The sequence below is a fragment of the Pseudophryne corroboree genome, chromosome 1 (assembly GCF_028390025.1).
Source record: "Pseudophryne corroboree isolate aPseCor3 chromosome 1, aPseCor3.hap2, whole genome shotgun sequence".
Taxonomy (NCBI): Eukaryota; Metazoa; Chordata; class Amphibia; order Anura; family Myobatrachidae; genus Pseudophryne; species Pseudophryne corroboree.
The window spans coordinates 934,545,633-934,617,721 of NC_086444.1; positions in this window are offsets into that span (position 1 = coordinate 934,545,633).

A 72,089-nucleotide genomic window follows, 5' to 3' on the forward strand; every position below is an offset into this window, starting at 1 on the left:
AGCCTATTCTAATCAATCAGCAGATGATCGGCCTATTGGTTGAAAGCAAAGGGCAGCAAAGGAACTTGGTGTCAACCTCTTTGCCACAGTGATGGAACTTGCGAGTGGTGGGCCCAGGTACAAAAAAACAGGATTTTAATATCTACCGGTAAATCCTTTTCTCCTAGTCCGTAGAGGATGCTGGGGTCCACTTCAGTACCATAGGGTATAGATGGTTCCGCAGGAGCCATGGGCACTTTAAGACTTTTCTAGAGTGTGAACTGGCTCCTCCCTCTATGCCCCTCCTCCAGACCTCAGTATAGGAACTGTGCCCAGGGAGATGGACATTTCGAGAAAAGGATTTACTTTTAAGTTAATGGTGAGATTCATACTAGCTCACACTTCAACCATGCCGCACAACATGGCATTCAACAAAACACATGCCAACGAGCATGAACATTACAGCAAACGTGCTGAAAACAGTTTAAACAAACTAATAACTGCAGGTAAAGTACGCACTGGGCTGGGTGCCCAGCATCCTCTATGGACTAGGAGAAAAGGATTTACCGGTAGGTATTAAAATCCTGTTTTGTCATACGTCCTAGAGGATGCTGGGGTCCACTTTAGTACCATGGTGTTATAACAAAGCTCCAGTACGGGCGGGAGAGTGCGGATGACCCTGCAGCACTGATTGACCAAACTTTAGGTCCTCATCGGCCAAGGTGTCAAACTTGTAAAACTTAGCAAACGTGCTTTTCCCTGACCGAGTAGCTGCTCGGCCCAGGATGAGCCCACCTTTTTAGTAGAATGGGCATGCACCAAATTCGGTACCGGTAATCCCGCCGTGGAATGAGCGTACTAAATTATACCTCTGATCCAGAGCGCAATGGTCTGCTTAGAAGCAGGACACACAATCTTGTTGGGAGCATACAGAACAAACAAAGCCTCTGTTTTCTGTATCCGAGCTGTTCTTGCAACATAAATTCTCAAAGCTCTAACCACATCCAGAGACTTTGAAGTAGCGAAGGTGTCAGTAGCCACTGGCACCACAATAGGTTGGTTTATATGAAAAGAAGAAACCACCTTTGGAAGAAATTGTTGATGAGTTCTTAACTCAGCCCTATCTTCATGAAAGATCAAGTAAGGGCTCTTGTGAGACAAGGCCCCTAACTCAGACACCCGCCTTATGGATGCCAAGACCAACAGCATGACCACTTTTCAAGTGAGAAACTTTAACTCTATCTCCTGGAGAGGTTCAAACCAATCCGATTGAAGGAACTGCAACACCACGTTAAGATCCCATGGTGCCACAGGAGGCACAAATGGAGGTTGGATGTGCAGAACCCCTTTCACAAATGTCTGAACTTCTGGAAGGGAAGCCAATTGTTTCTGAAAGAAAACCGACAAGGCCAAAATCTGGACCTTGATTGAACCCAATCGTAGGCCTGCATCCACACCCGCCTGGAGAAAATGGAAAAAACATCCTAACGGAAACTCTTTCATTGGAGCTTTCTTGGTTTCACACCAAGATACATATTTTCTCCAAATACGGTGGTACTGTTTAGATGTTACTCCTTTCCTGGCCTGAATAAGAGTGGGAATGACTTCTTTGGAAATACCCTTTCGGGCTAGGATCCAGCGCTCAACAGCCATGCTGTCAAACGTAGCCGCGGTAAGTATTGATACACGCACGGCCCCTGCTGCAGCATGTCCTCGCGAAGAGGAAGAGGCCGAGGATCTTCTATGAGCAACTCCTGAAGATCTGGATACCAAAACCTCCTTGGCCAGTCTGGGACAATGAGGATCGCTCGAACTCCAGTTCTTCTTATGATCTTGAGAACTTTCGGTATGAGTGGAAGTGGAGGGAAGACATACAATGCCCGAAACACCCACTGGGTCACTAGTGCATCCACTGCTATTGCTTGAGGGTCTCTCGACCTGGAACAATATCTCTGAAACTTCATGTTGAGACGAGATGCCATCATCGTCTACTTGAGGAACTCCCCAAAGACCTGTCACCTCTGAGAAGACTTCTTGGTGGAGGTCCCATTCTCCTGGATGGAGATCGTGTCTGCTGAGGAAGTCTGCTTCCCAGTTGTCCACTCCCGGAATGAAAATTGCTGACAGAGCTCTTGCATGTCTTTCTGCCCAGAGGAGGATTTTTGTCACCTCTGCCATCGCCGCTCTGCTTTTCGTTCCGCCCTGACGGTTTATGTACGCGACTGCTGTTACATTGTCCGACTGGATCTGTACTGGTTGATCTTGAAGAAGATGCACCACTTGTAGAAGGCCGTTGTAAATGGCTCTCAACTCCAGAATGTTTATGTGAAGACAAGTTTCTTGACTTGACTATCTTCCTTGGAAGCTTTCTCCCTGTGTGACTGCTCCTCAGCCTCGGAGACTTGAATCCGTGGTTACTAGGACCCAGTCCTGAATCCCGAACCTGCGTCCCTCTAGGAGGTGAGAACTGTAGCCACCACAGGAGCGAAATTCTGGCTTTGGATGACAGGATTATCCTCTGATGCATGTGTAGATGGGATCCAGGCCACTTGTCCACCAGGTCCAACTGGAATACTCTGGCATGGAATCGGCCAAACTGTATGGCCTCTTAGGCCGCTACCATCTTTCCCAACAACCGAATGCATTGATGAATCGACACTCTTGTTGGTTTCAGAATTTGTTTGACCATTCTCTGGATTTCCAGAGCCTTCTCTACTGGAAGAAATACCCTCTGTAGTTATGTGTCCAGTATCATCCCCAGAAAAGACAATCTTGTCATTGGTTCCAACTGTGATTTTGGAAATTTTTATTATCCAACCGTGTTGTTGAAGTACTGTCAGGGAGAGTGCAATGTTCTGCACCAACCTTTCCCTGGACCTCGCTTTTATCAGGAGATCGTCCATGTAAGGAATTATATTGACTCCTTGCTGACGAAGGAGGACCATCATCTCGGTGCCGTGGAGAGTCCGAACGGCAACGTCTGAAATTGGTAATGACAATCCTGTATTGCAAATCTCAGATAAGCTTGACGTGGAGGATAAATGGGAACATGTAAGTAGGCATCTTTTATGTCCACTGACACCATGAAGTCCCCTTCCTCCAGACTGGAAATCACTGCCCCAAGAGATTCCATCTTGAACTTGAACTGTTGCAGGTAGAGATTCAGAGTTTTCAGGTTTAGAATCGGAAACCAGGACAATGACTTGGTCCTGACACAATTTTTGTATTGCAGTTGCTACCACTTCCCTGTCTGAGATAGAAGCTGGTAAGGTCGATTTGAAAAATCGGCATGGGGGAATGTGTTGAAACTCCAGTTTGTACCCGTGGGACACTATTTGTAAGACCCACGGGTCCAGGCCAGATTGAACCCAGAACTGACTGAAGAGTTTCAGCTGTGTCCCCACCTGAGCGGACTCCCGCAAAGGTGCCCCAGCGTCATGCTGAAGATTTGGCAGAAGCTGATTTCTGCTCCTGTGATCCTGGAGACACTGTGGACTTTTTTCCTTTTCCCCTTCCTTTACCCGCGAAGCGGAACCTTTACCCTTTTTGTATTTATTGGGCCGAAAGGACTGCATCTGAGAGTGATGTGTCTTTTTCGCCGGCGCAGGAGCATTAGGCAAGAATGCCGACCTACCTGTGGCAGCTGTAGAAACTAAGCCATCCAGCCCATCTCCAAACAAGGCCTCACCTTTATACGGGAGAGCCTCCATATTCCTTTTGGAATCTGCGTCAGCATTCCATTGGCGAATCCACAACGCCCTCCGTGCTGAGATTGCCATGGTAGCGGCTCTTGATCCCAAGAGACCAATATCTTTCATGGCTTCTAGCATGTACGCAGCAGCGTCTTTGATATGACCTATCGTTAGGAGTATCTCGTATCTATCTATTGTGTCTATGTCTGATGACAAGTTTTCTGACCACTTTCAATAGCACTACTCACCCACGTACAGGCAATGGTAGTCCTGAGCAGTGTTCAATTGGCCATATAAATAGATTTCAACGTAGTCTCTAACATCTGGTCTGCCGGCTCCTTTAGTAAAGCCATCCCAGGCGCAGGGAGAATCACCTTTTTTGTTAACCGTGACAGGGCACTGTCTAAAACGGGGGGTGACTCCCACCTTTTCCTGTCCTCTGCAGGGAAAGAGTAAGTTAGCTGAATTCTTTTGGGAACCTGAAATTTCTTTTCAGGATTTGTCCAGACTCCCTCAAAGAGACTGTTCAGCTCATGAGATGGAGGAAAAGTTACATTAATTTTCTTTTCTTTACAAAAGTAAGCCTTCTCCTGTGGTAAAGGAGGGGCCTCCGTAACTTCTAACACCTCCTTTATAGCAACAATCATGTACTGAATGTTTTTCGCTAACTTTGGATCTATTCCCCTGGAATCACTAGTGTCGATACAGGAATCAGAGTCCGTGCCGGTATCAGTTTGTACTATTTGTGCAAATAACCTTTTATGTGACCCAGAGGGGTCCCCTGTGGATGAAACATCTTCGACAGATGTTCTCCAGTTTTCTGCATGAGACTCAGACTTATCCAATCTCTTACTGATATGATTCACACTATCACGTAATTCTTTCACCCATTCAGGCTCGTGGTGTGCCGGCAGCGCCACCACATTACAACTCTGTTTCCCTAAAATGACTCCCTCAGGGGAAGAGCTCCCTGCCTCAGACATGTCACACACGTGCACAATCACACCACAGACACTCCGGGGCTTAATGGGGACAGACCCACAGTATAGTCTGTCAGAAGGACACAGAAGAAATTGCCAGCTCACAACTCAGTGCCAACAGAAAAAAATCCCTGTGCCGCTTACTTTGTACACAGAGACAAAAAATCCCTGTGTCGCGTACTTTGTACACAGAGATCCTCAAGCGCTTTATATAATGAATAATAGGTTATAGCACCGATTATTACACTCCCCCCCTTTTTTTGCACCCTGATACTTGATTCAGAAGTGGAGAGGAGGATTAGCGTTTCTGGCCCTGCAGCTGCTGGGAGAAAATGGTGCTGAGCAGTGTGCTGGCTGCCTGAGGAAGAAGCCCCGCCCCCTGTAATGGCGCGTTTTTCCTCAGCTTTTAGAATAGATATTTATACTGGTGAGGGTGTAGGACAGTGTAAACACAAAGTATGCTACCTTTTGCCAGTGAGAGTAGGTTTCATGCTGCCCAGGGCGCCCCCCCCCCCCCCCACACACACACACACCCTGCTGTGCACTGTGTTATGGATAGCATGTTCGCGCAGCATTCCCGCTCGCTGCACGGTACCTTAAGCCATCACGATGACCGGAGATCCCTCTCTGCAGATCTCCGGTGATACAACTCACCCATCTTCTGACTTCTGGCTCTGTTACGGGGGTGACGGCATGCTGTGGGAGTGAGCGCGTAGCCGCAGCTAGTGTTCAGTACCCTTCAGGAGCTAATGGTGTCCTGTCAGCAAGAAGCAGAGCCATGAAACTCTTTAGGAAGTTGGTTCCTACTTCTTCCCCCTAAGTCCCACGAAGCAAGGAGACTGTTGCCAGCAGTGTCACTGAAAATAAAAAAAACTAACATAAAGTCTTTAGTGGCGCTCTACTGAGTTTCACTGAGAGTGCGACCAGTCTGCCTGGGCACATTTTCTAAACTGAGGTCTGGAGGAGGGGCATAGAGGGAGGAGCCAGTTCACACTCTTAAAAAGTCTTAAAAGTGCCTATGGCTCCTGCGGAACCGTCTATACCCCATGGTACTGAAGTGCTCTGTCTGGACATTAGCATTAGACAAAATTTGGTCCAAAAATAATACTGCGTAGGAGACCACAAATAGGTTGAACTCGATGGACAAATTGTCTTTTTTCAACCTTAGATACTATGTTATGTTACTTTCCTGAGTTTAGCACTCAGGCAGACTGTCACAGTGCCAGTTACATCAGTTGTGAACTGCCTTCGATTTATTGACCGCAGTGAATCAAAAAGAAATTACTGCAGTCTGTTAATTAGAGGCAGTAAGTGGCTGTGATGATCAGCTCTGATAGGTGGCAGGACCAGTGACATACAGTAACTAGAAATTTTGATCTCCCAAGCCAAAAAATGTCAGGCTCCCCTCCCCCCTTCCTCCCAATTGCAATTAGAAAAATAAAGATATTAGAAAAGGGGGCATGGCCTCACTACAAGGGGTGTGGCCTCACTACGAGGGGTGTGGCATTGCAGGAAAAGACTACCTTATACCATAGTTTTGCAACCTGTATAACACTGACCACTAGCAATGGCCCTTGCACATTATGCCACTCACCGTAATGCCCGACACATTATATTAGTGTTCACTTTAGGATTTTTTTAGGGCAGGGTGCTGATCACTGAGGAGGGCACATTTTAATTTTGAAGGGCACATTTTTGGTGTGACGCTTTGCGCACAAAGCATAGCGCATATGTCTTTAGTTGTTATGCACATATTTTCCCCTTAGTATATTATATACCGATACATACATATAGGAGACCCATGTAACACCCAACATCTGTACTGAGAAAAATACTGTATATGTCCAGTCGTCTTGAAAGAACGGCTGTAGCATATAAATAATAAGTAGATAATGAAGGTTTCTTCCAGTACTGAAGTAGTTCTAATCCTTATGAAAAGTTAAGCAGAGGGTTAAAATATATAGGTACAAAATAAGTCTGTTCTTCCACTAGGGAAATACTGTAAGCAGTACATGCTCACTGCTTTCCTTGTTCTTTCCCTCTTTATCAGAATGCTGTGTTATACAGGCAGCCACAGCAGTGATGTCATTTCCTCCTCTGCTATCCCATTCGCAGAGGACAGAAATTGTGTTCCAATTTCAGAGATGGGCGAGGAGTAGACCACTGCATTGTAACATGCACTCTGACTGTTGTATTCTGTATACAAGGAGGTGATTTCTGATCCTGCAGGATGCACTGAAAAAGGGCAGGGTGTTTTTTCACATTTGAAAAATGGGCAGGGTGCAGCACCCTGCTGAAACAGCCTAGAAGGAACACTATTATATCACACACCATAGGGCCCATTACACAATATGCCCCACACCGTAATGCCCCTGACACATTATGCCACATACCACAATGCCCCTGACACAATATACTACACACCGTTATGCCCGACACATTATTCAACACACTGTAATGCCCATGACAGTATGCCACACACCACAATGCCTGCTATACATTATGCCACACACCACAATGTCGGTTATACATTATGCCACACACCACAATGACCGTGATACATGAAGGTTTCTAATGACTTTTAAATTACCTTCTCATTGCCATAGGTTTTCATGCACTGGGTTCCATGCTCGTTGCCTGGGGTTTCATGGTCTGGGCTCCATGCTTGTTGCTAGGAACCCTGGGCACCCTGTAATATTGATCACGTCTACACATAACAGTGGGGTGCTTGATAATCATGGTATAGAAACAATAGGGGTGCATAATGATTCGTACTGTGCTCCAGTCTAGTCCAGTACCACAGTGCTACCAGTCAGACTACTGTCAATGTCCCTACACAAACATTCTTACTGTGCTATAGATCCATTAGGCCTCCCCATCCCCAATGTTTATGTTGCCAGGGCACACAACACTGTTATATTTGAGAGAGAGAGAGAGAGAGAGAGAGAGAGAAAGACAGGAGAGAGAGGGGAGAGAAAGATACAGACAGCAGGGTAGAAAAAGCAAGGCAAGAGAAGAGGTGAGAGGGGGATGGAGAGAGTGAGGTGAGACAGAGAGGGGAGTGAGAGAGAGGAAAGAAAGAAAGAAAGAAAGAAAGAAAGAAAGAAAGAAAGAAAGAAAGAAAGAAAGAAAGAAAGAAAGAAAGAAAGAAAGAAAAAGTTAAAGGGAGAAAGAAAGAGTTGAGAGGCAGGCGGGGGGGCAGGGAGAGAGGTGGAGAGAGAGCAAGAGGGAGAGAAAAAGATAAAGGGAGAAAGAAAGAGTTCAGAGGGAGGCTGGGGGAGAAGGCAGGGGAGAAAGAAAAAGAGAGAGAGAGGTGAGACAAAGGAGGGAGAGGGGAGAGAGAGAAAGGTGAGACAAAGGGGGAGTGTGAGGGGGTGGGCTAAGAATGAGAAAAGGGGGGAGGGAGAAAGAAAGAAAGAAAGAAAGAAAGAAAGAAAGAAAGAAAGAAAGAAAGAAAGAAAGAAAGAAAGAAAGAAAGAAAGAAGGGTTGAGAGGGTTGAGAGAGAGGGGGCGGGTGGGGGGGAGAGATAAAGTAAGGGAGAAAGAGTTGAGATAGAGTGGGGCTGAGAGAGAAAGAGAGATTAAGAGAGGTGAGACAGACAGTAGGGTAGAAAAAGCAGTGTGAGAGAGGAGGGAGAGAGGCAAGAGGGGGAGTGATGGTGTAACAGCTTCCACAGTATAGCAAATATATATTGATTCAACCTTTTTCGCATTGATTGAGATATTTACTGTTAATCACAAATGTGTTGATATAGCCTTAAATACTGCACAAATATTCAGAAAACTGTATACTAAGAATATTATATTCAAAGCATGAATTGTTCAAAGACATACAACACCAGATGTATCCAAGGCCAGTCAGGCAGATCGCCAATATGTCTGAACATCAAGAACAGTGGGACCCTGACCCTTTTGACCATCAGAAAGGATGTCTTGTCTATATTTTCGAGAGGCGGATAATCACAAAGCAATAAAACATATTCAAGGATACTCTAATTGCTAATTAAAATCTTGTATGACAATTGATGTATTTCAGGTTCTAAGACATACATGGGCCAATATTTACTAATATTCGTGTTTGAGTCGGTTTGTGTAGTGTTTAAACTCGTTTTGTATCGGGTGCATTTTCATGCAACTTTTTGAATCCATATACACAAAGTTACGAAGCAGTCGACTTTATGGTTTTCGTGTTTTCCGATGTCGATGCCAGTCGGGTTTTTTTTGGCACATTTACGTCCGTCATTGTTGTTTGCGTACGTGTTTTTGTTGTATTTGCTGTTTTTTTCCCTAAGTTAAACGCGGCAGGGTTTTTTTTTTTCAGCGGCCGCATTTTCACTTTCAGTTTCGATTTTCAACCCCGTTCGTGATTAGTTGTGTTTCAGATGGTAGGAGTGTCTGTGCGCAACCATATAAATACGCCCCAAACCGTCCGCACCTCGTGGGTTTAGTTAGTGGTGAGGAGGAGGGAGGTTGTGCTGTGGAGGTAGGTGAATTTGTGGTTTGGTGAGGAGTGTTGGTAGCGATTTCTGAGTGTGGTATTGTGTTTGAAAGTCGTCTTGTCATTCTTGTAGTCTTGTATTTTGTGGTTTTGTTTCATTTTTAGTACAAGTTATTTTTCTTTATAGTCCCTTGTCAGTGTTTGTGTGTGTGTGTGTGTGTGTGTGTGTGTGTGTGTGTGTGTGTGTGTGTGTGAGTTGTGTAGTGGTAGTGGAGGAGTGTGTTGTTTGTCATTTTTTTTTCTGTGTTAACTGTTTAGACACACAATTATGTGTGACTCAGAGGTGGGTGAGGTGGAGGGTGTGAGTGAGGGGGAGGAGGTTGGTCAGGTGGAGGAGGTGAGTGTTAGTGAGGTTACTGAGGTGGAGGAGGTGGGTGAGGTTGCTGCAGCAGCCTCAAGTGATAGTGACAGTCAGAGTGCTCCGCAACCACGCACCACTACTAAGACTGGGCGGAATGTAAAGTTTAGTTTTGCTGAAAATGTGGCATTGGTGCGGGAGCTGATGAAGTATCAGAGGCAGCTATTTGGCCCTGAGTCCACCAAGGTGCCAACACGGAGGAAGACGGTGTTGTGGGCGAAAGTTGTTGCTGCTGTCAATAGTGAGGGGGTGGTCAAGCGGACAGAGGACACGTGCCGCAAACGGTACTATGACATAAAGCGACGTGTCAAGTCCAAAATGGCCAAGGAGGCCAAGTCGGCTCAGAAAACCGGTGGTGGGCAGCCCTATATTGCAAGATATCTGGAGTATGAGGAGCCCATGCGGAGTGTAATACCTCCTGAAGTTGTCTCTGCAACCCATGTCCGGGATTCAGATAGGCCCAGGAAGAATGGTGAGCATGTGTATTTGCATTTACATTCTATGATTTTTTATTTTTTTTTAATGTGTGTCATGTGACGTTGCATATTATTCCCATCTTCAAGTGTGTGTCAGCAAATACATTGTTTTGGTTAATGTTTTATACAAAAGCCAATGTAACATCTTACTTTATTGTATGTCATGTGTTTTTATGAAAGATATTTTGCATGTGTAGTTTGGACTTGGTGTGTCTCTGAATTGTCCTGCAATAATGTTTTCCTTTTGGGCGTTTTTTAATTTAAAATTGTGACTATGTTTTATATTTTTGTGATCCATGTGCAATGTTTAAAAAAAAGTGGTTGTCATGTTAGAGGCTGGAGTAGTGGAAAGTGGTTTGGAAACCACTTACATGTGTAATGTCATTATTAGATAATGTAAAATATTTAAACAAAATAACACTATTTCATTGATAATTTTTAGCTTGTATTTGTACCGTGACACCACACTGCAGTGTAATTTTTAAAATATTGCTACATTTTGGTTTGGCTCATATAGTGGTAATGTGTGTTTGGAGTGCCACATCACAGAGCAATTTATATATTGCATCTGTAATATTTTTCCTTTCAACACAAAATGAAGATGTGTGTGTTTTTGGTTGGTAATGTTTTTTTTTTTTTTTTACTTGTGGCCTATGTCAGTGTCCTGTACATGTTTTCCTGTGTTGATTTTGCCATAGTGCATATGTCTATTGGACAATGTTTATTGTTTTATGTTTTTTTTTTTTTGTTTCCGGTCCTTATGTTTTTTTTTTTAAAAACCAAGCATTTCTTAAAGAATAAATGTTTATAAGCATAATGGGTGGATGTATACACAATAGCATGAATATTTTTTATTTTTTATTTTATACAGTGTTTGAAAAAAGCAGTACTACTCGTCGGCCAGTAACTCCTATCACATCTGATGATGATGACGCTGCGGAAGCAGGTAAAGTGTCCATTGTAGTATAGGGTATGTATGTAAAGGAATGGCCATAACAAAATTGCACTTTCATTAAAAGGTCCATCAAAAGAAGTATGGAGCAGCAGAAGTGGCACTTCTGTAAGACATCACCACAAAAAACCTGTGGCCGAAAAGAAAGCAAGGTCGTATATCCGGGCCAACCACAGCAGGCTACCCCGCCACGAAGATTATCGTCCGTATGTTCTGTCCCCCCACTCCAAATTTTGGACACACCTCCAAGACATCATCCACACTCCCCTCATTTTGATTGTGAGTATCAAACTGAAATAAATGTAAAAAAATTCTGAATGTAATCAAAAATTTTCATAACCGCATTAAGCCAAAACACATCAAAAACTTAGATACTTACGGCAGTAAGTAAAAGCTGAAATGGAATCCTAGCTAAATGGCCTTGTCCACATCCAGTAAAGATATGTATGTCCACTTGAGCCATACAGTATGACATTGTGTGTAAGATGCTGCAACAAAAAAGCATGTTTTTTTAATTGAAAAAAGTAAGGTTGTTTTTCCAAATTTCACATGTGTGTTTGAGGTAACATTGCAAAATACATATAAAAACATTACTATGTTTGTTTGATCAAAGCTATAAGGTAACACATTATGGATTCCAATGTGTTTTTATGGTGGAGTATGTGTGAGCTACAATTAAACTAAAGTGTTTGCTTTCACAATGAAGTAACCAGACACATTTGCCACAAACAGGCATATGTATGTATTTAAGTTATGAGTGATGATGTTGCTAGGCAGAATAGTTGAAAGCAACAGTGAATGACATGTGTTCCATGTGTAGTGATTTGTTTACATTTCTCAAACATATGGATAGCTAACGGAGATTTTTTTTTACATTTCAGCTTCTAGTCCTTGGAACAGCATCCCTCCGCAACAACAGCAACACAGTGACATGGAGGAGACAAACATCTTAGAAATGCAGACATTAAGGCAAGGAATGAGCCCCCCTGCACCTGTGAGTACACCACCACAGCAAAGCACACCACCACCACAACACAGCCCAACAATACCAGTAACACAAGGCCCTGATCAGGTGTTTTGGTCCATTTGGGCTAGACAGCAGGCCACTAATGAAGATTGCCTGCATAGGCAGACACAAATGTTTGCAAGCCTACCATCTTACCTCAGAAGAATATCAAGAAATCTGAGTAGACAAAATGAACAAACAACCAGAATAGGCAATACCATGGAACTCATGCGTACAGACATTACACAGGTCATGGGCAACTTACAACGCATAATGGAAGAACAGCACAGACAAATGGAAGAACAGCACAGACTAATGGAAGAACAGCACAGACAACAGCAAAGTTATATGAACATTTTTCAAAACAATCAAAAGGTTAATGAAAGTTTATTCCGAATTGTAGACAATCAAAATGCTGCTACACGTGAACTAAATGCCACCCTCACTAACCTGAATGAAACACTCAGATGCATGCACCAACAGCAAACAAGCAGCAGTTCTGGTACGACTACTCCAAATATCATGCCAGTCTCATCACCACCAAGACGCTCCACCAGAGCACGACAACATGACAGTGCTAAAGGCAAAGGGCAGGACAAGCAGCCACCAAAAAAAACGTGAAAATAATACAAATTAGACATCTGTGATAAGTAACTCAAAATAGTTAGTAAGTGTATGTTTGGCAAAAAATATATAACACTTAGCTCCTTGAAAATTTTTTCAACATCATTAATTATAAGTGGTACAAACAACAACATAAAATTTGTACGCACATTTATACTTTACCAATTTTTTTGGTATTGGAGGAGGGAAATGTTGATGGAGCCGCACATACATGTTAGCAGGAAGTAAACTGACCACTTGATTTTTTTCTAATCATTACTCTTTCTAGATTCCAATCATTCTCTTTTCCTGCAGACACAATAATTGGCAGCCAGGCAGAATGTCTTTAGCAGGAAGTAAACTGACCACTTGATTTTTTTCTAATCATTACTCTTTCTAGATTCCAATCATTCTCTTTTCCTGCAGACACAATAATTGGCAGCCAGGCAGAATGTCTTTAGCAGGAAGTAAACTGACCACTTGATTTTTTTTCTAATCATTACTCTTTCTAGATTCAAATCATTCTCTTTTCCTGCAGACAATCCAAATCACAATGTTATTGTTAACTATTTTACCTTTCTTCTCTATACAACATTACAAGAAGAACACAATTGAGTTGCGTAAAAAGCTTTTAATATGTTGGCATTGAATTTTTAACAAAACATTGACAAAATGAATGTCAGTATTGTTGGGACATGTTTGTGTGTGTTAAAAATTAGTAAGAATGTTATTACACATAATGCAGAAACCAACAAATAAGAACTTTTTAACCAAAAAACAAAGAATGTGTATAATAATGTATATATGTGGCGAACTGTGTATTTACTAGAGATGTGCACTTGAAATTTTTCGAGTTTTGTGTTTTGGTTTTGGGTTCGGTTCCGCGGCCGTGTTTTGGGTTCGACCGCGTTTTGGCAAAACCTCACCGAATTTTTTTTGTCGGATTCGGGTGTGTTTTGGATTCGGGTGTTTTTTTCAAAAAACACTAAAAAACAGCTTAAATCATAGAATTTGGGGGTCATTTTGATCCCAAAGTATTATTAACCTCAAAAACCATAATTTCCACTCATTTTCAGTCTATTCTGAATACCTCACACCTCACAATATTATTTTTAGTCCTAAAATTTGCACCGAGGTCGCTGGATGACTAAGCTAAGCGACCCTAGTGGCCGACACAAACACCTGGCCCATCTAGGAGTGGCACTGCAGTGTCACGCAGGATGGCCCTTCCAAAAAACACTCCCCAAACAGCACATGACGCAAAGAAAAAAAGAGGCGCAATGAGGTAGCTGTGTGAGTAAGATAAGCGACCCTAGTGGCCGACACAAACACCTGGCCCATCTAGGAGTGGCACTGCAGTGTCACGCAGGATGGCCCTTCCAAAAAACACTCCCCAAACAGCACATGACGCAAAGAAAAAAAGAGGCGCAATGAGGTAGCTGTGTGAGTAAGATAAGCGACCCTAGTGGCCGACACAAACACCTGGCCCATCTAGGAGTGGCACTGCAGTGTCACGCAGGATGGCCCTTCCAAAAAACACTGAAACAATGAAAGAAAAAAGAGGTGCAAGATGGAATTGTCCTTGGGCCCTCCCACCCACCCTTATGTTGTATAAACAGGACATGCACACTTTAACCAACCCATCATTTCAGTGACAGGGTCTGCCACACGACTGTGACTGAAATGACGGGTTGGTTTGGACCCCCACCGAAAAAGAAGCAATTAATCTCTCCTTGCACAAACTGGCTCTACAGAGGCAAGATGTCCACCTCATCATCATCCTCCGATATATCACCGTGTACATCCCGCTCCTCACAGATTATCAATTCGTCCCCACTGGAATCCACCATCTCAGCTCCCTGTGTACTTTGTGGAGGCAATTGCTGCTGGTCAATGTCTCCACGGAGGAATTGATTATAATTCATTTTAATGAACATCATCTTCTCCACATTTTCTGGAAGTAACCTCGTACGCCAATTGCTGACAAGGTGAGCGGCGGCACTAAACACTCTTTCGGAGTACACACTTGTGGGAGGGCAACTTAGGTAGAATAAAGCCAGTTTGTGCAAGGGCCTCCAAATTGCCTCTTTTTCCTGCCAGTATAAGTACGGACTGTCTGACGTGCCTACTTGGATGCGGTCACTCATATAATCCTCCACCATTCTTTCAATGGGGAGAGAATCATATGCAGTGACAGTAGACGACATGTCCGTAATCGTTGTCAGGTCCTTCAGTCCGGACCAGATGTCAGCATCAGCAGTCGCTCCAGACAGCCCTGCATCACCGCCAGCGGGTGGGCTCGGAATTCTGAGCCTTTTCCTCGCACCCCCAGTTGCGGGAGAATGTGAAGGAGGAGATGTTGACAGGTCGCGTTCCGCTTGACTTGACAATTTTGTCACCAGCAGGTCTTTGAACCCCAGAAGACTTGTGTCTGCCGGAAAGAGAGATCCAAGGTAGGTTTTAAATCTAGGATCGAGCACGGTGGCCAAAATGTAGTGCTCTGATTTCAACAGATTGACCACCCGTGAATCCTTGTTAAGCGAATTAAGGGCTCCATCCACAAGTCCCACATGCCTAGCGGAATCGCTCCCTTTTAGCTCCTCCTTCAATGCCTCCAGCTTCTTCTGCAAAAGCCTGATGAGGGGAATGACCTGACTCAGGCTGGCAGTGTCTGAACTGACTTCACGTGTGGCAAGTTCAAATGGTTGCAGAACCTTGCACAACATTGAAATCATTCTCCACTGCGCTTGAGACAGGTACATTCCACCTCCTATATCGTGCTCAATTGTATAGGCTTGAATGGCCTTTTGCTGCTCCTCCAACCTCTGAAGCATATATAGGGTTGAATTCCACCTCGTTACCACTTCTTGCTTCAGATGATGGCAGGGCAGGTTCAGGCGTTTTTGGTGGTGCTCCAGTCTTCTGTACGTGGTGCCTGTACGCCGAAAGTGTCCCGCAATTCTTCTGGCCACCGACAGCATCTCTTGCACGCCCCTGTCGTTTTTTAAAAAATTCTGCACCACCAAATTCAAGGTATGTGCAAAACATGGGACGTGCTGGAATTTGCCCATATTTAATGCACACACAATATTGCTGGCGTTGTCCGATGCCACAAATCTACAGGAGAGTCCAATTGGGGTAAACCATTCCGCGATGATCTTCCTCAGTTGCCGTAAGAGGTTTTCAGCTGTGTGCGTATTCTGGAAACCGGTGATACAAAGCGTAGCCTGCCTAGGAAAGAGTTGGCGTTTGCGAGATGCTGCTACTGGTGCCGCCGCTGCTGTTCTTGCGGCGGGAGTCCATACATCTACCCAGTGGGCTGTCACAGTCATATAGTCCTGACCCTGCCCTGCTCCACTTGTCCACATGTCCGTGGTTAAGTGGACATTGGGTACAACTGCATTTTTTAGGACACTGGTGAGTCTTTTTCTGACGTCCGTGTACATTCTCGGTATCGCCTGCCTAGAGAAGTGGAACCTAGATGGTATTTGGTAACGGGGGCACACTACCTCAAGAAATTGTCTAGTTCCCTGTGAACTAACGGCGGATACCGGACGCACGTCTAACACCAACATAGTTGTCAAGGCCTCAGTTATCCGCTTTGCAACAAGATGACTGCTGTGATATTTCATCTTCCTCGCAAAGGACTGTTGGACAGTCAATTGCTTGGTGGAAGTAGTAAAAGTGGGCTTACGACTTCCCCTCTGGGATGACCATCGACTCCCAGCAGCAACAACAGCAGCGCCAGCAGCAGTAGGCGTTACACGCAAGGATGCATCGGAGGAATCCCAGGCAGGAGAGGACTCGTCAGAATTGCCAGTGACATGGCCTGCAGGACTATTGGCATTCCTGGGGAAGGAGGAAATTGACACTGAGGGAGTTGGTGGGGTGGTTTGCGTGAGCTTGGTTACAAGAGGAAGGGATTTACTGGTCAGTGGACTGCTGCCGCTGTCGCCCAAAGTTTTTGAACTTGTCACTGACTTATTATGAATGCGCTGCAGGTGACGTATAAGGGAGGATGTTCCGAGGTGGTTAACGTCCTTACCCCTACTTATTACAGCTTGACAAAGGCAACACACGGCTTGACAAATGTTGTCCGCATTTCTGGTGAAATACTTCCACACCGAAGAGCTGATTTTTTTGGTATTTTCACCAGGCATGTCAACGGCCCTATTCCTCCCACGGACAACAGGTGTCTCCCCGGGTGCCTGACTTAAACAAACCACCTCACCATCAGAATCCTCCTTGTCAATTTCCTCCCCAGCGCCAGCAACACCCATATCCTCCTCATCCTGGTGTACTTCAACACTGACATCTTCAATCTGACTATCAGGAACTGGACTGCGGGTGCTCCTTCCAGCACTTGCAGGGGGCGTGCAAATGGTGGAAGGCGCATGCTCTTCACGTCCAGTGTTGGGAAGGTCAGGCATCGCAACCGACACAATTGGACTCTCCTTGTGGATTTGGGATTTCGAAGAACGCACAGTTCTTTGCGGTGCTTTTGCCAGCTTGAGTCTTTTCATTTTTCTAGCGAGAGGCTGAGTGCTTCCATCCTCATGTGAAGCTGAACCACTAGCCATGAACATAGGCCAGGGCCTCAGCCGTTCCTTGCCACTCCGTGTGGTAAATGGCATATTGGCAAGTTTACGCTTCTCCTCCGACAATTTTATTTTAGATTTTGGAGTCCTTTTTTTACTGATATTTGGTGTTTTGGATTTTACATGCTCTGTACTATGACATTGGGCATCGGCCTTGGCAGACGACGTTGCTGGCATTTCATCGTCTCGGCAATGACTAGTGGCAGCAGCTTCAGCACGAGGTGGAAGTGGATCTTGAACTTTCCCTAATTTTGGAACCTCAACATTTTTGTTCTCCATATTTTAATAGGCACAACTAAAAGGCACCTCAGGAAAACAATGGAGATGGATGGATACTAGTATACTTATGGATGGACCAGCGACTGCCGACACAGAGGTAGCTACAGCCGTGGACTACCGTACTGTGTCTGCTGCTAATATAGACTGGATGATAATGAGATGAAATTAATATATATATATATATATATAATATCACTAGTACTGCAGCCGGACAGGTATATATATTTATTATGTAATGACTGATGACGGACCTGCTGGACACTGTCAGCTCAGCAGCACCGCAGACTGCTACAGTAAGCTACTATAGTAGTATGTATCAAGAAGAAAGAAAAAAAAAACACGGGTAGGTGGTATACAATTATGGATGGACCAGCGACTGCCGACACAGAGGTAGCTACAGCCGTGGACTACCGTACTGTGTCTGCTGCTAATATAGACTGGATGATAATGAGATGAAATTAATATATATATATATATATATAATATCACTAGTACTGCAGCCGGACAGGTATATATATTTATTATGTAATGACTGATGACGGACCTGCTAGACACTGTCAGCTCAGCAGCACCGCAGACTGCTACAGTAAGCTACTATAGTAGTATGTATCAAGAAGAAAGAAAAAAAAAACCACGGGTAGGTGGTATACAATTATGGATGGACCAGCGACTGCCGACACAGAGGTAGCTACAGCCGTGGACTACCGTACTGTGTCTGCTGCTAATATAGACTGGATGATAATGAGATGAAATTAATATATATATATATATAATATCACTAGTACTGCAGCCGGACATGTATATATATTTATTATGTAATGACTGATGACGGACCTGCTGGACACTGTCAGCTCAGCAGCACCGCAGACTGCTACAGTAAGCTACTATAGTAGTATGTATCAAGAAGAAAGAAAAAAAAAACCACGGGTAGGTGGTATACAATTATGGATGGACCAGCGACTGCCGACACAGAGGTAGCTACAGCCGTGGACTACCGTACTGTGTCTGCTGCTAATATAGACTGGATGATAATGAGATGAAATTAATATATATATATATAATATCACTAGTACTGCAGCCGGACAGGTATATATATTTATTATGTAACGACTGATGACGGACCTGCTGGACACTGTCAGCTCAGCAGCACCGCAGACTGCTACAGTAAGCTACTATAGTAGTATGTATCAAGAAGAAAGAAAAAAAAATCCACGGGTAGGTGGTATACAATTATGGATGGACCAGCGACTGCCGACACAGAGGTAGCTACAGCCGTGGACTACCGTACTGTGTCTGCTGCTAATATAGACTGGATGATAATGAGATGAAATTAATATATATATATATATAATATCACTAGTACTGCAGCCGGACAGGTATATATATTTATTATGTAATGACTGATGACGGACCTGCTGGACACTGTCAGCTCAGCAGCACCGCAGACTGCTACAGTAAGCTACTATAGTAGTATGTATCAAGAAGAAAGAAAAAAAAAACCACGGGTAGGTGGTATACAATTATGGATGGACGAGCGACTGCCGACACAGAGGTAGCTACAGCCGTGGACTACCGTACTGTGTCTGCTGCTAATATAGACTGGATGATAATGAGATGAAATCAATATATATTATATCACACTAGTACTGCAGCCGGACAGGTAGATATATTTATTATGTAATGACTGATGATGGACCTGCTGGACACTGTCAGCTCAGCAGCACCGCAGACTGCTACAGTAAGCTACTATAGTAGTATGTATAAAGAAGAAAGAAAAAAAAAACCACGGGTAGGTGGTATACAATTATGGATGGACGAGCGACTGCCGACACAGAGGTAGCTACAGCCGTGGACTACCGTACTGTGTCTGCTGCTAATATAGACTGGATGATAATGAGATGAAATTAATATATATATATATATATAATATCACTAGTACTGCAGCCGGACAGGTATATATATTTATTATGTAATGACTGATGACGGACCTGCTGGACACTGTCAGCTCAGCAGCACCGCAGACTGCTACAGTAAGCTACTATAGTAGTATGTATCAAGAAGAAAGAAAAAAAAAACCACGGGTAGGTGGTATACAATTATGGATGGACCAGCGACTGCCGACACAGAGGTAGCTACAGCCGCGGACTACCGTACTGTGTTTGCTGCTAATATAGACTGGATGATAATGAGATGAAATTAATATATATATATATAATATCACTAGTACTGCAGCCGGACAGGTATATATATTTATTATGTAATGACTGATGACAGACTTGCTGGACACTGTCAGCTCAGCAGCACCGCAGACTGCTACAGTAAGCTACTATAGTAGTATGTATCAAGAAGAAAGAAAAAAAAAAACCACGGGTAGGTGCTATACAATTATGGATGGACGAGCGACTGCCGACACAGAGGTAGCTACAGCCGTGGACTACCGTACTGTGTCTGCTGCTAATATAGACTGGATGATAATGAGATGAAATCAATATATATTATATCACACTAGTACTGCAGCCGGACAGGTAGATATATTTATTATGTAATGACTGATGACGGACCTGCTGGACACTGTCAGCTCAGCAGCACCGCAGACTGCTACAGTAAGCTACTATAGTAGTATGTATAAAGAAGAAAGAAAAAAAAAACCACGGGTAGGTGGTATACAATTATGGATGGACGAGCGACTGCCGACACAGAGGTAGCTACAGCCGTGGACTACCGTACTGTGTCTGCTGCTAATATAGACTGGATGATAATGAGATGAAATCAATATATATTATATCACACTAGTACTGCAGCCGGACAGGTAGATATATTTATTATGTAATGACTGATGACGGACCTGCTGGACACTGTCAGCTCAGCAGCACCGCAGACTGCTACAGTAAGCTACTATAGTAGTATGTATAAAGAAGAAAGAAAAAAAAAACCACGGGTAGGTGGTATACAATTATGGATGGACGAGCGACTGCCGACACAGAGGTAGCTACAGCCGTGGACTACCGTACTGTGTCTGCTGCTAATATAGACTGGATGATAATGAGATGAAATCAATATATATTATATCACACTAGTACTGCAGCCGGACAGGTAGATATATTTATTATGTAATGACTGATGACGGACCTGCTGGACACTGTCAGCTCAGCAGCACCGCAGACTGCTACAGTAAGCTACTATAGTAGTATGTATAAAGAAGAAAGAAAAGAAAAAAACACGGGTAGGTGGTATACAATATTATATATATATATTATATACAATTTTATATATATATATATATATATATATATATATTAAACTGGTGGTGATTATTAAACTGGTGGTCTGGTCACTGGTCACACTATCAGCATCTTGCAAGTAGTACTCCTAAGCAGACAATCACAATATATATTATACTGGTGGTCAGTGTGGTCACAATGGCAGTGTGGCACTCTGGCAGCAAAAGTGTGCACTGTACGTTATATGTACTCCTGAGTCCTGCTCTCAGACTCTAACTGCTCCCCACTGTCAGTGTCTCCCCCACAAGTCAGATAATACAGTCACACTATCTATCACTTCAGCAAGTAACTAGTCTAGTACTCCTCCTAATGCTCCCCAAAATTACTACTGTGTCTCTCTCTACTGTCTCACTCTCTTCTCTATAAACGGAGAGGACGCCAGCCACGTCCTCTCCCTATGAATCTCAATGCACGTGTGAAAATGGCGGCGACGCGCGGCTCCTTATATAGAATCCGAGTCTCGCGATAGAATCCGAGCCTCGCGAGAATCCGACAGCGGGATGATGACGTTCGGGCGTGCTCGGGTTAACCGAGCAAGGCGGGAAGATCCGAGTTGCTCGGACCCGTGTAAAAAAAAATGAAGTTCGGGCGGGTTCGGATTCCGAGGAACCGAACCCGCTCATCTCTAGTATTTACTTGCACATCATCAAGTTTACTGCATCAAACATTAGGAAATAAATTATTCCTGATTACAGTAAGTTTGTGTCTCTTAAATATGATGGAGCATCACACATAGTGACAAATGTATTCCTGAAAGCTAACATATTATATGTTGAGGAGTGTTTTTTGGGAACACAGGTTCTCAAACTCGGCCCTCAGGACCCCACACAGTGCATGTTTTGCAGGTCTACTCACAGATCACAAGTGACATAATTAGCTCCACCTGTGAATCTTTTAACATATGTCTGTGAGTAATTCATACACCTGTGCTTCTACTGGGTTACGTGAAAAACATGCACTGTGTGTGGTCCTGAGGGCCGAGTTTGTGAACCTGTGCATTAGGACGTTACACACAATGATAAAGTGAAATACTAAATGGATTATGTGGGCTTGTGATAAATTAGCACTGCAAGTTTACGATCACTTATCCAGACTTAATGCATGCCACTCATAATCTGTTGTTTTGACTTTAAAAATACACACAATACACATGCGACATTTGTTTTGCATAAAGCGAGGGTATGTTTGTATGTGTCAAGGAGACAGACACATTCTGAGTAATGATTTTGCCAATAAAAATGGCAAAACATCTATTTATGATTACACAACAAATGAAATAAGCAAACCAAACTTACCTTAGAAATAGCGAGTGATGAGCTCTTGCCTAACCTGCCTCCCTACATCTGTACTCCAAGTATCACCAGATGTCTCTAATTCCTCTGCTTGCTGGCTGCTTTCTTCCTCCTCCTCCTCCTCCTCATGTGGCAGATGTTGTTGCAAACACATGTTATGAAGAAAGCAGCAGCAGAACACAATTTGAGTCACCTTGGAGGGACTATACAACAAAAGGCCACCAGACTTATCCAGACACCGAAACCTAGATTTCAGCACACCAAAACATCTTTCTATCACATTCCGCGTGGATTTATGTCCATGATTGTAATTGTGTTCAGCAGGGGTATCAGGTCGGGACAATGGAGTTAGAAGCCAAGAGAAACAGCCATATCCTCCATCACCTAAAAGACAGATATAGTAACGTGATTCATGTAAAGATACAGCAACACATAAGTAACACACTGTGGGGCAGATGTATTAACCTGTAGAAGGCATAAGGAAGTGATAAACCAGTGATATGTGCAAGGTAATATAGGCAGCAGACAATCTGTTCCTAAATGTTCATTTACATATTGGAGCTGATTGGCTGGTGCCTTTATCACCTTGCACAGATCACTGGTTTCTCACTTCATTATGCCTTCTACAGGTTAATACATCTGCACCTGTATTTGGACAAAGTATACGCAGGCCTACACATATCAAATTACATACCCAGCAGCCATCCATCTGGCATTTGTCCGTCCTCAAACTTATCAAAGAGAGATGACTGACTGAGGATGAAGGAGTCATGGCAGCCCCCAGGGTAATCAGCAACAACACTCATTACTTTGAGATTTGCATCACAAACCACCTGCACATTTGTGGAGTGTTCGAAATGGCGATTAGTATATATGTGCTGCCTGCCCCTACGTGGTCTCAGCTGAATGTGTGTGCAATCTATGGCTCCAAACACATTGGGCATGCCAGCCAGCTCATAGAAATCTACCCTGACGGCATGCCACTGAGACTCCTGGGTAGGGAAGCAGATTGAGGCCTCGATGTGGGGCTGCAAAACAGCCAACACCTGTGTGTATATTTTAAAGAACAATAAACAAGAGATTTTAGTACAGAACTGGCCACCGAGAAATTAAAAAAACAAAAAACAGAAGAGGTAGTTAGGTATACATCACCTGTGTTAAGATTCTGGAAAATGAGGGCTGTGAGATTCCTATGACATCCCCAGACACAGCCTGAAAGCTGCCAGTAGCCAGAAAGTGCAACACAGCCAGGAGTTTGTGCAGGCCTGAGACAGAGCGAGAGCGTGCTGTCTCAGGGTCTAGGCCCAGTTTGACAAGGTCATACAGACGGAAAATGTTGTTACGATTTAGACGGAACATCTGTATAACCTTATCATCGGACAATGCGTTCAAGTTTAAACGCCCCCTAAAAAAACGAGGCCTGCACAGCCTCCGCGGAACCTGTACAACCTGCTGACCATGTTCAGTTTCTTGGCCCTGGGTACTTACAGGCTGATGTCTGAGTGTGAGGAATCCCACAGCACACAAAAGATCACTGGCCCACAGTCCTGCTGCCATTTCTGAGTGTAGGTGTATTGAAATGGGCCTAACATCCTTTTATAGGCATCCTAATTCAGGTGTGAGTGATTTTTGAGTTGCAACACATGTAAACACGCCTGAAAAAAGCAGGTCTATTTTTTTGCCGCTTTTTTTAACGAATCGCAAAAAAATACGACTGCATTTGAGCACTCAGAGACTAACACCCAAATACGAATGAATAGTGATTCCCGTATTCTATGTAATAACAGCCGCGTTTGACCGATGGTCTATTCATTCGTATTTCTGAACGTTGTCATTCAAACCATTACGAATAGTCCAAACACTGCCGAGATTTGTGCTTAGTGAATTCCCGGATTGAGACTTAGAAAAAAAAACACAAATCGGACAAACTCGGATTTTTAGTAAATACTGGCCATGGTGTATTCTGATTGGCTAAATTTATTGGCACGCATTATTCCTTTGTTCTCAGACTATAAAAATAAACCCATAACGGGCCCTGTGCGGGTCAGCCATGATCTGTCTAGGTTACACATAATCCTGTGTGTGATCTTTTCATTTACTGCTCTCCAACCGGTTGCTAAAAGAACAGAGTTCTGACTAATTACTGAAGAGAGTTGATAGACCAGATCTAGAGTGGTCAAAGTACCCTAACATTTCTGGGGGCATCGTCCGGGGATCTTCCAGTATCTCCTCCACTGGCAACAAATCCTCTGATCTCTCAGGAACCGCTGATAAAAAAAAACGGTAAGTGAGATTTAAAGTTTAGATTTCTACCTGCTCACTTGATCAGCGTTTCTTGTATATATCTGTGGAAGTCCAGTTGGGTAGATCAGAGAATATCTTAAAGAACCCAGTGTCAGTCAGAAGTAATTTTTTTTTAAGGTACCATACATGTATGTCATATTGTTGAATTGTGGGTAAATATCATCAGCTAATTTGTCACAAGTGCAAAGGGGGAATTAATCAAATATCCAGGAAACTTTTAAATTTTGATAATAGTAATACAGGTTTATTAAGAAAACAAAACTGTTTAAAAAATCAAGGTGGCGTATGGCCAATGTATATTCTAATGCTGATAAACAGTTTGAATTGATAAATAACCAAAGAGGTGTGTGCAAATCTTGTACCTGTGTTGTTGTGTTAAGAAAATACAAAGGGTCCGTAGCACCGAGATTGGTGGCAATTACAAGCACTGAAGTCTCATTTGGTTATGTGGAAGATGATGATGAATTTTATTGTACAATAGGTTGCCATTTAAAAAGGGAATTGTTGGAACATTAAATTGAGAATGATTGGTCTAACATCATAACCTATTAGCCTTGGAACCACATAATCCCAGGTCTAAGACCCATTTGTCCATACAGCCTCAAACAGCTGCCGCGTACACAGATAACAGACATAGCAGTGAGAGGGTATCCAGAAGACAGAAAAAACAGATATAAGAGATGGTCGAGAGTCTGTCAGATATAGTACTTATTGTCACCCTTTGTCTTGGGATCCTTGCACTGTTGTATGTACTCTGTCGATATGCTTTTGAAAAGGTGGGGGGAGTCAGGTGTCTGCTAAACAATTGAATCAGTGCCAGTAACTAGATTCTCCTGCACACATTGTACTGCATATATTGTAATTCAGACTGTAGGATCAAGAGCACCTAAGGTGGTAGGAATTCTACCAATCCAAGCAGTCCCTGGTGCATATTTTAAATCAAAAACCCACCCTTGAGAAAACCTTACACTTATAGTAGGAACGCATGTTGGTACTCCAGTTGAACAAGGGAGGCAAGGTAATTTGCATTCTCCTATTGTATGTCCGTATGTAAGACAGTTAAGGGGTAGAATTGGGTCAGTGACAAAGAACAGTTACAGTCTTAAAGAAAACAAGGGATAAAATCAATGGTAGACCCAATAGCAAGGAGACTCAGGTATGATTGCCCAAGGTGCACAAGACACATCATTTTCTAAACACAAGGGAAACATATTCCAAGAATAGTGGGGAGTTTACCAAGAACACAAGGGACAACAGGGGTACTGGTACAAGCAGGAGTCTATATAGGCAGGGGGATAGACCCTTGGAGTAACTTAACTATAATTATAGGGACGCACCTCAGTGATCCAGAAGAAATAATCTATTATGCAGGTCTCACTTGGGGAGCAGTACTAATAGATTTTCCGCCATTACAGGGAGGAAGGGGTAACACTACAACCCCAGTCATTTGTCCACAGATGGATTTAAGGAGCTCTTTAGGTGCAAGGATAGAAGAAATTCTTCAGAGTCAGCATCTCACAAGGAGATTTTGACTCCCTCATACGGGGTTACTTAAATACCACATCAGGAGGTGTTCCGCGCACACACACCCAGGCATGGGAGCGTGGTCTGTAAAGATGTCAGGGCCCGACAAACCCATGGATATTGTTAGTAACAGGTAGGGGAGGAAAGCTCTGAAAGGAATAAGTAACACTTTCAAAAGAGCAGGTTCTCCGTCAGAGGGGACACTAGACCTAGAGAAATGGGAAAAATTTGCCTCCTGTAACAAGAGTTGGATAATTAAACATAATTGTAGAGATCAAGTATCCATCTGGATCACTGTAGCAAAAGAATTAGAAGCAGAAAATAGAAGAAGAGATGAGGAAAATGATTTTCCTAATGTACCAGAGTACCCAATAGCACCACAACCAGCGTTAAACTCACTGCCCGTAACATCAGCAACATCACCTCCATTCTATGCCCCACCCCTATACTCGGACATGCATTCACACCCAGGTACCCCTAGTATGAACAGAATGGAATCATCTACAGGTTCACTAACAGTGAAATTAAGAAGAGATGAGCCAGGAAAGGAGTGGCGAATAGTCAGCCCTATCTTGAAAGGATCTGTGGTTGAAAACCCGAATGATTTACCTGAGCTATGTGTACAGCGCATGCCCCAGTGTCCTGATACTTTATCACAAGATACCCCATCAAGATCAAAGCAAAGAAATTGGCCACCTAAAGCTCCCCTTATGTTTAGACGAGTGATGGACACCTGGAATCAAGTTACGAGTCCAGGAAACAGTAGTCCACAATCAGGAACTATAAGCGAAAGGGTGCAATTCAGATGGAGAGGAGAAACAAGGGGGCAAGACACAGCTTCTACAGCTTTTCATGCCCAGGTACATAATGTACAAAATGAAATGACACATTTTCCAGAAAGATTGTGTCCGGTATGTCAGTTTTGTGTTCCAGAAGGATATGAACACTGCCCAAATTGTGGAAACTGGGTTTCACCCCATGAACCACCATGTCAAAGTATCTATGCAACCAGAAATGCTGAAAGACGGTCATCATTGCCTATTTCTCTGTATCCAGTACAAGTGCAGAGAGTATGCAACCCAGATGATGGAGACAGGGTGAACAATCCATATATTGTTCAGAGCCAACATCACAAACCATGGTATGGCAACGATATTGCAAGTATAGTTGCCAAGTCCCCAGATCCTAGGAAAAATCCAGCAGCATTTTATGCCTATATGGAAAGAATTCAAGCCATATGGACACCAGCATGGGACGACTACCACCAGTTGTGTGAGGCTATACTAGGACCAGGAACCGCTCAAACAGTGAGCACTATGGCAGTAGCAGATGCAGCAGATGATTGCCCAGCCATAGTGGCCGCCCCGGCAGACGAAAATAGAACAACGCTCGAGAGTGGAAAGATGTACATGACAAGGCTTAAAAGATGGTGTCATGAACAGAAACTCAGGGCACCAGCAGCCCCAGATTTGAAACAGGAGAAGACTGAGTCCATCAGAACTTACTATGATAAAGTCACAATACAACACACTGATGAAGGTTATGCAACGGATAACAACTAAAATTAATGTTACTACTGAAGCAAAATCAATACAGGCGCTATAATAAATTGAAAACAATATATGTGTTCACACTAATAAATTAATATGTGAACTGCAGCTCCCATATAAGGTGGAGCATAAGATCGACTGACCATTGCTAATAACTGATAAGAATGTCCCATATATTGTGAAGCATGGAGTATCCAATTAATATTTCTGGAACCAATGCAGAGTATTAATGAAGAGATGTCTCACTTCAAACTCTGTTTAAAGAACAAAGTCCACTGTGGATTGCAAATACCTCCGTTTCTCCGACTTAAGGGCAGTCGGTTTCATCAGCTTTCCTCCCCTCCCTTATTCTGATGAAACCGACTGCCCTTAAGTCGGAGAAACGCGTTAATTAGGGCTGGAGCTACAACCATATGGTCCTGACCACCTCCACATTTGCTATCTGGCTGACTGTCGACCATCTCCGCCACCTACAGCCGCGTCTGCTTCCCCCCCTGGAACCTGCCAACGTCCGCTTATTGCCACACCTGAGACCTGCCATCGTCTCCACACCGTTGCTCCCGCATCGCCTGGCCTCCTGAGTGCTTCAGGATACGGCTTCTGTTTATCATCATACTTGCGGTGTTACAGACACCTGAGACCTGCCATCGTCTCCACACTTGCGGTGTTACAGACACCTGAAACCTGCCATCGTCTCTACACCGCTGCTCCCGCACTGCCTGGCCTCCTGAGTGCTACAGGACACGGCTTCTGTTCATCATCACATCAGTGGTGAGCCTCTAGTTGTTATGTGTGGGGGTTGAAAAGTGAAGCAGTACGCAGGCTTGGAGATATCAATATCAATCTCATTATAGGTGGCGTCCAAATTCCTTTTCAAAATATACCTTTTCCAGTACAACATATACGGAGGTATTTGCAATCCACGGTGGACTTTGTTCTTTAAACAGAGTTTAAAGTGAGACATCTCTTCATTAATACTCTGCATTGGTTCCATAAATATTAATTGGATACTCCATGCTTCACAATATATGGGACATTCTTATCAGTTATTAGCAATGGTCAGTCAATCTTATGCTCCATGATCAGCAATCTTCTTGTTTAATTGATTATATGTATTTTTTAAATATTTTAATAAATTGTATTTATTTATTCAGCACCTTGCGCTCTCTTATATAGTTATTTAATTATAATTATATTTACAAAATATGCAACGGATAACCCTCAACATAAAAGACTGTTAAAGACTAAATTACTAAATGGGTTATCAGAATTAATGACCACTGAGACACTTCTAGCAACTGGTTTAGAAGGAACTACAGTGGAATTATAGGAAAGTAAACCTGTGGTATTAACCATTGAAAACGTTGAAACTCCCATTCCAGTCCAATTCCTTACCTCTAGTACTTGCCCAGTAAACTTATTAGGAGCAGATGTTCTGAAGTTGATTCAAGACTGCATACACTACACACCAAAAGGAATTACATTTTCCAGTAAATTACCAGAGAAGGTTCATCAACAGATGGAAGCAGCCATACAAATATATCATATGAGACAAGATTCCAACCTAGCACCAAAACAAGATCTGGCTGATGTACCTGACTGGTTGAAGGCAGTACCAGAAATACTCTGGTCCAAAGGAAAGACTGATGTTGGACACATGCGGGTTCAGCCAGTACAGTTACAGCTGAAACCAGGAACGCAACCAGTATCAATCAGACAATATCCTCTCACAGAAGCACAATCAAAGGCCATAACCTAGCAAGTGGAACAATACAAGAAGGTGGGGGTCATTAAAGAATGCAGATCCCCTTTTAACTTTCCTCTGTTTCCCGTGAAAAAAACGAACCAGTACAAATGAAGTTCAATACAGGTTTGTGCATGATTTAAGAGAAATAAATAAAAGACTGATTGTCAATACTCCAATAGTACCTAATCCTCACACTTTACTCAATCAGATTCCAACTGAAGCTGCATGGTTCTCGGTAATCGATCTCGCAGACACGTTTTTTTCTGTCCCAATTACAGAAGAAAGCCAGAAGTTCCTAACATTCACTCATGAAGGTAAACAATACTGTTGGACACGATTACCCCAGGGGGGAGCAACCAGTCCATCAGACTTCTCAGTAGCAATGGCATTAATCCTGCAGAAATGGAGGCCGCACTTTACAGACACCCAGTTAGTTCAATATGTCGATGATCTGCTTATTGCTGCACAGACAGAAGAGAAGTGCAAAACGGAAACAGTATCACTACTCATCTTTTTGGCAGAAGAAGATTGCAGAGTGTCAAAAGACAAACTACAGCTGGTACAGAAAAAAGTTGTCTTTTTAGGACATTGCTTATCCCAAGGAACAAGGCACCTTACTGATGAAAGGACAAGAGCAATAACTCAGGCAAAGACTCCAAGAACATTAAAAGAAATCACAGTTTTCCTGGGCCTTATTGGATACTGCAGAGAATGGATACCCTCAGCCTCATTACTGATGCAACCTCTATATGAGTTAACAAAAAATGAGGCGTCAGCAGAAAACAGGGACACCATTGATAAGCAGTAAGAAAACTAAAGCAAGCCATAATAACAGCCCCAGCATTGGGATTGCCTGATTATAAAAAGCCTTTTAACCTATTCTGCCATGAAGACAAAGGGTATTCTTTAGGTGTGCTCACCCAAAGACACGGAACAAAACAAAGACCAGTGGCATACTATTCAGCCCAGCTGGATCCAATTATCAGAGTAGCGCCATCTTGTGTCTGAGCAGTGGCAGCAGCAGCAATACTCAAGGAGAATGTGGCAGAAATTGTGCTTGATCATCCACTGTGTATACAAGTACCTCATGCTGTAACAGAAATACTAAGTCAAGCAAGAACCAAGCATCTTTCTGCAGCCAGACTTACCAAATATGAAGTAGCACTATTAAGCGCCTCCCATGTCACCATCACAAGATGCACTGTACTTAATCCAGCCACACTCCTTCCCATCAACGATTCAAAAGAGGGGAGGAGAGGGGGAAATGGTGATGATGGTGAATCGTCAGATGAGGAGGAAAATGCTGCTACAGACACAGAAAATACAACACAAAATTTCCACATGATTGCCTAGCCCTCATGGAATTAGAGACTTTACCTCTTCCTAATGTCCAAGATACACCACGGGACAATCCAGACATGAACCTGTTCGTCGATGGATCAAGATATTATGATAATGGATCCCCAAGGACAGGATATGCAGTAACAACTGAAACTGAAGTCATAGATTCTAGACCATTGCCACCAAGCATGTCAGCACAAGAAGCAGAACTCATAGCAATGACTAAAGCCTGCATACATGCTGAAAACATGGCAGCTAACATCTACACGGATTCACGCTATGCTTGGGGAGTGTCCCAGGATTATGGCGTTATTTGGAAAAGTAGAGACTTCAAAGGTGCAAATGGAAAACCCATCAAACATGCCAGTTTGATTATGGAACTCTTTAGAGCATTGGAATTACCTAAAAGGATTGGAATAATCAAGGTACAAGCACATACTAATAGCCAAACCATGGAAGCTAAAGGAAATGCATTTGCAGATGCAGAAGCCAAGAGAATTGCCTTACAATCAAAATAAATGTGAATCAAATGCCCAGTGAAGAAGAGTTGATCAAATTTCAACAACAAGCATCACAAGTAGAAAAGGAGAAATGGACACGATTGGGAGCAGAAGAAGATGAACATGGACTTTGGAAGTCAAGAGAATTGAAGTACTGTCTACCAGCAGCTCTATTTCCACCTATGTTACAAGTAGCTCATGGACAAGTACATCATTCAAAGGAAGCCATGGTGAATAGAGTACAAGAGCATTGGATAGCTCCAGGCTTCAATAAAGCTGCAACAAACTTTGTAGCAGGAGGCTGGATCTGTGGAATCAGCAATCCAGGACAAAGAACCAAGACACCTCTAGGAACTATACCCAAAGCCTCTTACCCATTTCAGAGACTACAAATTGAATATACACAGTTGCCACGAAGCGGTCCATATGAATTTGTACTAGTAGCAACGGACATGTTTAGTCACTGGGCCGAAGCCTGGCCAGTGAGCAAAGCCACAGCAAAAACTACTGCAAAGAAACTGATAGCAGAAGTAGTATGTAGATTTGGGGTACCTGAGGTTATATAATCAGATAGAGGTACACATTTCACTGGAGAAGTCATGCAGCATATAATGAAAGATTTGGGGGTATAGCAGGCCTTCCACGTTCCTTACAGGACTCAGGCCAGTGGGAGGGTGGAACGTCTGAACTTTGACCTTAAGCTAAAACTACAGAAAATAATGACAGAAACCAAAAGAACTTGGCCAGAATGCCTACCTATAGTCTTGTTCAAAATTAAGACCACACCTATGAGACCTAGTAAGCTGACTCCATATGAGATATTGTTTGGATCAGCTCCAAGAACAGGTTGTTATTATCCACAACAGTTACAACATAATCATGGTGATCTAACAGGTTATGTACAGGAGGTCTGTAAAATGTTGACTAACCTCCATTGCCGAGTGTTTTCTTCCATCCCAGACCCAGAAGGATCAGGTACGCATAAGCTAAATCCAGGAGATTGGGTCTATTTAAAAAGACATGTGAGAAAGACCTTTGAACCAAGATATAATGGTCTATATCAAGTGCTGCTAACCACGCCTACCTCGATGAAGGTGAAAGGTCGTGATACTTGCGTACACGCCTCCCACTCGAAGAAGTTGACAGTGACTCTCCAACCAGAAGAATGAAGTTGCTTATCCTTTGGTTGTTGTTAGGGGTAATCCCCATGGTTTGGGCTATAAGTCCAGGGGACTGGTAAACTGAAAGGGAGTGTCATAATGATAGGACAGTTAATAAGGGAAAACTAGATTCCTGCTGGTGGAGCTTTGATGACCAACGGTGGAATTACTATAATCTAACCACACAACCCTCTGTCTGTTTTTACTTTTATAAAAAAGGTGGACTTCTCACTTATGAGACACCAAAAAATATGTCAGAGCAAGCTATAAAGCGGTGGAGAGCATGTAAAGCTCTTAAGATTATTATAAATGAAGGAAAAATGTATAAGAAAAGAACTGGTGCAGAAATACATCTTTTTCTATTGCCAAGTAACTGCACCATATTTACATTGTCCCGTGGTACCAGAATAAAAATGAAATGCTGTGTAGAGCCATTCACAAACCCAATAAGAAATAAGGGGGTAATTCAGGCCATATCAAGATGTATAAATGGCTCTAAGGAACTACCTTTTAATACTGAATTGTCCGCACAGGAGGAACATATGTGAGTGCTAGTATATGTGGATATCACCTGTTGACTATGTGTGTCATTAACTGAAGTTTGTAGAGATGAAAATAAGACACATATCTAAAATACATTCACATAAACATTTACATAAACATTCTTTTTCCGGATGGGTGTATCTGGGCAGAGGGGGAGACAAAAGAAAAACGGGTAAAAGAAACAGGCCATGGAATTCATTTGCAAACCTTATCATAACACTGTCTCTATGGATGGGTCGTAAATTATATCTGCTGCTATAACAATGCCCTCGCTCCTTAGACTCATCAAATTTGTGCCGTGCTTGCGCCGCGTCAGATTTCGAACACACCTAAATATCAAGCCAATAATTATGATGACTGCCAGGATACAAAGGAGAAACTTCCCTACACTCATAATAACATTTCGAGCCCACTCTCCTAATCCTGAGAACCAATTTCGTGGGTTCAACCATGAGACCCAGCCGGTCAACTCATTACCCACAGCTGTCAGGGTAAGGTTGTGTCTCCTCCGGAACTCCCACTTCAAATGCAAGATATCCTCCATCTTTTGATCGATGATCTCCGTGGGGTCGTCAGTGCTGTTCGTGATATATGTACAGCACTTCACACCATATTGAGTTGCCAGAGTAACACAGTACCCACCCGACATGGCTGTGATATAATTTAGGACCATCCTGTGCTGAATCAGTTCCTTCTTGTAAGCTTGTAACTCCCTTCCCGTATACCTGAAGGTGTCGTCATACATCTCAGTGATATTATCTATCAAGTTCGCTAGCGCATGGATATACCTATAATTTATAATTCCTCTGGCAGTACGGGTGATGTCTAATGCGAGAAGGAATTGAATCCCGGTGGATTCGTGGATCAAATCAGAGGCTACGTGCTCTGTCCTATCTATGAGGTGTCTCTTGACGATGTGTTCATAGTGAGTATGAGTATAAGGAGCCTGAGCACTGCGGTGAAAATCTTTCATCTTATCATGGGTTATGGTCATGACCTCTGGCAGTACTCTTCCAATATAACACAATCCCTCTGAGCTTGGGGCAAGCCACTTGTACGCCTTCCTCCCACATATGAAATAGGCATCATCGGGGAGAACATAGGGGACAGAATATGACATTACCATATTCCAAACTTTCCAAGTAAAAAACCCAATCCCTAGTTCTCCCATCTGCTCAGTACAAGTATCGGACTGGATGATATGAGCACAGTACCCTGGTGATACTTTTCCAACCCACATGGTCTTGCTTCCTCGAGTATTCCTGGAACTTATCTCTATGTTTACTGGTGTAGTTATGCTTAGTTGCCCTGTACTTGTCCTATATTGTCTTCAACTGTAAGTCACTGTTTTCCTGTTTTGATTATGTGCATATGTACTCTGTAATTGGGCGCTGCGGAACCCTTGTGGCGCCATATAAATAAAGGATAATAATAATAATAATAATACCTATACCGAAAAAACCTTCCACTGTTGGCTATTTGGCGTACAAGTTCAGAGTCTATGGGTATCCTATCAGCTCTGTGTGAAAAGGTCATTGTCTGGTTATTCAACGTCACTTCCCAATTTCCCGGTTTTCGGTAATTGGAAATATTGAATCATAATAAGGATCTATCTACATGATACTGGTGGAGCTTCAAACTAGGGGGCCTAGAAATATTGAATTTCTTGTCCACCGGTCTCCCACCCCGTAATTCGAGTACCTCATCTATTGCTAAAGGGTATGGTACTAATCCTGACTTGCTCTGACCTTGAGGTACTTGTGAGCAGACCCAGCATTCTGTCTGGTTTAAGACCTTACCCACTAGTGAGTGGTAATCACTCAACGGATGACGGTCCATGTCGATATTAAGGCTGGACTGACATCTTTGGATGCACCCATCCTCGACTATGTTCACACAATTCCTACAAATGCAATTTTCCTCAGACAATAACCCTTCACAGTGCCTCCGAGCTCCTTGATTACCAGAGCGCTTTCTGATACTCGCCTTTGCTCGAGTAATGTGTTGCTCTTGAGATTCTACAAATCCATCCTCGCCATCAGAACCCATTCCAGATCCCTGCTCGACCTCTCTGGGACCCTCACCGAAACAGACTGTCCTGGTCAACAACAGGATTAACAGGAAAACCCGAAACGCAGTCTCTTGGGGTAGATCCATCTTGTTAAGGGAAGAGAAGGGAGACAAGAAGAGGGGAGAAAGAGAAGAAGAGAAGGAGGGTAGTGGGAGATGGAGAGAAAAAGAAAAACTGGTGCGACAACCGCCTCTGGTCTTGTTGTTCTCCGCGCTCAGGTGCCGTCTCAACAGTCCTGCCTCTCAACCTTCCCGGAACAGACACTCCAGTGATACAATGTTCTCTACACTCTGCTCTTTGTCACGGGTTCTCTCCGGGTCAGCGACCTTCTTACAGTGGGACGAGTGGACCCAAGTCTCTCTTTCGGCAACGTTTAATGCTGTCGTGCTGGTTAGCAAGACTTGGTACGGTCCTTCCCAGCTGTCAATGAGGCAACCTGAGCATAGAAATTTTCGAATCATTACATAATCCCCAGGTTCAATGTCATAACAATTACTGTTCGGTAGGTCAGGAATCACCAGCTTTAGATTTCTATTTTGATTTCTCAGCTGTTGGCTCATCCTAACCAAATATTTCACAGTCACTTCGTTATTGCATTTCAAATCATCCTGGGGGTCTATCATTACATGGGGTTGTCGGCCAAAAAGAATCTCAAAGGGTGACAGGTTAAGGGGGGACCTGGGAGTGGTTCTGATGCTGTACAATACTAGTGACAAAGCTTCTGGCCACAACAATCCAGTCTTAGCCATCAGTTTGCTCAGCTTGTTCTTAATAGTGCTGTTCACTCTCTCCACCTTCGCACTTGCCTGTGGTCGGTACGGAGTATGCAGCTTGCTATTAATTCCCATCAGTTTGCACATAACCTGAAAGACTTCACCTGTAAAATGGGTACCCCTATCGCTTTCAATTATTCTAGGGATACTATATCTACACACAAATTCCTGCACAATTTTCTTTGCAGTGAACGTAGCAGTATTTGTGGCAGCAGGGAATGCTTCTACCCAATTTGAAAATACGTCAATACAGACTAACACATATTTTAAATTCCTACAGGGTGGTAACTGTATGAAATCGATTTGTATTACCTGAAAAGGTCCGTCTGTCGGAGGGATATGGGATGGCTCTGTTGGTATTGACTTTCCAATATTCTTCCTCAAGCAAGTAAGACATGTCATTGCTCTCTTACCTGCATGAGAAGAGAATCCTGGCGCACACCAGTAGGCTCTCACCAGCTTACACATACCCTCTTTACCCAGATGAGTCAGACCGTGTGCCGCCTCAGCTAAGCTTGGAAGATATGCTCTGGGGGCCACTGGCTTACCGTGTCCACCTGTCCAGAGTCCTGAGGACTCTTGGCCATACCCCTTTGACCTCCAGACTGCCTTTTCCTGTGGAGAACACAAATTTTGCATTTCAATTAATTTTTGTGTGTTGATTGTGTTGAATGTCATCAGTGTTGTGATGTTTGTTTGTATGGGGGTGCTGGCTGCTGATTTAGCAGCTTCGTCTGCCCGGCTGTTACCAAGTGAAATTGGGTCTTGGTTGTAAGTGTGTGCTTTGCACTTGATTACAGCCACTCTGTCTGGTTCTTGTATCGCTGTTAGAAGCCTTTTTATGTGGAACGCATGCGCTACAGGTGTACCAGCTGCCGTCATGAAATTTCTGAGGCGCCATAGGGCCCCGAAATCATGCACCACTCCAAAGGCATACCTAGAATCTGTGTATATATTAGCTCACTTACCCTTGACCAATTCACACGCTCTGGTTAGGGCGACCAGTTCAGCAACTTCTGCTGAGTGCGGTGGGCCCAGGGGTTCAGCTTCTATGATACCTCTGTCGTCTACAACTGCGTATCCAGTACACAAGTCTCCCGAGTCCGTCTGTCTGTGGCAACTACCGTCAGTGTAAAAGGTAAAATCTACGCCTTCCAATGGGTTGTCACTAATGTCAGGTCTCGCAGTGAAAGTCTGATTCAGGTATTCCATACAATCATGCGTATCAGTGTCTGCACTAAATCCTCCTTCACCATCATTCTCATCCTCCACCCTTTGTGCCTGTCCAGGCACACTTGGCAGATAAATTGCAGGATTTAGTGCACTGCATCTCTTTATGGTGATGTTTACAGGGCCATTAGTGCTAATTCCCACCTTGTAAACCTCGCGGATGAGACATGTCTGGTTTGGGCAGAGTTCAGTAAGGCTGATACAGCATGAGGTGTATGGATGGTCAGTTTGTGTCCTAACACTACGTCTTCGCTTTTACTTACTAGCAAAGCTATCGCTGCAACACTTCGCAAGCATGTGGGGAGAAACCGCGCTACGGTGTCCAACTGTGCACTGTAGTAAGCTACCAGCCTGCTGGCATTCCCATGTCTCTGGGTTAGGACACCTGCCGCACACCCAGCACTTTCCGTACTGTACAATTCAAGTGTTTCCCATAATCTGGCATACCTAATGCAGGTGCCTGTGATAGGCACTGTTTGAGTCTCTCAAATGCCAATTCGGACTCATCTGTGTGCGAGATCCGAACTGGTTTGTTCGAGGAGACCATCTCTTGCAAAGGTAAAGCCAGTATGGAGAACCCTGGGATCCAGTTTTGGCAGTACCCACACATTCCAAGAAAAGTGCGGATCTGTTGCTGGTTTTGTGGCAGAGTCATGTCGCGAATCGCCTGTATTCTATCAGCGGTGAGGTGTCTAAGTCCTTGCGTCAAGCAATGTCCCAAATATTTACCCTGGTCTGACACAACTGTAACTTATCCTTTGAAACCTTGTGTCCCGTATGGGAAAGATGAAACAGAAGCTGTTTCATGTCTTTCAAGGACGATTCGAGTGAGTCAGAACACAACAATAAGTCATCGACATACTGTATTAGTACTGATCCACTCTCAGGTTGAAAGGATTGTAAACAGTCATGCAAAACCTGGGAGAAAATATTCTGGCTGTCAATGAAACCTTGGGGTAGACGAGTCCAGGTGTACTGTACTCCCCTGTATGTAAATGCAAAGAGGTATTGGCTGTCAGGGTGCAGAGGGACAGAAAAGAATGCAGAACAGAGGTCAATAACAGTGAAAAATTTCGCAGTAGGGGGAATTTGCATGAGGATGACAGCTGGATTGGGCACTACGGGGAATTGGCTCTCAACTATCTTGTTTATCTCCCTTAGATCCTGCACTAGCCTGTAACCCCTCCCCCCACTCTTTTTCACAGGGAAGATGGGACTATTGGCCGTGCTGGACGTCCTGACTAGTATGCCCTGTTGTAGCAACCGCTCTACGACGGGGTACACTCCTAATTCTACCACTGGCTTCAGAGGATACTGGGGGATTTTTGGAGCTATCCTACCATCTTTTACATGCACTACTACTGGAGCTACATTCGCCATCAATCCAGTGTCTTGTCCATCTTTGGTCCAAAGGGAACCCGGTATTTGTGAGATCATTTCCTCTACCTTTGATGGACACTTGTCTATAACAGCAGAGTGCGACATTAGCCTTTGAGGGGTGTCTAATATATCTTGCACTTCTTGAATGTGATTCTCGGGTATATCCAAGAAAACACCTTCAGGAGTACAATATATGACACACCGCATTTTACACAATAAATCTCTGCCGAGCAGATTAGTCGGAACCGCTGCAGCCAGCAAAAAAGAATGCTTGGTTTGCAAGGGCCCTATCGTAATCTCTGCAGGTCTACTCAAAGGGTAGTGTTGCACTGTTCCTGTTACTCCCATTGCTGCAATTGTTTTACCTGTGGTTTTTATACTTACAGTCGAATTTAACACTGACCTGGCCGCCCCTGTATCTACAAGAAAAGGTAATGGTACACCAACTACATCAACCGTGACCTCAGGTTCACTACCAAGGCTAGCAATCAACTTCACTGGCTGCAGACTACAGGTGTGGCCCAACCCCTATTGTGTGGTGAGACCCTCCTGCAGCGCATTGGCAGCTACGATATGTGGGGGAGGTAGCTGAGAATTTCCAGAGGTCTGCCCATCTCTCCTTGGTGGGTACCTCCTTGTTTCCCCTGCATGTGGCTCGTAACTTCTCCTATGTGATCCCTGATCCCAATTATGTGAGTAGTAGTGTGGTTCGTATTCTCTGTCTAGGGGTCTATCTTGGCTATGCGCTCTACTACTCTTACAGTCTTTGGCAAAATGACCTTCCTTCCTACAAATAAAACATGTTCTAGGTCTGTCCCAAACAACAGGGGTCCGGGTTTTCGGCTGATGGGGTTTTGCCGTAAGGGCCTGTATACTTACCGTCATCAGTTTTTCCCCCTGTGACTCCCTGTGTTTAATGATGTTCCTATCATGCTCGACAGCGGACTCTCTCAATGCAGCCACCGAGATACCTCTCCAGTTTGGTAGAGAGGTCTGTACCCTTGTTCTGAGTGCCTCCTTCAACCCGTCCATTAATACTGAAACAGCTACCTCCCTGTGATGTACATTGTCTCTAATGTCCTCGATCCCAGTGTATGTATCCATTTCCTGCAGTGCTCGATGGAAATATTCGGATGCCGTTTCACCTTCCTTTTGTCTTATGGAAAAGATTTTATTCCATTTGACAACAGTAGGGAAATATATTCCTAATTGCAGATTGATTTGTCGTACCTTCTCCTAAATGTACTCATCAGTGAGAGGTACTTCTACGTCTAAGTTGCAATCAGTTATGAACTTCGCGGGGTCAATATTGGAGGGTAAACATACCCGTAGCACTGTTCGCCAATCTTTGTTTGTGGGTTCGGTGGCGTTACCTAACTCTTTAATGAACCTCTGGCATGCGACTAGATCCTTTCTGGGATGGGGAAATTCTGAAATAATTGACCTCAATTCTGTCCGGGACCAGGGACAATGCATGGCAATGTTCCTGACGGGAGTTACTCCCTGAGCGTCAGTCTTCCCATTGGGGACTGCAATCACCCTGACAGGATTTAATTCAATTACATCATTCTTGTTTGATTCTACAATGTGGGGTGCTATGGTTTCTGCATAATGTACGATACCGTACTTACCTGTGGACACGACCTCACTTATCCCTCCGCTAGGGGGCCTGACTACTGCTCTTGTTGGTTGGGCCGTGCCCACCTGAGTGTCTTGTATGGTGGCTGCTTGAGAGAGTGCCGATATCGTGCTGGACTCATCCTCTTGTTCGCAGTCCTGGGAAAAATTTAAAACAGGGTACAACTGGCAAGGGTTAGCGTTAGTACATTTATCAATTACACTTTTATCCTGTACCAATGTATCATTGCCTGTAGCCATTTTCTCCCCAGCAATATATGGTGGTGGTGGTGCCATCGCCATTGTTTTCCCGCTAGGTTTGGAACCTGCTGCGCGAGCTAATTACTTTTGCATATCCCCCTCCTGTTGCCACAAATTTAAACAATCTGTATGTTTAATCCTTCGTTTCTTGGATTTTATCAGACAAATCCTCAACTTTAATTTCTGTAATACCTCTGGTTCAAAGCTGCCCACTCTAGGGAATGGTACCCTATCATTGTTAGTCATACATACCCACTCATTGCATAAAACTTCTGTGTGTGAACCATATTTTTCACACATGATAAAACTTGCTGAGCCTTTTGGCCACAAATCTGCCTGAACCCTGTCTAAACGTCTCTTACTTGAGCAACTGGCTCCCATATTTGTGGGTCTCTTCCAATATCTTTAAAAAATTCCCACAAACACCAAAATACTCAATATAAGTAGACTGAGCGCCATCCACTCACTCGCGCCCACACTGGCCAGTACTACCATACACTGTTGATAGCGAAGGCAATGTACCCAACTTAGGGCTCCTATCAGAGCTTACAACACCGTAATTTATTTCGGTGGAAGTTCTGTTTGGAATATTTTCCTGAGAGAGGCAGTTAAAATTTCCTTTTCGGTATCTTTCAACTGGAATTGTTTGTATGGTGAAAAACAGAGAAATTAGATAACTATCCTTCACCCTTTCCAGTGAAGCCCGCCAGGGAGATTTCCCGAAGTTATCAAAGAAAAACCCCTTTGTCTATACAATCACGTCTGCATATGCTCTTCCACAGTGCATATGACACAATAATATCACGTTGCTCTGTGCAGAACAAACGGACATGTGATGCAATAGCACAGCCTATAGATACTAGCTATCTATATGCCCTATGATTGCAGTAGACCACCTAGCAGACCACCTAGCGTTGTATGGGATACCACTCAGTCCACCAAGACCACCTAGTTAATAACGCAGGGTTGCGAACCTTACGCCATCGGGCCTCTACTAACCCAGTGTGTCCACCTAGACCACCTAGCTTCGACCACCTAGACAACCTAGTTATTGGGTTCAGTATCCACTCAGTCCTGCATTCGCTCACTCAAATACACTTTATTTTTCTTTTCTGTACAGAAAATTAGGATTCATTCAAGTTGGCAGCTTTACCCCCAGAGGCAATTTAAAAAAATTATTTATACAAAATTTTGTTTTTATTAGAGATGAGCGGGTTCGGTTTCTCTGAATCCGAACCCGCCAGAACTTCATGTTTTTTTTCACGGGTCCGAGCGACTCGGATCTTCCCGCCTTGCTCGGTTAACCCGAGCGCGCCCGAACGTCATCATGACGCTGTCGGATTCTCGCGAGGCTCGGATTCTATCGCGAGACTCGGATTCTATATAAGGAGCCGCGCGTCGCCGCCATTTTCACACGTGCATTGAGATTGATAGGGAGAGGACGTGGCTGGCGTCCTCTCCGTTTAGAATAGATTAGAGAGACACTTGATTTACTAATTTTGGGGAGCATTAGGAGTACTCAGTACAGTGCAGAGTTTTGCTGATAGTGACCAGTGACCACCAGTTTTATTTATAATCCGTTCTCTGCCTGAAAAAAGCGATACACAGCACACAGTGACTCAGTCACATACCATATCTGTGTGCACTGCTCAGGCTCAGGCCAGTGTGCTGCATCATCTATTATCTATATATAATATTATATATATCTGTCTGACTGCTCAGCTCACACAGCTTATAATTGTGGGGGAGACTGGGGAGCACTACTGCAGTGCCAGTTATAGGTTATAGCAGGAGCCAGGAGTACATAATATATTATATAGTGAGTGACCACCAGACACACAGTGCAGTTTATTTAATATATCCGTTCTCTGCCTGAAAAAAGCGATACACACAGTGACTCAGTCAGTCACATACCATATCTGTGTGCACTGCTCAGGCTCAGGCCAGTGTGCTGCATCATCTATATATATTATATATCTGTCTGACTGCTCAGCTCACACAGCTTATAATTGTGGGGGAGACTGGGGAGCACTACTGCAGTGCCAGTTATAGGTTATAGCAGGAGCCAGGAGTACATAATATTATATTAAAATTAAACAGTGCACACTTTTGCTGCAGGAGTGCCACTGCCAGTGTGACTAGTGACCAGTGACCTGACCACCAGTATATATAATATAAGTAGTATACTATCTCTTTATCAACCAGTCTATATATTAGCAGCAGACACAGTACAGTGCGGTAGTTCACGGCTGTGGCTACCTCTGTGTCGGCACTCGGCAGCCCGTCCATAATTGTATATACCACCTAACCGTGGTTTTTTTTTCTTTCTTTATACATACATACTAGTTACGAGTATACTATCTCTTTATCAACCAGTCTATATTAGCAGCAGACACAGTACAGTGCGGTAGTTCACGGCTGTGGCTACCTCTGTGTCGGCACTCGGCAGCCCGTCCATAATTGTATATACCACCTAACCGTGGTTTTTTTTTCTTTCTTTATACATACATACTAGTTACGAGTATACTATCTCTTTATCAACCAGTCTATATATTAGCAGCAGACACAGTACAGTGCGGTAGTTCACGGCTGTGGCTACCTCTGTGTCGGCACTCGTCAGCCCGTCCATAATTGTATATACCACCAAACCGTGGTTTTTTTTTCTTTCTTTATACATACATACTAGTTACGAGTATACTATCTCTTTATCAACCAGTCTATATATTAGCAGCAGACACAGTACAGTGCGGTAGTTCACGGCTGTGGCTACCTCTGTGTCGGCACTCGGCAGCCCGTCCATAATTGTATATACCACCTAACCATGGTTTTTTTTTCTTTCTTTATACATACATACTAGTTACGAGTATACTATCTCTTTATCAACCAGTCTATATATTAGCAGCAGACACAGTACAGTGCGGTAGTTCACGGCTGTGGCTACCTCTGTGTCGGCACTCGGCAGCCCGTCCATAATTGTATACTAGTATCCAATCCATCCATCTCCATTGTTTACCTGAGGTGCCTTTTAGTTGTGCCTATTAAAATATGGAGAACAAAAATGTTGAGGTTCCAAAATTAGGGAAAGATCAAGATCCACTTCCACCTCGTGCTGAAGCTGCTGCCACTAGTCATGGCCGAGACGATGAAATGCCAGCAACGTCGTCTGCCAAGGCCGATGCCCAATGTCATAGTACAGAGCATGTCAAATCCAAAACACCAAATATCAGTAAAAAAAGGACTCCAAAACCTAAAATAAAATTGTCGGAGGAGAAGCGTAAACTTGCCAATATGCCATTTACCACACGGAGTGGCAAGGAACGGCTGAGGCCCTGGCCTATGTTCATGGCTAGTGGTTCAGGTTTTTTGGAAGGGACATCCTGCGTGACACTGCAGTGCCACTCCTAGATGGGCCCGGTGTTTGTGTCGGCCACTAGGGTCGCTAATCTTACTCACACAGCTACCTCATTGCGCCTCTTTTTTTCTTTGCGTCATGTGCTGTTTGGGGAGGGTTTTTTGGAAGGGACATCCTGCGTGACACTGCAGTGCCACTCCTAGATGGGCCCGGTGTTTGTGTCGGCCACTAGGGTCGCTTATCTTACTCACACAGCGACCTCGGTGCAAATTTTAGGACTAAAAATAATATTGTGAGGTGTGAGGTATTCAGAATAGACTGAAAATGAGTGTAAATTATGGTTTTTGAGGTTAATAATACTTTGGGATCAAAATGACCCCCAAATTCTATGATTTAAGCTGTTTTTTAGTGTTTTTTGAAAAAAACACCCGAATCCAAAACACACCCGAATCCGACAAAAAAAATTCGGTGAGGTTTTGCCAAAACGCGTTCGAACCCAAAACACGGCCGCGGAACCGAACCCAAAACCAAAACACAAAACCCGAAAAATTTCAGGCGCTCATCTCTAGTTTTTATACTAAATTTCTTTAGAAACCAGGTAGTTTGGTGCTATTGTAGCGTGACTACTGTCCCACCTTTAAACTAAACGAACTATTGTGTAATTTGTACTTAGCGAGCGTACTTCTTACGCAATTTGCGTAAACACGCGATCTTGCGTGTCTCTTACGCTGCGTACGCAGTCTTGTACTTTGTCCGAGACACGTGTACAAAACCGTACGTCCGCAATAGCACAAATCACACAATTCTATCAATGTGAGCAATATTAACTATAATCGCTCACTTTACACAACACACAGTTTCTTCTGTATAAACCTTTACAACTAGGCCAGGCTGCATGTTTGTCTTACACTTACTTCCTTAAATATTTATTTTATTTTTAACTATATAGCACCAAATATCTCCGGTTTTCACAAAAGTTTAAATGAATCTAGCAATCTGAATGTTATGGCAACACTGTGAGAGAGCATGCAAAGAGTATGGGTGCTGTGTACGGTTTTGGCGCCCAAAAAAAACTTTCACAGATTTTAAATAGCTTTTTTCCTGTTTACCTTACGAGTTCTACCAGCAACTCTACAAACCATACAGAGCAGACTCCATCTAATCAGCAATTAAGTAGGGTTTTCAGTGCATCCACCGACCAAGAAAAGGATACGTAGGATACTTTCTGTCCACCCTTATGCTGATAGATTAAGTCTACTGTGACCTGTTAGGCAGTAAGAATGTGGCACACCGGAGAGCCCCCAATTGATAATGTTGATTATCTTACAGGAAAGAAAGCTATACCTTATACACACTTTAAATACACTTTAAACCTTTAGCCGCAGCGGCCGCTATACTTAATACACACTCTACGTACTTTGTACGCTATTAGCGTACAAAGTCCCTTGCTGTGTACGGACTTAGCGTACAAACTCCGCGCTGACGGTACAAAGTACTCACAGCGCGTACACACCCAGAGATACACGTTAAACCTTCTACAGCAATGCAATAATAATAATACACTTTAAACCTTAGCAGGGCAATGAGGACACGACACCAATTGTGATTTAACTGCTGGGTTCCGACACCACAGTGGATTATTTCTGAAAGGGGGTTTTACAATACAAATCATACACTACAATACAAGACAATATAACAGAATAATGGCAGTTAATGTACATACGTGAGTATATTCGCGTGCGCTTCCCGGTCCGGTCCTCCGTCATCTAATAGATAACGTTGTGAGTCTTGTGTCAGGCCAGGCTGCAGCAGACTTTATTTATACAATTCTTCCAAAAGCAATACAATGGATACTGTAATCCCTTTGTCCATTGGACACAGGAATGCACTTTTACAGTACAGGAGAGGTCATAGGTCAATTTGAAAAGGTAGGCGATGTCTTTCCCAACTGCTCTTGTGGGTGATCTCCTCTGGATTCCCGCCACATACATAATATACAGTAAATACAGTTTATATCTATATTCTGCTTCTGCACATAACTATCCGCTGGAACATGCGATCTTCCGCAGACCAACACCGGAATGTTACCCTTAAAATACCCTACAGCTGGATACCAAACACCACCTTATAACCTTAGTCTGTCCCCTCTTATCCTGTAAAGGTGAATCCCTTTGTTCTGGAATCATTTAAACTGTTGTTACTTTCTGGTGTGGTACAGGGGGACTATGTGTACATTGTGCACTATTTGGATTAAATATGTAATGTGTTTTGATAGCTCTCCATGCGTTCACAAACTCTACCGTAAATACCCATACCACGCACTGATGCGCACGACCGCGGGAGTGACCATACGCAAGGGAGTGACCATACGCAAATTGCGAATATGTGCACGCACAGCAGAACAAGTACACGCGCGGAGGCCATCTGTGTGTTGTTTGTACGTGATGTGTGTACAGAGCCGGCCTTAACCAATATGATGCCCTAGGCAAGATTTTGGCTGGTGCCCCCTAGCACCACCGCTGGTTCCGCCTCTGACCTTGCACCTCTTTCCCAGCACCATCACCCCTCACCCATAGCAGTCCTTATTTTGGTGTTTGTACCCCCTATATTTTAAATAGGGACAGTTCCCACATTTGGTGCACAGACCAAAAAGGCTGGCAAGAGGCATGGCCGCACAATAGTAACCCCAATTCCAATTACGCCACACAATACTGCAACTTTATTCACATTTGATCATGTGATAGAGTCCATAATTCATATTACATCCCACAGTAGTATCACTTTACATTAAACGTTACTCCTCACAGTAGAGCCCCTTATTCACATTACATCACATTGAATTGCTCCGTATTCACATTATACCACACCATGGAGGTCATTCCGAGTTGTTCGCTCGCAAGCGGATTTTAGCAGATTTGCTCATGCTAAGCCGCCGCCTACTGGGAGTGAATCTTAGCATCTTAAAATTGTGAACGATGTATTCGCAATATTGCGATTACACACCTCGTAGCAGTTTCTGAGTAGCTCCAGACTTACTCGGCATCTGCGATCAGTTCAGTGCTTGTCCTTCCTGGTTTGACGTCACAAACACACCCAGCGTTCGCCCAGACACTCCCCCGTTTCTCCAGCCACTCCTGCGTTTTTTCCGGAAACGGTAGCGTTTTTTCACACACGCCCATAAAACGGCCTGTTTCAGCCCAGTAACACCCATTTCCTGTCAATCACATTACGATCGCCAGAACGATGAAAATGCCGTGAGTAAAATTCCTAAGTGCATAGCAAATTTACTTGGCGCAGTCGCAGTGCGGACATTGCGCATGCGCATTAAGCGGAAAATCGCTGCGATGCGAAGATTTTTACCGAGCGAACAACTCGGAATGAGGGCCCATATTGCTCTTTATTCACATTAGATGACACAGTAGTGCCCTTTCTATACGCAACGCCACATAGTTAAGCACCTTATACACATAATGCCACACATTAGTAATGCATTTATACACATAATTCCACACAGTAATGCACCTTACACATGAGACACATTATTAATGTCCTTATAAACATAATGCGTCTTACACATTATGACAACCTTTATTAATGCCCTTTTACAAATAATGTCCCTTACACATATGCCGTACATTATTAATGCCCTTATACACATGACACACATAGTGCCCCCTACACATTTGCTGCACATTATTAGTGCCCCTATACACATAATGACACACATACAGTAGTACCCTGTTACACATATGCCGCACATTATTAATGCCCTTATACACATAATGACACACATAGTGCCCCCTACACATATGTTGCACATTATAAATGCATTTTTACATGACAAACCTAATGCTCCTTACACATATTACGAACACTACTACACAACCAACGCACTCACATGCACACAGCACTCACACTGCCACTAACACTGTGACCTCTGCCTCTGCTTGGATACAGATGTGTCCTCATACATCTTGCCTCAATGCTAATTGAGGGCACCTTTTTTATGAAAATGCATCTTATTTGCATTGCTACTGTATGTGGGTAGGATGCACAAGCAGCTTCCGCTGATTAAAATGATATGCAGCATGCCTATATACTGTGTAAGACTGTGGCTGTATCTGCATATGAAATGCTACACACAGAATATAGGCATGCCGCATATCATTTTAATCAGCAGAAGCTTCTGATGCCCCTAGGCATATCAAACGCCCTAGGCAATTGCCTAGTTTGCCTATGCCTATGACCGGCTCTGTGTGTGTACTGCAATATTTTTCGACTTTGACACAGGCAGTGATATGGAAAAAGTGGTTCACATGCAGGTAAAATGGATGCCCACTGTCTTCAATATGATTTTAAAGGTCATTAATTGGGAGCATTCTTTTCTAAACTTGGTCAATAGTTCTTTTATGAACACGTTAAAACTGACCAAAAACATCTCTAGTTTGTTTAAGTGGACAGAATGCTCCATAAGAACTGTGTATCAGGAACAACAGAAGAATCTGGCCCAGACCCAGTTAATGACTGGGAACATACAGGTTTACAGAAAAATGTTAAATATAGCATCTGAGTTATGGGTCAGGCTATATGGACATGAGGTTTATTGCACAGACAGGTGGTGTTCGGGGCAAATTGAAACCTACAACATAACAGAACCTAAGCTCATGTGTAAATACTTCATTTTAGCAGTACCCTTCTCCACAAAAGCAGGTAACTCGGATTTATGGACACCACAGTTCAGAGGGCAGTATATTGATCCAGAAAACAAAACTCATGACCTATCCCTATGCACTAGCACTGATAATGGGCGGGCATGTCCTCATACTACATACATACCAGAATCATGTCAGCTTAAAAATCCTACTAGTGTTTGTAATTGGGAGTTGCATGACCCAAAAGATGACATTTTCATAGAAGTGGCACCACAAATAGTCTGTATGATTACATATGACAAACAGATCAGTCAGCTATATCAGTTACCACACCCTTTTTCAGGATGCCTGTTTAATGTAACTCATTTAATATGGAAAAATGAGACCATTGTTTTCTATAAGGATCAGACTGAACTTTGGGACGAAGCATATGATTGGTCACATTTCGTTTGTAAATGAGAAAATGAAAATCGAGAATGGATCTGGATGTGGATTAGATATAAAACAAATGGAAAGAATGTGGGATCCGGGCCGTGTATTACTATGTTTCAATTATTGGTAATGTTTGAAATATATGTAGTAATAAGAGTTTTTAATAATTTTGAATACATGGGAGTTATAGATATATGTACTTAGAGCATGATAAGTTGAATAGTATGTAATATTCCGGGTTTACAGGTCGCTTTTAATGATGAATACCGATGTCATGTAATGATTGGCTGCAGATCACATGGTTAGGCTCAGTTGGTATAAATATTTGTACTGGGCTTACACACTTCACACCCTGAGGAAGGAAATATTTCCGAAACGCGTTGGTGTTTGGAGGTACAGGGATCCCCACTATCACGTACATAAGGAGTAAGATCTCTTTCTCAAACTTACCCATTTTTTTAATTTTTCCCGGGACTAATTTGGCTACTGGCTAATGTTTTGAGTCCTTGTGGAGTGAAGTGGTGTAACCCCTGTTTTTTATGTATTTTACTTTTTTGTAATAAAACGCTTTTTATGGAGATCTAATGGTCCAGTCATAATTATTGTGAGGAGTAATCCCTGGATATATGTGGAGAAGCCTGGTGAGAGGCAGAGAGGTTCTTGCATTAGGAGGAGGTGCAGGCCCTGACATGCCACATGGAGCATTATGGGGTTGCTCCAAGGTAGGTAGCTCTTAGCTTAGACATATTGTAGTAAGGAGCCATTATCATGTGGCTCCTTGCTGGTTAATCCTAGACCCAGATTGGGGTAATGGAGGTGTGAGGTGTGGTGCCTCTGGACTGGCTGAGCTGGATGGCCTTAGTGTGGCATACCTTTACATTCTATTAACACTTTTCACTTATTAATTTTTTAACACTATTTCTCTATTTTAATTGCATTTCATTTTTGTATCACTTTCTCTATAGCTTCGGCTTCCTAAATACTAATTTATTAACACTATAGTTTTTTCACTGGTATGCTACGCTGGGCTTTCTGGCTTATGCTGGTGTTTTGGGGTGCCACACCCTGCACCTAGATATAGCGCTAGGGACCCCAAATATACAGAGACGCCTTGATGCGGCTTTGGGGCTTATTCACACATTTGCGCAAATATGTGTAACGAAGATCTCTGAATTCTATTATTATGTGGAATTTATATCTGGTTACGGTTATCATTCAGGGTGCTTGGGGAAACAAATGACTTTTTTTCTTGCTTAGAAATACCCCTCCCTTTCGAGCACCTGAATTATATCACTAAGCTAATTGAGCATCTACCAATATATATGGCAGTTACAAAGAAACCTTTATATGAACATAGGGCTCGCAATATTGGTGAGCGAAATTTTATATGACCCTATGATGTCTGTTCCCTAGGAAAAAGATACCTTTATAAGAGGAAATCTCACTGTACGTTGGTGAGTAAGGTACATCTGACAAGCAGGAATTACATCAAGTCATTTATTGATTGAATGCTTGAACTCTCTATACAGACAGCGCTGGTGGACCACTCCTTTTGTGTTTGTGTCTCTAGAATTTGTCAAGTGTTGTTACTCTTGAGAGCTTGGACCTCAGCTGCAGTTTGTTGGTTAAGGCGCAAAGGAAACATCAATCTGTTGTTTTTCTAGATGCAAACAGTAGTAGAAGCCAGGGAACTGAAACACATGGCCACACAGCTAAAAAATAACTTACAACACCACTGGTGGAATATTTTCACAGGAAAATCCCCATCAGCTACAGGATTATTGAAAACTGTTCTATACCCACTACTGGCAATAGTCATAGTATTGATAGGGCTGGTTGCTTGGAATTGTTATTTTTCCTGCAGGTTCAGGAAACATGTGAACAAGATGGACGCAATCAGAAATGCCCAAGAGGTTCTTCTGTAGAATAGGGAACTCGCTGCATTAGTTTTCTTGCCATGAGGGCATTTAATGGCAGGCTGCCCATCCCAGTGTGGTGACATAGGTGCCGGAATCATGACAGGGATTACTAATGTAGCCTAGTGTAGGTAGAATAGGGAGAACAAGTGGAATCAAAAAGAGGGGAAATGATGGTGTAAGAGCTTCCGCAGTATAGCAAATATATATTGATTCATGCTTTTTTGCATTGATTGAGATATTTACTGTTAATTACAAATGTATTGATATATCCGTAAATACTGCACAGATATTCAGAAAACTGTATACTCAGAATATTATATTCAAAGCATGAATTGTTCAAAGACATACAACACCAGATGTATCCAAGGCCAGTCAGGCAGATCGCCAATATGTCTGAACATCGAGAACAGTGGGACCCTGACCCTTTTGACCATCAGAAAGGATGTCTTGTCTATATGTCCGAGAGGCTGATAATCACAAAGCAATAAAACATATTCAAGGATGCTCTAATTACTAATTAAAATCTTGTATGACAATTGATGTATTTCAGGTTCTAAGACATACATGGTGTATTCTGATTGGCTAAATTTATTGGCACGCATTATTCCTTTGTTCTCACACTATAAAAATAAACCCGTAACGGGCCCTGGGCGGGTCAGCCATGATCTGTCTAGGTTACACATAATCCTGTGTGTGATCTTTTCATTTAGTGACCTCAAACCGGTTGCTAAAAGAACAGAGTTCTGACTGATGACTGAAGAGAGTTGATAGAGCAGACCTAGAGTGGTCAAAGTACCCTAACGGGAGTAAGAGAGATGATTGAGAGAGAGGGGGAGTAGTATGTAAGAGAGAGGGGAGGGAAATGAGAGAGAGGGAAAGAGAGAAAGAAAAGGAGCGAAAGAGAGAGCAAAAGAAATGGAGAGACAAAGGAGAAAGAGGGTTCGAGAGAGAGAATGAAAGAAAAAGGCAGAGAGGTGAGACAGAGAGGGAGGGTGAGAGAGAGGTTTGAGAGAGAGAGGCGGGGAGAGAGGAAAAAAAAGAAAGAAAAAAAGAGAATGAAAGAGAAAGAGGTGAGACGGGGTTAGAGAAAGAGGGAGATGGAGGGGCAGTGGGGGAATAGAGAGCAGGGGAGAAAGAAAGAAAGAAAGAAAGAAAGAAAGAAAGAAAGAAAGAAAGAAAGAAAGAAAGAAAGAAAGAAAGAAAGAAAGAAAGAAAGAAAGAAAGAAAGAAAGAGAAGGGGGTGAGGGAGGAGCTGGGGGGAGGACGAAAGAAAGAAACAGGGGAGACAGAGTGGGGGTGAGAGAGACATTGGGTGGGGAGGAGAGAGAGAGAGATAAGAGAGAGAGGGGAGAGAGGAAGGGTACAGGTGGCACTGTGGCTGTCCCCCGACACCCTGTACAAGCATCACTGTGTACCTCGGGCAGCGACAGGTCCCTCTTCTCATCAGTGGCGGTAGCAGCGGGTCCCCTCTTCTGGTTTTTGTGGGATCTTGACGTCGGGCAACAGGAGTGTCAGAGTGAGGAAGAAAAGGTGAGCGGATGGGCTGGACTGCCTCCTCCTGCTAGTACTGTGCTGACAGTGCTGCTGCATGCCGCTTCATTGCTCCACATTGCCGCAGGTCTCTCTTTAAAGAAGAAAAAGTGGTAAAAACAACATGAGGGTGGGAAGAGACCCGTGTGCCCCTCCCCCAAAAACTTGGAATTGACAGTGCCTCCAGTCACCACACACATCCTGTTCCCCCCAGTCATCCCCGCACACACACACAGCCTGTCCTCTCCAGTCACCACACACCCTGTTACTGCCCCCCCAGTAACCACACACACAGCCTGTCCTCTCCAGTCACTACACACGCACACACACAGTTTGTCCTCTCCAGTCACTACACACACAGCCTGTTGCCGCCCCAGTCGCCACATACATACATACATACATACATACATACATACATACATACTGTCATAAATGTTACCTCCAGGTCCCCACAGAGTGAACAGGCCTGTCCCGGGCAACACACACAGATGACCGCTAGACCCCAGGAAAAGTCAAAGGCGTGGCCTAATCATGGACCCCCCGTGGTCACGCACCTTTTAAAAATGACCTGCAGACTGGAGGCGGAAATGGGCCAGGAGAGGAGGAAGAGGCACTATGGACAGGATCTGCCCAGCACAAGTGGCAGCAGAAAGTACCTGCAGACACAGCCCGCCAAACTGCCGCTGCCCAAGGTGAGCCGGCCTATGCTTGGCATGCCAAATGCCCTAGGCACTTGCCTATGGCTGAGGCCTGCTCTGAGGGACCGCTGGACAGCTCTGCTGGTGGAGGGCGGGGCCTCCGCAGGTATGCTAATAGCGCAGCTTATTCGGGAGAAGATGTGGGAGGAGGGCAATTGACATGCACATCAAGCCATGCCCCCCACATGCCAGCACAGAGGTGACAGGTGTGCGCCGGATGCCGGCACCCAGCAGGCTGTCAGCCCAGTGATTTGACAGCTGCCCGGTGCTGAAAGTCTTCAGTCAGCCGAAGGCAATAACACATGCAGGTGCCATAATACACTAGTCCTGTCGAAGGACCCTAGCAGTAAACCCGTAACTGGGAGGTGCCCCCGCAGCCCTGCGCCTCCAAGCCTCCGCAGCGGCTGCGGGGGCTGTAGTTACGCCACTGGTCAGGACTCCTCTATTAGTCCGGGCCAGAGGCTAACTCATTGCTGGTCTGGGCAACAGTGGGCCTCTTAGTCCTCCGGGGGCCCAGTGCAATGCACCTGCTGCACTAATGGTAGTTCTGCCTCTGCCTGGCTGTTCACAGACTTCCTGATGCATTGCCATGCATTGCACACTGACTGTCTAGCTGCATGGGTGCGATCATACTGGATTACTGCCTGGTGAACACTGCAGCCCAATCAGGACCAGGATTGCACTCACATGACCAAAAACACTATTGTACTTTCTCTGAGGATTGTTCTCTAGCTCCAAGTGTCAGCTGCTTCCTGCACTGCTCCTGTGTAATCTGCAAGAAGTATGCATAGTCCTAGTACCTGTATTATCTGCAGAACCCTGCATACTCCTAGTGCCTATGGGGGTTATTCAGATTTGTTAGAAAACCAAAGACCACACTAATGGGCAAAACCATGTTGCACTGCAGGTGGGGCAGTTGTAACATGTGCAGAGAGATTTAGACTTGGGTGGGTTATATTGTTTCTGTGCATGATAAATACTGGCTGCCTTATTTTTACACTGCAATTCAGATTTCAGTTTTAACACACCCCACCCAATTCTAAATCTTTCTGCACATGTTACATCTGCACCAACTGCAGTTAACTTGGTTTTGCCCATTAGTGTGCTTTTTAGGTTTACTAACGAACCTGAATAAGACCCTATGCAGTGCTTAAAGTGGTCCTGGAGAGGTGAAGGAACTCACCCTCCCCCCGCCCCAGCTCTAAAGGGATTGTGCGCACCGTAGGCGCGTGGCAAAAAAAGGGCGTGGTCTCAAAAAGGGGCGTGGTCACCCAATATTATCCCCAATTTAAATTATATACAGCTGCCCCCTGTACAGCTGCCCCCATTACAGATGTCCCCAGTAGTTATGCCACCTGTAGTTATGCCCCCAGTACAGATGCTCCCAGTAGAAGCTTCCCCCAGAACAGATGTCCCCTGTAGTTATGCCCCCAGTAGAAGCTGCCCCCAGTACAGATGCCCCCTGTAGTTATGACCGTTCCGGCTCACTTTAACCTCTGGCCTTATGTTATTTACTGTATAAGAGTCCTGCATAGTTCTAGTGCCTTTGTTATATACAAAAATACTGTATCTGATCTGCAGCAAAACTCTGCTACATGCTGTACATGTACTAGGCATCTGAATTCCAGCAGTAATCTGCATTACCATCTAACCCAGGGGTGGCCAACCAGTCAAAGGCAAAAAGCCAGAAAATATCTTTAGCCAAGTGAAAGAGCAATTATCATGCGCGTGCCAAAAGCGTTTGTGCAAAAAATGGGGGCATGGCCTATTTGTCACAAAGCCACACCCCATTTTTGTGAGCACACCTTTCGGTATGACGTTTGTAGGAGTATGACCTTGTGTCATAACCCCATTTTTAGTCACATTGTACAGTGCCACATACATATAATGCCCCAGTACAGTGCCACATACATATAATGCCCCAGTACAGTGCCACATACATATAATGCCACAGTCAGTGGTGCAAGTAGAATAAAATTGTTAGTGGTACTGTGTGCACGCCCCAAAGGCATGCGCACAAAAAATGGGTGTGGCCAATGAAAATGGAGGTGTGATACACATATGGGTGGCCAGATACACATAGTTCCCACAGAACCAGGTATACATATACCCCCACAGTGCCAAATATGCCCTCACAGTGCCAAGTATACATATGCCCCACAGTGCCAGATACACATATGCCCCACAGTGCCAGGTACAGATATGCCCCTCAGTGCCAGATGTGCCCCCACAGTGTCATATACACATATGCCCCACAGTGCCAGGTACACATATGCCCTACAGTGACAGGTACACATATGCCCCCACGCATATGTTGGCCACCGCTGCACTAAGGTGTCCCTATTTACCTGGGAGTCACAGGGTGTACTGAAGTGACCCTACTTTCCAGCATTACAGCAGTAGCCCGGCTCCCTACATTCACCACTTCCTGGAAGAAGCGCCGGGCGCTCAGGTCCAGCTCCCTGACACTGATATCCCCACTGTCCCTGGTCTCCAGCCTCAGCTCCCTTGCCTCCTCCTCCACCTGGCCCGAGTTTCTGCGCTCCAGCATGATGTGGGCCCGCTGCCTAAGCCCGGCCTATCCATCTGTTAGTCCCATTAAAATAAACATCTTGCCCTGCATCTGGGCAGAGGATGCAGTACGTCCCGGGCAGACTGCAGCCGACCGGAAGAGAGAGAGCATGCTGGTTGCTGGAGCCACAGTGTTGTGGGAGATTGGTGCTGTAGAAATTTATGGTGGCTGCAGCGGCGGGAACGGTGCTGGGAGGGTGACTGCGTCCGCTTTCACAGGAAAGTGAAACGGGAGGCAGGAGCCACCGCTGATCTAACCTGTGCTCAGCTGGTGTTCAGCTTTTATCTAACACCTGTGGGCCCCGTTTATGTTTTATGTTTCCAGTGCTGAGTTCTTGACTCCAGTTTTAGCTTACACCAGTCTGAGTTCTCATTGCCTGTATGCTACTGTGCATAAGAATGGGCAAGGATTAAGATGCCCACTCTGTAGATGTAATACCACCTGGTGAGTTTTTACATGCCTATATCGGTCGCACCATTGAAACTTACAGTAGCCCCATGCAGATGCAGAGTGTCTATCTGGGTATGGCCTCCTATGAGAGTAATGCAGCGTCTATGTACTGTACACAAAAACCTTAGCAACACACCCATGAAACTCCCATAACTCCCAGAAAAGCCCAGCACTTTTCCAAGACATTCCTGATACTGTACATCTCCATCACAACTGTGCCTTTGTACACGCTGTGTAACGCATGTGCAGAACGAGTTCTTAGTGATCTTCACGCGCAGTCCAAAGAAATCGCTCAACTGCATGACTATATGACTATCTGTAAGCCATAAGTGCATTAGTCAGGAACATCTTATGTGATAATAACACAGTAATCAAGACTTTAAATAATTTCTAAGAAACATTTAATTTTTCACGTGATTCTCCTTGATGAGTGGTAATGCAATTTAATCCCATTTGTTTGAACTTTTTTGCTGGGAATTTTGCAGATTTTTTTTTGTTAATTACTATACACAACTAGTGATGAGCGGGTTCGGTTCCTCGGAAACTGAACCCCCCCGAACTTCACCCATTTTACACGGGTCAGAGGCATACTCGGATTCTCCCATATGGCTCGGTTAACCCGAGTGCGCCCGAACGTCATCATCCCGCTGTCGGATTCTCGCGAGATTCGGATTCTATATAAGCAGCCGCGCGTCGCCGCCATTTTCACCCGTGCATTGGAAATGTTAGGGAGAGGACGTGGCTGGCGTCCTCTCCGTTTATATTGTTGATGCAAATATTTGTGCTTATTGCTTAATTGTGGGGACTGGGGAGCAGCTGTATTATATAGGAGGAGTACAGTGCAGAGTTTTGCTGATCAGTGACCACCAGTTTTATCCGCTCTCTGTCTGAAAAACACTCCATATCTGTGCTCAGTGTGCTGCATATATCTGTGCTCACACTGCTTTATTGTGAGGACTGGGGACCAGCAGTATTATATAGGAGGAGTACAGTGCAGAGTTTTGCTGACCAGTGACCACCAGTATTATACGCTGTCTGCCTGAAAAGCGCTCCATATCTGTGCTCAGTGTGCTGCATATATCTCTGCTCACACTGCTTTATTGTGGGGACTGGGGACCAGCAGTATTATATAGGAGTACAGTGCAGAGTTTTGCTGACCAGTGACCACCAGTATTATACGTTGTCTGCCTGAAAAACGCTCCATATCTGTGCTCAGTGTGCTGCATATATCTGTGCTCACACTGCTTTATTGTGGGGACTGGGGAGCAGCAGTATTATATAGGAGGAGTACAGTGCAGAGTTTTGCTGACCAGTGACCACCAGTATTATACGTTGTCTGCCTGAAAAACGCTCCATATCTGTGCTCAGTGTGCTGCATATATCTGTGCTCACACTGCTTTATTGTGGGGACTGGGGACCAGCAGTATTATATAGGAGTACAGTGCAGAGTTTTGCTGACCAGTGACCACCAGTATTATACGTTGTCTGCCTGAAAAACGCTCCATATCTGTGCTCAGTGTGCTGCATATATCTGTGCTCACACTGCTTTATTGTGGGGACTGGGGAGCAGCAGTATTATATAGGAGGAGTACAGTGCAGAGTTTTGCTGACCAGTGACCACCAGTATTATACGTTGTCTGCCTGAAAAACGCTCCATATCTGTGCTCAGTGTGCTGCATATATCTGTGCTCACACTGCTTTATTGTGGGGACTGGGGACCAGCAGTATTATATAGGAGGAGTACAGTGCAGAGTTTTGCTGACAGTGACCACCAGTATATATAGCAGTACGGTACGGAAGGCCACTGCTCTACCTACCTCTGTGTCGTCAAGTATACTATCCATCTAGATTCTATACCTGTGGTGCATTTTAGTTTTGCAGTTTGCTGACAGTGACCACCAGAATATATAGCAGTACGGTACGGAAGGCCACTGCTCTACCTACCTCTGTGTCGTCAAGTATACTATCCATCTAGATTCTATACCTGTGGTGCATTTTAGTTTTGCAGTTTGCTGACAGTGACCGCCAATATATATAGCAGTACGGTACGGAAGGCCACTGCTCTACCTACCTCTGTGTCGTCAAGTATACTATCCATCTAGATTCTATACCTGTGGTGCATTTTAGTTTTGCAGTTTTCTGACAGTGACCACCAGTATATATAGCAGTACGGTACGGAAGGCCACTGCTCTACCTACCTCTGTGTCGTCAAGTATACTATCCATCTAGATTCTATACCTGTGGTGCATTTTAGTTTTGCAGTTTGCTGACAGTGACCACCAGTATATATAGCAGTACGGTACGGAAGGCCACTGCTCTACCTACCTCTGTGTCGTCAAGTATACTATCCATCCATACCTGTGGTGCATTTCAGTTGTGCGCAGTATATATAGTAGTAGGCCATTGCTATTGATACTGGCATATAATTCCACACATTAAAAAATGGAGAACAGAGAGCCTGACCCCACAGCGGCCCGGTCACCAAACAAAAACCGGGGCCTCGCTTTGGCCATCACTGCACCGGACACCCGGAAATCCCGCCTCCCTACCGGACTCTTGGAGGCCGCGGCGAGACCCCCAGCACCACCACAAGCACCTCATCGCTGTGGGACCGAGGCCGCAGACACCAACCCGCTGCGCCGGAGGGAGGTCCGTGGCGGCGGCTGCCGCGTCTCCCTGACAGCGCACACAGACCCTGCGACCCGCCTGGACAGTGGCACCTGACCTCACGGCGGCTGCTGACAACGAGAATTAACCCCCGGAGCCCGCACTGCTGCGGAGGGGGCTGCTGATCAGGGGACACATCGGGGTTATCACAGAGGGATACGCCTCCCGCCACATATATGCTGCAGCATCCACAGGGGGACCGAGGTAACACTGCTAGAGTCACGCCTGCACCACCACAACCCAACCGGGGGCGTACAGCTGGCTGCGACCGAGACTTTTGTCATAGCACCTTCGTGACGACCCGGGCCCATGCCTCAGCGTAGAGACCACTGCTAATCTCACACATAACTCTGACGACCTCCTCAATCTCTATCAAGGGATACCCATACCCCCATCACCCTGATCTCTGCTTTATTGGGCTGGGTGCCATATTTGATGAGCACCTGCAACGAGCTAAATGAAGACCAGCAATAAATAACCACCCAGCACATGAGACCCGCTACATCATTTACTACCTAAACATCCAGCGTTTTTAGCCTTAACCTCCCCTTCTGGGCGATCCTGCATGGAAAAATTCTTGATACCTCTACCCGTAATGCCCGCAGGGACTGACCAACAAGCCCGAGAGGATACCCCGGAAATCGACTCATCGGACTCTGATCACTCTACTACACGTTCGCTTTCCAGAAGCTCCCGCAAATCTAAACCGCCTGCTAAACAACCTAAAATGAAGCACAAAGACCTACTGGCGGTACTAGGCCCTCTCCTCGACGAAAAACTAGCGGGCATAAAGGAAGCTATCGAATCGTCTTCGACTCTATTAACCCAACACTCCACTCGCCTTGACGAGGCAGAGCAAAGGATCTCGGCCTTAGAGGATGACTTGACAGAAGCTCAACGCTCCTTACAGGCTAAACAGCTTGAAGTCGCGGATATCTCGGACAAGCTCGATGACCTGGAAAATCGCAGCATACGAAATAACCTACGAGTCATCGGTATCCCTGAATCCATAAAAGGCCACGAGCTTTTAGATCTCCTCTCGTTAACCATCCCAGAGCAGCTGTCCATGAACCTCAAGGGATCCCCTCTGGTCATCGAAAGAGCACACAGATTAGGTCCGGAACGAAAAAATCCATCAGGCCGCCCACGTCCGGTCATCATGAGGATCTTAAATTATGCGGACAAAGCGAGACTTCTAGACCAATACCGAAAGACAGCTGATTTGTCGATCAACGGAGAACGCCTTCTCATCTTTCAGGACTTCTCAGCTGTGGTAGCGGTGAAACGCAAAGACTTTGCCCCCATATGCAGACACCTCTTTGAGGCAAAGATCAAATTCGCACTACTGTACCCAGCGCGCCTCAGAGTCTTTGAAGACGGGCGCCCGAAGTTCTTTGAAGATCCAGACGAGGCTAGGCTACATTTCGCCCTTCCTTCCACCTGATCATCATGTGACTCTTTTTGATAATGGCTAAACACTGCCCGAACCTCCTTTTTTCTTCGGGTCTCAGATGCAGGCTATATGGAGTGCGAATACCCCGCACTCATGTGTATTTCCTGCTGTTTAGGTTTCCGTAGTTGGAAACTACTTATGTTATTGTTCTTATGTTTTGTTGGTTGTGCCTGCCTGGGTCGGGGCCCCCTCCCCCCACTGGGAAACTCCCTCCCCGCTCGCTGGGTCGGGGTGGGACCCTATCTTACCCTCTCAACTTTTTTAATGATATTTTTCCCAGCGGGAGTGGGATAATATGCCCTCCGACTCCCACTCACAAACTCCTATAGACGTAGATCCAGTGGCCACACTACTCCATATGGTATCCTGGAACGTAGAAGGCCTTAATCACCCGGTCAAACGGAAAAAAGTGCTGGTTCATTTGAAACGTATGTCTCCCCAGATTGTATTTTTACAAGAGACACACTGGTTGGATGACCCTAGACATACCCTCCGTGCCCCGTGGATAGGAAGTTGCATATCTTCGCCCTATCACTCGAAATCTAGGGGAGTGGCAATTTTACTCCATGCCAACCTACAACATTCAATCCTCAGAAAACAGCTTGACCCAGAGGGTAGATTTTTATTAGTAGATATAAACATACAAAACACGATTTACACTCTCCTCAATGTATATGCACCAAATACCTCACATGATCCTTTTTTTGCAGATCTTCTATCGACCCTTATCACCTGGGGAGGCCAGAACTTGATAGTTGGTGGGGATTTTAACACGGTCATCGACCCATCCATGGACAGATCCAGGGTAAGTGCTACTACCTCTACACCTCACACTTACTTGCTCTCCTCCTTCTGTACCCAACTGAACCTCCTAGACCCATGGAGAGTACTCCACCCCACCCAAAAAGATTATTCCTTTTATTCCCACCCCCATTCATCCCACTCCAGAATTGACTACATTTTTACCAGCACCAATCTCCTACCCAAAATCACCTATACATCTATCGAGAACATCACAATCTCGGACCACGCCCCTATATCCCTCCATCTCCAACTATGCTTACCACAACACACCGCCTTGAGATGGCGATTTCCAGCCTACCTCCGCCAATCTACCGACTTTATGCTTCATCTCAAACAGTCCTGGCATAACTATACCTCGGACAACGGCGACCAACAATTGGACTCGCCAGTCTTTTGGGGGGCGGCAAAGGCTGTCCTTAGGGGACACATCATGTCATATACTCACGCCAAACGGAAAAAAATTTCCTCCCAACTACACACACTGAGCTCCACTCTCACCTCTACATACTGCAGTTACACACAACATGACACCCCTGCCCACAAAGAGGCGTACCTTTCAGCCAAGCTTGTATATGACACATTCCTCACGGAACGGGCTCAGCTCTCTTACGACTACCAGCGGAATAGACTCCACAGATGGGGTAATAAATCAGGCAAATTATTGGCGAATCTCATTAAAGGCCCCAAATCCCGTAACTGGGTTAACGCGATCATTAGTGCGGATAAACTGACCACCACTCCTGGCCTCATTTGTTCAGAATTTAGAAATTTCTACCAATCTTTATATACCAAGGGCCCTGACGATCCTGCTGCCAACCACTCTTTTTTGAAAGAGGCGGACCTCCCTGTTTTGACTCAAAAGGAGAGGGACTCCCTAGACAAACCGATTACAGTGGAGGAGGTGGTGGAGGTCATTAAGACCCTACCGAACAATAAAAGCCCCGGTCCAGATGGATATGGAGCGGAATTCTACAAAATGTTACGAGACGAGATCGCCCCCACCCTCACATCACTCTATAATCATATTCTCACGTCCAAACAAATCCCCATTAGATTTAACGAAGCCACAATCATTGTTATACCGAAACCAGGCAAGGATCCCTCCCTGCCTGGGTCCTACAGACCGATCTCACTCCTCAATCAAGACTTTAAAATCCTCACCAAACTGATGGCCAATAGACTACAGCTATGCCTCTCCCGTATTATATCGCCAGCGCAGATGGGCTTTCTTAAGCACAGACAATCAGTGCGAGGCATCAGAACGGCGCTAGCAGCCATTACCCATTCCCATGCCAATAATATCACAGACAACATCCTAATCAACCTTGACGCAGAAAAAGCTTTCGATAAGATCGCCTGTGTCACGATCCGGGTATCTGGACGCCATTACTTACCCTTCAGATGCCTCCTAAGGCGGGCTCAGCGTTCCAGGACCAGATTCCGCTGTTCCTGAGTTTCCACATGCAGAGTGTCAGAGTGGTGTTTTCATCAGCCGCGGCCTCCGCTGTGCCCGCGTGGTTAAATGTGCATCTATCAGCCTGGCGTCTCCTGTCTCCGGTGGCCGGCGCCGCCATTACTGTTTCCCAGACCACATGGATTACAAACCAAACTTCCCTCCAAGTGTCTGCATGGGCGCAGCCATCTTGGATTCTGTCATCTGATCATTTCCACCAATCTGCTGTTTGTATTGTTGATTTGCATAATTGCCTAGCCAACCCCTTCCTTGCTGCAGGTATAAGTAAGCTGTGCCTGAGCAAGGAAGACGTCAGTGCTTTGGTTGTCAAACCTAGTTCCTGTTTGTCTCTCTTCTATGATTGTCTTCCAGGTTCCAGCTCCTGTCTCAAGACTTCCACCATAGAGACCCGCACCAGCATTCCACCTGCGGTGTAGCCTGACTCTCCAATCCATTGTGGATTCATCTGTTTCCAGCTACAACACTACCTGCTTCCAGCCTCAGCTTCCAGCAGAATACAGCTTCCCTTAAAGGGCCGGTGTCCTTTCTACACTTTACCACTCTCCACCGGAATTATTATTTCTCCGCTCTCAAGTTCTACATTTCAGTTCACATTTCATCGCTCCCAAAGTTCATTTATTATTTAACTGGTTCCAGCCAGTATCCACTCCGTGCTAACAACAGTCTGGTTCCAGCCAGTATCCACAGCAGCTGTTTTACCTTCAGCAACCCAGCTCTTCCTGGAACACCAGCTGGTACAATCCTGGGTTATCTCCATTGCTACAGCCGGGCCTGGTAAGGACTTTCCATCTAGAAGATCATAAGAACTATCTCACACTACCAGTGCCCTGTGGCTCCTGCCATGCTGTAGTACTCAGGAACTGTATTTATTCTTTGCTGACTTTTACGTTTTCTTTTATTGCTGCTGTGATACGGAGTTGTCATAATAAACATCATTGACTTTTATCTAAGTTGTCGTGGTCACGCCTTCGGGCAGTTATTATTCATGTTACTTACATGTCCAGGGGTCTGATACAACCTCCCAGGTTCCGGTACATCTCAGCCCCTACAACTGAGGCTGCCTCCCGTCAGCTCAGGCCCTCAGTTGTGACAGTAAGCACTGAACTAATGAATCCAGCCGGAGACCAGGATCAAGCGGCCAGGCCGATGCAAGAACTGGCAGCCCGACTAGAACATCAGGAGGCTGCACAGGGCCACATCATCCGCTGTCTCCAGGATCTCTCTACTCGGCTGGATGGGATTCAGACCACTCTCCGTGGATCAGGCGCGTCTGGTGCGTCAACCACAGTGACTCCAGCTATAACCCCACCCACCTTACCCATTCCTGCTCCACGTCTTCATCTTCCAACGCCAGCAAAATTTGACGGATCTCCAAGATTCTGCAGGGGATTTCTCAACCAGTGTGAGATTCAGTTTGAGCTACAACCTGGCAATTTCCCCAGTGACCGTACAAAAATTGCCTACATTATTTCTCTTCTCAGTGGCTCAGCCCTCGATTGGGCATCACCGTTATGGGAGAGGTCCGACACCCTGCTATCTTCTTACACTGCATTTGTGTCAACATTCAGGCGCATCTTCGACGAGCCAGGCCGGGTAACTTCAGCTTCGTCTGAGATTCTCCGTTTACGCCAGGGATCACGTACTGTAGGACAATATCTTATACAGTTCCAGATCCTGGCATCCGAACTGGCATGGAACGACGAGGCCCTGTATGCTGCATTCTGGCATGGTTTATCCGAGCGTATTAAAGATGAGTTAGCTACCAGAGACTTACCCTCCAAGTTAGATGAGTTAATCTCACTTTGTACGAAAGTTGACTTACGTTTCAGAGAGAGAGCAACTGAGCGTGGAAGATCATCTGCTCCAAAATCTTCTGCTCCTCCTCCTCGCCAACTGTCACCAACTAAAGATGAACCCATGCAAATTGGCCGTTCCCGTTTAACTCCTGCTGAGCGCCGAAGACGTCTCTCCGAGTTTCTCTGTTTGTACTGTGCAGCTCCGTCTCACACCATTAATGCCTGTCCCAAACGTCCGGGAAACTCCAAATCCTAGCTCGCCAAGGAGAGGGCCGGCTAGGAGTAATGATCTCCTCTCCATCTCCTCAAGATTGTAACCTCCCAGTCTCGCTTCAAGTTGCTCAACGTTATCAGAACGTCATTGCCCTCCTGGATTCCGGAGCAGCTGGGAACTTTATTACCGAAGCCTATGTTAAACGGTGGTCCCTATCCACCGAGAGACTTCCTTCGTCCTTTTCCTTAACTGCTGTGGATGGCAGTAAAATTTTTGATACAGTTATTTCTCTAAGGACTCTACCAGTTCGTCTGAGAGTGGGAGTTCTTCATTCCGAACTTATTTCACTTTTAGTGATTCCAAGAGCCACACATCCTGTGGTCCTGGGCCTTCCATGGCTCCGTCTTCACAATCCTACAATTGATTGGACGACTACGCAAATCCTGGCATGGGGTTCCTCCTGTACTAAGACATGTTTGTTTAAAGTGTTGCCTGTCTGTTCCTCCTCCCCCAGGTCGTCTGATGTTCCACCTCCTCCATATCAAGATTTCACGGATGTGTTCAGTAAAGCTTCTGCTGATATCCTTCCCCCTCATAGAGAATGGGACTGCCCGATTGATCTCGTTCCAGGGAAGGTTCCACCTCGAGGCCGAACTTATCCGTTGTCTCTCCCCGAGACGCATTCTATGGAGGAATACATAAAAGAGAACCTAGCAAAGGGGTTCATTCGACCTTCTTCTTCTCCAGCCGGCGCAGGCTTCTTTTTTGTAAAGAAGAAAGATGGTGGTCTGCGGCCGTGCATCGACTACAGAGGTTTGAACGACATTACCATCAAGAACCGCTATCCTTTACCCCTGATTACTGAGCTCTTTGACAGAGTTAGCGGAGCTACCATCTTTACAAAGCTGGACCTGAGAGGTGCATACAATCTCATCCGGATCCGTGAGGGTGACGAGTGGAAGACCGCATTTAACACCCGTGACGGACATTATGAGTACCTCGTCATGCCCTTCGGATTGAGCAATGCTCCAGCTGTCTTCCAGCATTTCGTCAATGAGATCTTCAGAGACATTCTATACCGTCATGTCGTGGTCTATCTAGATGATATCCTCATTTTTGCCAACAATTTAGAGGAACATCGTTTCTGGGTAAAGGAGGTTCTGTCCCGTCTCCGTGTCAATCATCTCTACTGCAAATTAGAGAAATGCGTCTTTGAAGTCAAGTCTATTCCGTTTCTAGGGTACATTGTGTCCGGTTCCGGACTAGAGATGGATCCTGAGAAACTACAAGCAATCCAGAATTGGCCAGTACCCTTAACCCTCAAAGGGGTCCAGAGGTTCTTAGGGTTCGCCAATTATTACCGAAAGTTTATACGAGACTTTTCCACCATTGTGGCGCCTATTACTGCTTTCACCAAGAAGGGTGCTAACCCGTCCAAGTGGTCTGAAGAAGCCATGCAAGCTTTTCATCTTTTAAAACAGAGGTTCATCTCTGCACCTGTCCTGAAACAGCCTGACGTCGACTCTCCTTTCATCTTAGAGGTGGATGCCTCCTCCGTTGGAGTAGGAGCGGTGTTATCTCAGAGGGCTAAAGATGGTCATTTACATCCTTGCAGTTTCTTCTCACGGAAGTTCTCCCCAGCGGAGCGCAACTATGCCATTGGCGACCAGGAGTTGCTAGCCATCAAGCTCGCTCTAGAGGAGTGGAGATATCTGTTGGAGGGAGCTTCTCATTCAATCACCATCCTTACAGACCACAAGAACCTTCTATATCTAAAAGGCGCACAATGTCTCAAACCTCGTCAGGCCAGATGGGCACTTTTCTTTTCCAGGTTCGACTTTAAACTCCAGTTCTGTCCGGGCTCTCAGAATCGCAAGGCCGATGCCCTTTCCCGCTCATGGGAGCAAGAAAATGAGTCAGAGTCTTCAGACAAGCATCCTATTATAAATCCGTTGGCATTCTCCACGGTAGGGATGGACTCTACGCCCCCATCAGGGAAAAGTTTTGTGAAGCCGACACTAAGGAAGAAGCTCATGCATTGGGCCCATGCTTCCCGTTTTGCCGGACATACAGGTATCCAAAAAACCCTGGAGTTTATCTCTAGGTCCTATTGGTGGCCAACTCTGAAAAAGGACGTTTTGGAGTTTATTGCATCTTGCCCAAAGTGTGCTCAACATAAAGTATCCCGCCAGTCGCCTGCGGGGCAACTGGTTCCACTATCTGTTCCCCGTCGACCATGGACCCATTTGTCGATGGATTTTATTACAGATTTGCCCATGTGCAACAAGTTCAATACCATCTGGGTGGTAGTTGACCAGTTCACCAAGATGGCACACTTCATTCCTCTCACCGGTCTTCCGTCAGCTTCCAAGTTGGCTCAAGTATTCATACAAGAGATCTTCCGACTCCACGGTCTTCCAGAAGAAATTATCTCAGATCGAGGAGTTCAATTTACAGCCAAATTCTGGCGAAGTTTATGTCAAGTCCTCCAAGTCAAGTTAAAGTTTTCCACGGCTTACCATCCTCAGACCAATGGTCAAACTGAGAGGGTGAATCAGGACTTGGAGGCCTTCCTCCGCATCTATGTGTCCTCCTCTCAAGATGACTGGGTTCAATTACTTCCCTGGGCCGAGTTCTGTCATAACAACCAGTATCATTCTTCATCTTCTTCAACACCATTTTTCACCAACTTTGGATTCCACCCTAAAGTCCCTGAGTTCCAACCGCTTCCAGCAACTTCTGTTCCCGCAGTGGATATCACCTTGCATCAGTTTGCCAATATCTGGAAGAGCGTACGATCAGCTCTGCTCAAGGCATCGTTCAGGTACAAGAAGTTTGCGGATAAGAAGCGTCGAGCAGTTCCTGCTCTCAAGGTGGGTGATCGGGTATGGTTATCCACGAAGAATTTGAGGTTAAGAGTTCCCAGTATGAAGTTTGCACCTCGCTACATCGGTCCTTTTAAAATTGATCAAGTCATCAATCCTGTTGCTTACAGACTCCAGTTACCTCCCTTCTTAAAAATACCCAGGACATTCCATGTTTCCCTGTTGAAACCGCTAATCTTGAATCGGTTTCATTCCTCACTTCCACCAACTCCGAAAGTCCAAACTCAACGAGGCGTTGAGTATGAAGTGGCCAAGATCCTGGACTCACGTCACCGTTACGGTCAACTTCAGTATCTCATTGACTGGAAGGGCTATGGTCCTGAAGAACGCTCTTGGACCAATGCCTCTGACGTCCATGCTCCTGCCTTGGTCCGAAATTTCCACGCAAAGTTTCCTTTAAAGCCTAAGAAGTGTCCTGGGGCCACTCCTAAAGGGGGGGGTGCTGTCACGATCCAGGTATCTGGACGCCATTACTTACCCTTCAGATGCCTCCTAAGGCGGGCTCAGCGTTCCAGGACCAGATTCCGCTGTTCCTGAGTTTCCACATGCAGAGTGTCAGAGTGGTGTTTTCATCAGCCGCGGCCTCCGCTGTGCCCGCGTGGTTAAATGTGCATCTATCAGCCTGGCGTCTCCTGTCTCCGGTGGCCGGCGCCGCCATTACTGTTTCCCAGACCACATGGATTACAAACCAAACTTCCCTCCAAGTGTCTGCATGGGCGCAGCCATCTTGGAATCTGTCATCTGATCATTTCCACCAATCTGCTGTTTGTATTGTTGATTTGCATAATTGCCTAGCCAACCCCTTCCTTGCTGCAGGTATAAGTAAGCTGTGCCTGAGCAAGGAAGACGTCAGTGCTTTGGTTGTCAAACCTAGTTCCTGTTTGTCTCTCTTCTATGATTGTCTTCCAGGTTCCAGCTCCTGTCTCAAGACTTCCACCATAGAGACCCGCACCAGCATTCCACCTGCGGTGTAGCCTGACTCTCCAATCCATTGTGGATTCATCTGTTTCCAGCTACAACACTACCTGCTTCCAGCCTCAGCTTCCAGCAGAATACAGCTTCCCTTAAAGGGCCGGTGTCCTTTCTACACTTTACCACTCTCCACCGGAATTATTATTTCTCCGCTCTCAAGTTCTACATTTCAGTTCACATTTCATCGCTCCCAAAGTTCATTTATTATTTAACTGGTTCCAGCCAGTATCCACTCCGTGCTAACAACAGTCTGGTTCCAGCCAGTATCCACAGCAGCTGTTTTACCTTCAGCAACCCAGCTCTTCCTGGAACACCAGCTGGTACAATCCTGGGTTATCTCCATTGCTACAGCCGGGCCTGGTAAGGACTTTCCATCTAGAAGATCATAAGAACTATCTCACACTACCAGTGCCCTGTGGCTCCTGCCATGCTGTAGTACTCAGGAACTGTATTTATTCTTTGCTGACTTTTACGTTTTCTTTTATTGCTGCTGTGATACGGAGTTGTCATAATAAACATCATTGACTTTTATCTAAGTTGTCGTGGTCACGCCTTCGGGCAGTTATTATTCATGTTACTTACATGTCCAGGGGTCTGATACAACCTCCCAGGTTCCGGTACATCTCAGCCCCTACAACTGAGGCTGCCTCCCGTCAGCTCAGGCCCTCAGTTGTGACAGCCTGGCCTCACCTAACAAGAGTTCTACTCTACCAGCAATTTGGCGAGACATTCCGGGGACTGATTGACTCCCTCTACACCAGCCCATCTGCGCAGGTGATAGTTAACAATATCCCCTCCCCACCCTTTCTCCTAGAGAGAGGAACTAGACAGGGATGCCCCCTCTCCCCCCTCCTCTTCAACATCGCCCTAGAACCCCTCATACGATATATCACCAACTTACCCATCTTTCATGGTATAAAAATTGGCAACAGGGAAATTAAACTTATGGCGTTTGCAGACGACATCCTTATACTCACCTCCAATCCACGACAGTCGGTAATAGCATTACAAGAAGCCATCGACCGCTTTTTTTCCTTTGCGGGCTTCACCGTCAACTTCGACAAGTCGGAAGCATTAGCCATATTTCCCCAGATTACCAAAGGCTGGGACACTCCCTTCCCATTCCGATGGGCTAGCACCCACATTACATATCTGGGTATCATACTTCCCGCTGACCCCACCCATCTGTATACTGACAACATCCACCCCATCCTCAGTAAGATCCAGACGGAACTCACGTTATGGCAAACACTACCCTTAAATCTACTGGGACGCTGCAATCTAGTCAAGATGGTTAGTTTCCCCAGACTACTCTACGTGCTGCAGATGTTACCCATCATACTCTCAAAAACTGATGTATCCCATCTCAACTCCTCGATCTCGAAATTTATCTGGGCCAATAAATGACCCAGGATAAGTCTTTTTAAGTTAAACCAAACAATACAGAACGGAGGGGTGAATCTGCCGAATGTGGAACAGTATAACCATGCTTGTCTCCTCCGATTCGCCGTGGACTGGATCCACGGAACATCCACCTTCACCGACTCACTAGTTGACTCCCAATTCTGTGTCCCCCTATCCCTCAGCTACATCCTCCATGCAAATAAATCTGAAATGTCTAACCTTCGCTTAGATAACCTTCTATTAACCTCTACTATCACAGCGTGGAGACTCTCCCGCAGGTCTCTCAAGCTACAACACACCCACTCACTCTTTCTCCCTTTAGTCTGGAATCCACAATTCCAAAATGGTCAGGCCCACATCCCCTTTACTAACTGGCACACCTCAGGTATCACATGTGTAGGGAATCTCCTCGACTCCAACAAAAAAATACTCACTTTTACTGAGGTGTCAGCCAAATATGGAATCAGCCTCCGCCATCACTTTTATTTTTACCAGATATCACACTATATACGATCAATTCTCTCACATCTTACTACCTCAGACCTGGTTAACTCCTTGGATGCACTCCTGCGCTCAGGGACCTGTTCCATCTCAGCAATATACGCCCGCATACGCACGGAACACATACCCACCACAGATCTTGCACAAATACAAACATGGTCCACCCAAATCCCGTCCATATCCCCGGAGAACATAGTGGATAGCTTCGCGAGCTCCCTCAAACTTATCCATGCCAGCCTCTATCAAGAAATGGCCTACAAAATATTACATAGAGCCTACATATCACCAAAGAGGAGCCATTTGATGGGATTGTCCGATTCGGCAAAATGTTTAAAATGCTCTTCACCAATAGCAGATCTTATGCACTGTTTCTGGCACTGCCGCCACATTCAAAAATTTTGGGCAGAGCTACATACCTATGGAATTGCCGAGTTGGGCTTGCACTTCCAGTGTACTGCCTCATGGGCGCTATTCGGCTATGTGCGTGACCAACACGACATTCCCTCTCGAGACACGAAACTAACTATGATCCTCTCAGCGGTGGGTAGGAAGGCCATCTTACAGCAATGGATATCCGATACTCCTCCCACACTACCTTTAGCTACCTCTAGACTGCTATTCCTATTCACGATGGACTGGCTGGAGACTTCCCTTAATAAAGAAATATTAACCCCCACTTTGTTTCACTGCTGGCGACGATTTATCAACACACTACCTATTCCGACAAAAACAGCCATTAAACAAAGCTTTCATTGCACCACCTGGTACGGACACCAAGTTCTAGCGAATGACCCCTCCATCGCTCTTCCATAACCACCCCCCATCCCCCTCTCCTCCCTACCCTTACTCTCTTCTTGCTTTCTATTCCCTTTTACTATCTCAATTCTGATTGCCCACACTGGATTCTTAAACCCTTTCACCTCCCTCCTCCTACTCCCTAACACTGGATATCTATCGTCTACCTCTTCTTTTCGCACTGTTGATATCTCCGTGGATGGGTCGGCGGCCCCCTGGCCCTGGCAGGTACGGTTAAAAATGTTGTTGATATTGTTAGTGTTTTTATTGTTTTCGGATTTAGCGTTCCCCAAAGGGGGAGACGCATTAATATGTTTTACTGTTATGCAAAGAATCTGCTAAATAACAGGAACACAATAGCTGTTCCATTATATTTTATGTTTACTAATTTTGCTACTTGGTTATACAATACTATGATATAACATATATCTAGATGTTCCTATATAAAAAGTGAAAATATGAGGTTCTTCGTTTTGAGTTTCAGATCCTATTTTCTTTTGCTTTCCATGTACGACTGTTCCAGGTGGCTAATGTGGTCCCGGGTGCAGTCGAATTATATGTCATTACCTGTTATGATTTAATATGTCTTTTTGACCTCAATAAAAAAAATATTTTGGAAAAAAAAAATGGAGAACAAAAATGTGGAGGTTAAAATAGGGAAAGATCAAGATCCACTTCCACCTCGTGCTGAAGCTGCTGCCACTAGTCATGGCCGAGACGATGAAATGCCATCAACGTCATCTGCCAAGGCCGATGCCCAATGTCATAGAAGAGAGCATGTAAAATCCAAAAAAACAAAAGTTCAGTAAAATGACCCAAAAATCAAAATTGAAAGCGTCTGATGAGAAGCGTAAACTTGCCAATATGCCATTTACGACACGGAGTGGCAAGGAACGGCTGAGGCCCTGGCCTATGTTCATGGCTAGTGGTTCAGCTTCACATGAGGATGGAAGCACTCATCCTCTCGCTAGAAAAATGAAAAGACTTAAGCTGGCAAAAGCACAGCAAAGAACTGTGCGTTCTTCTAAATCACAAATCCCAAAGGAGAGTCCAATTGTGTTGGTTGCGATGCCTGACCTTCCCAACACTGGACGGGAAGAGCTTGCGCCTTCCACCATTTGCACGCCCCCTGCAAGTGCTGGAAGGAGCACCCGCAGTCCAGTTCCTGATAGTCAAATTGAAGATGTCACTGTTGAAGTACACCAGGATGAGGATATGGGTGTTGCTGGCGCTGGGGAGGAAATTGACAAGGAGGATTCTGATGGTGAGGTGGTTTGTTTAAGTCAGGCACCCGGGGAGACACCTGTTGTCCGTGGGACGAATATGGCCATTGACATGCCTGGTCAAAATACAAAAAAAATCACCTCTTCGGTGTGGAATTATTTCTACACAAATGCGGACAACAGGTGTCAAGCCGTGTGTTGCCTTTGTCAAGCTGTAATAAGTAGAGGTAAGGACGTTAACCACCTCGGAACATCCTCCCTTATACGTCACCTGCAGCGCATTCATCATAAGTCAGTGACA